We start from the raw sequence: 72089 nt of genomic DNA, 5'->3' as shown, positions 1-72089 counted from the left end.
TTCATAGAGACAGAAGGGCAGAGGAAGTGTATATCCGAGTATCCTCTCACCCTACCACCGGATCAGACTGCTAAGTATAGCATTACTTGACTCTACGAGTAAAACATAATCATATTTGATAAGGACACGTGTTTTCCAGGTATTTGTATCTAGATACATTTTCTTGTTGTCCTGTCAGCCAACGAAAACTTCAAAGTAGTTTAATTGAGAAAAGAGTTCCCTGTCGTTACATGACAAAATAGCATTTCAGTTCTCGTATATGTTTCCTAATAACATATTTTTGGAAAAATATAGTATTTAATAATTGTTTTCGTGAAATTACATTCCCTTAGCTAATTAAAACAATCTTAGACTTAACAATCGCACTGGAGTGCATATGCAAGTAAATTACCGATTATTTATTTTATTTACCTATCTATCTATGAATATAGTGTACTGGTTTTAAACATACTTCCGTCTCCGACATATTAAACCTTGCACGTGCCGTTGTAGCGCGCAACAATAGCACCTCCTACTGCATCTAACTTCTATAACTTCATTTCGCGTGATCATGTAAAATTTTAATCAGTATGTAATTTACATTTGAACCTTAACAAAATGAACAGTAAAATTCACACACCGTTCTATGCTTTGATCATCAGTGATTGGTATATCAGAAAACTGTGATACCTATGAAATGAACATCATGCAGGTAGGTTTTGTGACAAAGTTTTCGTTTTTCATTAAACGTATAAGATTTTATCACGTCTGATCATACAATATACTATAGTATAGGGCAATTTCTAATGACCATCTACTGTAATATAGGGCCATTTCTTTCCTTTGAAGCACTACTCCTCGTGAACTGCTAATCAAATTCTGAAATTCTTCAAAGCACCAATGATATTCGGTACAGTATTACATAATGTGAAAATAGTTTCACTTGGTGACAGACCAACAGGGAACAGCGAAGAAATAAATAGTATCTACTTAATCCAAAGACATTTTTTTCCTATTTTACTAGACTTTGGAGAGTATGTTTCGCCATCTAATTATCCATGGACAGATATACATTAGTTGGATATTTTACCTTTCCTCACAGTACCATCAAGGATGGATATTATAATGGCAGCATACAGGGTGCGAAGACCAAAAAGAACCAAAAAAATCCTGAAAGGGTTCAAAGAGAATAAGAACAAGTGTTCCGGAAGATTAAGCGTCTTTTGCTTCATGGACGACACCAGTCATACAAATCTAGGTCACGGCGACACCCGCCATACAAATCTAGGTCACGGCGACTTCCCCCATACAAATATATGTCACGGCGACACCTGTCATACAAATCTAGGTCACGGCGACACCCGCCATACAAATCTAGGTCACGGCGACTTCCGCCATACAAATATATGTCACGGCGACACCTGTCATACAAATCTAGGTTAAATCAGGGGAAAGACACAATCTCAAATGGATGGTGAAAATGGGACAACTGGGCATATCAACAAGCATCAAATACGCATGACTTCAAATCGCTATTATACCCAAAATTTTACATTTCAATTGTTTGTTTGTTTATTTACTGAGTTTATCGTTCTGGGAAGAGATAGAATCAAATTGAGGCGATGTATTATTGTAGTAGCTGGTGACTACCTCACTGAAAAACATACGGAAGACCCGTCGCATATCATCCAGGTCGATTGGGGTAAAGTGTCCTGCCCAAGAACTCAACCATGACATTACAAACCGGTCCGTTTCTCAGCTTCTCTAGAAACACAAACCACAACGGGTAGGGAGTATCGAACCGCACACCTCGGACATTCACCCAAGGGCTTTAACCGACTAAGCTATCGCAGACATTTCAATTGCGTATGCACAATTTAGAAATCTGTTCTTTCTTCTGAATTCATTTCCCCATAAGCTAAAGTGAGAAAAAATATATAGAGAGAGAGAGATGCACTTAGAAATTTTGAAATTAATTCGTTCTTGTTCTGGTACACAACAGTACCACATAAACTTAGCATATCGAATACGAAAAAACGATCGATTGAAACTCAAGAACTGGCATACTTTGTGGATATTATGCGTGTTTGAAGTTAAGTGTTTATGATATTGCCAATAGTTTTCGCGATATAAATTCCTTTGGTAATATTTGTATATAGACATGTCCGCCGGAATATTGATTAACAGTGTGTAGACAATACATCTAATGGTCAAACACGAGAGACCAGTTATATACAAATCTACATAGATATGTACATGTAAATGACATGGCTTTAATTACCGTAGAGGCATTATCGGGAGAGAAACAATTAGGGACAATTGTCGTCAGATTTCCATAAATACTAAACGATGTTATCTGGGGATAACTTTGGCGGTAATATTGGCTAGCGGGATCACAAGTAATTACCAACCAGGGCCATTAATCGTTATCACGTGAATGTCCAGTCACTCCGGCCACTCCGGCCACTGCGACACGCTACATGCTGCATTGGTCAGTGTGTATGCGGAGTAGCCATCAGCCTGCTTAGCAACTGAGCGATTGGTCAAATTACCATGGAGTCAATTTGTAAATACATGTTAATAGTTAATAGTTACCGTACAGCTCATTAGCATGTACATTAGATACATCAATTTCAACAACATATATATACAATATGTAAGCTACGTAAACAGCTGGGAACAGTATATGGCTGTGAGGTAGGGATACATTTTTTGTATATTGATCTATACCGAAAGGGCGGGGTGCTTTGGGAAGGTGATTGGAGAGGGTGGGGAATATGCTGCGAGGTGTTGGGGTTTGGGGTAGAGATATATGCATATATATGTACATTTAACTGTTTGGATTTAAGCGGGGAGAATAGCGATCGATATTTTTTTTTTTACATCACAATTACTCAATAAATCAACAAATAGGACGGATTTTACAATTCTAATCATATTATCTAGACAATCAGATACGATCGGGGTATTGTTCTCTTCTTTTTCTCCCGGAGGAAAAACCGTCCCACAATTACAACGTGAGTTTTTGCTGACTGATAAATAGATTTCAACGCAACAACTGTTACACTTGGCAGTCTTCCACTAATATATACAATGGGCCATTGTAGATGTAAGATGGAACACAATTTACTTACACGCCAGCAGTTCTGTTATACAGGTGCTAATAGACTTATAAATCTGAAACATGATCCCTTCATTTTCTACAAAACCGAGACATTTACCGACTGTACGATTGCAATAAAAGAAACACCATTTCTTTGCCAAATAAGTAATTTATAGTGTCAAATTCATTTTATCTGGTTTAAGGAAGGAAAATAATTATACTTTTTTGGCACTTGTCCATTGGCTCAGACGCTTTGCATGTGCAAACCAAGAGGATTTGTGAACTTCAAAGAAATTATCAGAAAAATAGCTTAAAGTGTTTTATAATGTATTGGTACTTTTTATTTAGAATGTTATTTGAGATTTTAACGAGAATGGAATATAATCTTGTTTATATTCATAACTTAGCAACCGTTGGTTAAGCCTAGCAACCGTTGGTTAAGCCGTATCAACAAACTCCATTATAACATGGTAATATCCGATCCGAATCTGCGGTCCGGAGAATAATTAATTGTTATTTGAAATCCACGAATCTTCATTACCCAAACACAGTCGGGAAGTTTCTAAAACAAAATCGACGACTTGAAACTGACAATTTTGTTCAGGGATAACATAAATTTCGGTCTTTTTTTTGCCAGCTAAAATAAGGTGAACCCAAGCAATTTATTATGTCTGAATTGAAATTAATTCAAGATGAAGGCAAGGTTAAACAGTCAGCTTTTAACGTCTGTGTTCTGTGAGCACTGATCACAGGGATTTGAGAATTTGTTACACTTCTCAGAATATAATTATACAAATAATTATAAAACACTTGATGAATCTGCAGATCCTGTGATGTCGTCATCCGTTTCAAACATTTCTTTGACGCTGTGGACTAGAAATATGTTAAAGCAACGTGTTTAATGTATTAAAACTATCATCCTCTTTGGCCAATTAACATTATTTTGGCATCACATAACATATTATATATTGTGTCTGACTTTAAAAAATGCATACTACAGTCACAAGATTTTGTCAATTCGATATTTACATACATTGTATGGTAATTTTACCAATCTTTAATCTGCGTTTCGTTGGCAAACTGTATGCTTCAGTGGACAAGAAGACAATTTGTGTATTTCGTAAGCAAACTGTGTACATCAGAAGACAAAAGGACAATCAGTGTATTTCGTAATCAAACTATGTACATCAGAAGACAAAAGGACAATTTGTGTATTTCGTAAGCAAACTGTGTACATCAGAAGACAAAAGGACAAGTTGTGTATTTCGTAAGCAAACTGTGTACATCAGAAGACAAAAGGACAAGTTGTGTATTTCGTAAGCAAACTGTGTACACTTCAAAGTTGTTGAGCGGCGGCTCAGCCTGGGCGATAGGATAACGAGCGTGTTGTTGTTATCAAGGTGAAACATTTAATATATAATACTGAACAAAAGCGTTAAGAAGTATTTATGATTTTCATTTAATTTATATCGCCTCCGATGAAAAATAAAGCCATTTTTATTACTTAAATATTTGTCATTTTCTGATATCAAATAATAGCTGTAAAAAGAAATAAATCAGTTTGAATCATTTTTGGTGATAATAAGACTGCATTTGAATCAGGGATATCAGTTTATTAATGTATTATTTGAAAAAAATACATCCACTTACTCAGCTTGCATTCAATCTTAACTTTGTTTCGTTTTTAACTGCATATCCGCATTTTGCATTTACCGCTACATTGACCAATCACATACTTCATCTTGACCAGTAACGCCACCTGTCGCGTCATATCCGGGGCCAAAAGAATATTATACGGCTATGCCGAAAAACATACATCAACATTCGCCAACGTTAAATATCTTGAGAGACGAAAGGTTTTCCAGTACAATGTGTCGGTGATCATTCGATATTGGTTTGTAGCGTCGCCACTCCAGATGCGTTACAGGAAAAATCGATTTTTCTTTGTGAACGTGAAGAGAGCTCTATTCGGGAATAAAAAAATCTTATTTTACAATTTAAATGTTAACGGATAAAAAAGACAAAGATGAAATAATGATGATGAATAAATTGCCGGGGAAACGGTTACACACACGATTCCGAGGAAATCCGACTGCATTACAAGCCTTACGACAATGAAAGAATATTGATTTTTTCCCGTCTCCCGTTTGAACTTGGCGAGAAGCTGTTGATAGACAGAGCTATTGTGATACGTTAAAGTAGTCCAAAATAAAACCGCTCTAAATAATTCTCCTTTTCTATTTGTACAACTGTTTAAAATTACATTGTAGAGTTTATTACAATATGTTACGGAGGCTGAAACCTCGCATGTACAGTCAGTTTTCGTATGAAATGTGTCCTTCCCAGCTCTTGACTGGAGTATCCACATAGCTCTCTGTTTTTCTTCTTTTTACCACAGGGACTTGGTCGAAATTCCCAAAACCAATGCACATATACTAATATCATCATATTATGCGGTATATATTTCTTGACCGTGAGTTGTGAATTAATGACAAGTTCCTGTGCTATTGGAATTAGGCATTTGCTAAAAATAAAATAAAATTGAGGATTGAGCGGGTTTGGGTGGGGACGTGTTAATGGGAACATAGCGGTTTTTTCCCCCAATTCATATTTGAGCTGTTTTACCATACTATGAACATACATGTACATTCAACAAGTCAAGCTTTTAATCATTCATTATATGAATAAATATTCCGGTGTAACGTATATCTGAATGATAACCCGAACTCGATCACCACAGCCACAAATGGCTTGTCACATGTTCCCCTGTGTCACCATACACCGCATGATCGGCCAGTCATCGTGTGAATGTCACTTGTGCAATATCCTCATGAGTGTTTTTCATTGGCTGCGTCAGCAGATATCTATTGTGACGTCATAATATGGAAAATTACGTTACGTCACCAATTGCACATGACGCAACAAGATGGCTGCCTCCTTTTGATTTTGCCCTCCGCATTTTGATATGAAAACCTGTCAAAATGTTAGTTTTTTGAGTTATGTGATAAAAAAAAGCTTGAATTTATTTTCATTTCAAACCAGATTTTATCAAACTCCCATCGAAATTTAAATTTTTGCTCAGCAAGGCTCGCAAAAAAAAAATAAAAAATTGTAAGACTCGTTTGATGAAATTTCATGCAATGAAAACCCATTCAAGATTCTTTATATATGTATATATATAGGTACTATTTATCAGCTAACCCGCAGGGAACCCACACTGTGGTACATGTATATTGTCTGATCCAGAGAATGTTAACACACGGTGACCTATCGTCTGATCCTGGCCGTGTTTTCGGATTAACCAGCACGAAATCGATGTTTTACATTGCTTTGTTCAGTGAACAAGGACATATTTCTCCCGATTTTAATTGTGATATTTCATTGTGTACAATAACATGCGTCAGGAGATCAGGTCGATTTCAGGAGTAACATATGTAAAATGTCTACTTTTGTTTAAAGCAATACAAACTTCATTTACAATGTTACACATGAATCAGAAACTAAACGTAGTTTTTGTCATAATTTGTCAGAAGATGTGAAATTCAGAATCAAACTTTGTTCCGAGTATTAAAGGTTAAATAATATGGCGGGGTATGTTATATAAATCAAGTTTTGTCTGATTGAAGTTGTCCAAAACATGTCTAGTAATATGAAAATAGATCATAAGATTAGAACTCTTAACAGTCATTCTCTTGGACAATCTTGGTTTCAGTTTTTACACGACCAAATGATAGATTTAACGGTCCATCATCACAATAACGTCATACAGGGCCACACGGTAGTCTTAACGGTCCATCATCACAATAACGTCATACAGGGCCACACGGTAGTCTTAACGGTCCATCAACACAATAACGTCATACAGGGCCACACGGTAGTCTTAACGGTCCATCAACACAATAACGTCATACAGGGCCACACGGTAGTCTTAACGGTCCATCAACACAATAACGTCATACAGGGCCACACGGTAGTCTTAACGGTCCATCAACACAATAACGTCATACAGGGCCACACGGTAGTCTTAACGGTCCATCAACACAATAACGTCATACAGGGCCACACGGTAGTCTTAACGGTCCATCAACACAATAACGTCATACAGGGCCACACGGTAGTCTTAACTGTCCATCAACACAACAAGGTCATACAGGGCCACACGGTAGTCTTAACGGTCCATCAACACAATACTGTCATACAGGGCCACACGGTAGTCTTAACGGTCCATCAACACAATAACGTCATACAGGGCCACACGGTAGTCTTAACGGTCCATCAACACAATAACGTCATACAGGGCCACACGGTAGTCTTAACGGTCCATCAACACAATAACGTCATACAGGGCCACACGGTAGTCTTAACGGTCATCAACACAATAACGTCATACAGGGTCACACAGCAGTCTTAACGGTCCATCAACACAATAACGTCATACAGGGCCACACGGTAGTCTTAACGGTCCATCAACACAATAACGTCATACAGGGCCACACGGTAGTCTTAACGGTCCATCAACACAATAACGTCATACAGGGCCACACGGTAGTCTTATAATGGTCCATCAACACAATACTGTCATACAGGGCCACACGGTAGTCTTATAATGGTCCATCAACACAATACTGTCATACAGGGCCACACGGAAGTCTTAACGGTCCAGTCTACACAATAACGTCATACAGGGCCACACGGTAGTCTTAACGGCCCGTCTACACAATAACGTCATACAGGGTCACACGGTAGTCTTAACGGTCCATAACACAATAACGTCATACAGGGTCACACGGTAGTCTTAACGGTCCATAAACACAATAACGTCATACAGGGTCACACGGTAGTCTTAACGGTCCATAAACACAATAACGTCATACAGGGCCACACGGTAGTCTTAACGGTCCATCAACACAATAACGTCATACAGGGCCACACGGTAGTCTTAACGGTCCATCAACACAATAACGTCATACAGGGCCACACGGTAGTCTTAACGGTCCATCAACACAATAACGTCATACAGGGCCACACGGTAGTCTTAACGGTCCATCAACACAATAACGTCATACAGGGCCACACGGTAGTCTTAACGGTCCATCAACACAATAACGTCATACAGGGCCACACGGTAGTCTTAACGGTCCATCAACACAATAACGTCATACAGGGCCACACGGTAGTCTTAACGGTCCATCAACACAATAACGTCATACAGGGCCACACGGTAGTCTTAACGGTCCATCAACACAATAACGTCATACAGGGTCCACACGGTAGTCTTAACGGTCCATCAACACAATAACGTCATACAGGGCCACACGGTAGTCTTAACGGTCCATCAACACAATAACGTCATACAGGGCCACACGGTAGTCTTAACGGTCCATCAACACAATAACGTCATACAGGGCCACACGGTAGTCTTAACGGTCCATCAACACAATAACGTCATACAGGGCCACACGGTAGTATTAACGGTCCATCAACACAAACGTCATACAGGGCCACACGGTAGTCTTAACTGTCCATCAACACAATAACGTCATACAGGGCCACACGGTAGTCTTAACTGTCCATCAACACAACAAGTTCATACAGGGCCACACGGTAGTCTTAACGGTCCATCAACACAATACTGTCATACAGGGCCACACGGTAGCCTTAACGGTCAATCAACACAATAACGTCATACAGGGCCACACGGTAGTCTTAACTGTCCATCAACACAACAAGTTCATACAGGGCCACACGGTAGTCTTAACGGTCCATCAACACAATAACGTCATACAGGGCCACACGGTAGTCTTAACGGTCCATCAACACAATAACGTCATACAGGGTCACACAGCTAGTCTTAACGGTCCATCAACACAATAACGTCATACAGGGCCACACGGTAGTCTTAACGGCCCATCAACACAATAACGTCATACAGGGCCACACGGTAGTCTTAACGGTCCATCAACACAATAACGTCATACAGGGCCACACGGTAGTCTTTACGTTTCATCAACACAATACTGTCATACAGGGCCACACGGTAGTCTTATAATGGTCCATCAACACAATACTGTCATACAGGGCCACACGGAAGTCTTAACGGCCCGTCTACACATTAACGTCATACAGGGCCACACGGTAGTCTTAACGGCCCGTCTACAAAATAACGTCATACAGGGTCACATGGTAGTCTTAACGGTCCATAAACACAATAACGTCATACAGGGTCACACGGTAGTCTTAACGGTCCATAAACACAATAACGTCATACAGGGTCACACGGTAGTCTTAACGGTCCATAAACACAATAACGTCATACAGTACCACACGGTAGTCTTAACGGTCCATCAACACAATAACGTCATACAGGGCCACACGGTAGTCTTATAATGGTCCATCAACACAATACTGTCATACAGGGCCACACGGTAGTCTTAACGGTCCATCACACAATAACGTCATACAGGGCCACACGGTAGTCTTAACGGTCCATCAACACAATAACGTCATACAGGGCCACACGGTAGTCTTAACGGTCCATCAACACAATAACGTCATACAGGGCCACACGGTAGTCTTAACGGTCCATCAACACAATAACGTCATACAGGGTCACACGGTAGTCTTAACGGTCCATCAACACAATAACGTCATACAGGGTCACACGGTAGTCTTAACGGTCCATCAACACAATAACGTCATACAGGGCCACACGGTAGTCTTAACGGTCCATCAACACAATAACGTCATACAGAGCTACACGGTATAGTCTTAACGGTCCATCAACACAATAACGTCATACAGGGCCACACGGTAGTCTTAACGGTCCATCAACACAATAACGTCATACAGGGCCACACGGTAGTCTTAACGGTCCATCAACACAATACTGTCATACAGGGCCACACGGTAGCCTTAACAGTCCATCAACACAATACTGTCATACAGGGTCACACGGTAGTCTTAACGGTCCATCACCACAATAACGTCATACAGGGCCACACGGTAGTCTTAACTTAATTGTTTTGTTTTAACATCGACAAAAAGTTTTTTTTTGCGGCAAAACAACGCCAGAAAAAAGACGCCCTCAGATGTAGCTGAAATAAATGATGGGAATTTTCAAATTTCAAGGTATTTATAAATTAAACAATTGATATCAATGCGTAACGCGAGTTGGGGAGTGGGGGAACGAACCTGTGTGAGCGTGGCCGTAAATCTACACGTAAGTGATGTAACTCAATCATACAAAAGTAATTTCAGCAATGTAGGTCGCATGCTGCAGATTCGAATGTAAATTAAAGCCAAAGTAATAGTAAGATGTCCGCAAGTCACGCAATGCGTCAAGCTGCCTGCAGCGACCCCCTCCCAGAATGTCATACAGTACATCTCATGTCTGGGTATACTTCACCGTCAAATAGTTTTCAGCTGATGTACCTGTTTTTCAGGATGAAGCCTTGACTAGTATTAAATTATGTAGATGACCTTGAGGTGGCAGTATTTGTATATCATGCCGAATATTGTGTTATTTGTGTTTACGATGCTCTCTACCAAAATGAAATTGGAAATCTCAAATTGTTTTTTTTCCCTTTTCGAGTCTCTTTAGAAGTGTTGAACAAATTTCCTGTTTTGAAGCGGATCGGGTGTGTTTCTTATGCACGGCTCAAATAACTTCATTTATAAGTTTGACAGCCCTTTTTACACACAGGAGACAGACCCGTATTTGGTTTGTGTCCAAATAACGATATAGCTTTATAGAAAGACCGGTGTATGTGCTAGGGGCACACTCATCCACGGTGTACTGGCAACAGGCGAACAACACACGCCCATGACAACACCAGGGACAAGTTCGTTTATGCGGACAAACCGGTTCGTGTATTTCAAATGTGTTATATTTCAGTCATCTATCTAAACGGACCTGCAAATGTTAAAGCAGGCATTCAAAGTCTGTGTCAAAGCTTGTCTGAAAACAACACAACGCACCAGGTCCGTCCTTATTTCATAAACTACAATTTTGGTCCAACCGCTTGGCCCGAGATAAACGAAAGCGGCCCAGTGACGAAGAGTTTGAACACAAACGAAATGACAACGTCGATAGTTAAACATATTTTATTGAATATTAATATAATAGTATAAAAACATAGATGAAAGGTGACAAGATAAAAATCTTAATCCATAAACGGGAAGATGAAGTTGTAAATGTACGATAGAATTATCTGACTATATATGAGAACCCATCAAATCCAACAAACTACTTGATACCAACACAGACTGGTAGCATAAACTACAGCTTCACGTGCACTGGTTAATAATTTATTTTTACAATACTGATATCTCTTGTGATCACGCAGAACATGGAACGGGCCGCCATTACACAAGAAATAAAATCTCATTATAAAATCTGATAGATGTGTTATTCCCTCGAATCCAGGATTAACAAAATTACGATCTGCAGGTTCTCTGGAATGATCAGATCACATGATAAAATTAAATACAAAATTGAAATTAAATAAACTATAATATTTTATTTTGGTACATTTGAAGCACTTAAAAACAAAGACTGGAATACTCTCATTTACAATACTGTCGATTTCAGTACAAATCTCTTCAACCTACAGCAGGCTTCACCGCCTAAAGTCTCTCAGTTAAACCACTAAAGCTTTGGTAAAGATGTGAAATTAATTAATGTATCACTTGTTCATTATCGATAATTTAAACAAAATCAGGCAAAAACATGATTTTGAACAGTTAAAGAACACAAAAAACATGTAACGTTTTTGTCAAGTTGACCAGACTTACGCAACATTAAACAGGCGTGCTTGATTGGTGGATAGCAAACATTTGTTCTGATTTAACTGAAAATGAAATTGAACCAGTTGCAACTACTGTATTTGAATCACTCCTGTTACTATGAAAAAAGTTTGTCAGCTTGTGAGCGAAAGATGTAATGAGGTATTATTTTACAAATATTTCCGCCAACATTTCTTTCATCCAATAATTGTTATTTTTCTTACCTCCACATGTATATAGGGGCTCCTAAATGCAGCCAACTTTTTCTTGGTGTTTGATATTTATTTGATCATTACATAACAATCACGGGCATTTGTAGTTATAAATTGAATAATAATAGCATCAAATTATGTAATAGTAACAAGTCTTTATAAAACATCTTTATTCTATGAAGACTTATACCCGGTATTTTCATTTGATTTTTACTACAAATGCCTGTGTTACTGGGTACATGTACATTAATATATTGTTACAATATATAATTGCTTAGAGAGCAAAACACAGGGGCTTGATGCAAAGTCCCAGCCCATTGTCTAGATTATATGTGGGTTTTACAATATATATGGACCGTGTGTTAGAAATATGTGCCAAGTCCCTGTGGGATAAAAACAGAATGTGTAGGCTTCCACAGACGAAACTCTGAATCAAACACACACAAAGATAATATTAATCTTGGTCTGAGATTTAAACATTCTAAATGGTCTGATAATTTTAGCGATTGTTTCAATCACCACAGATTATATTGTTTGAATTCTCTGATAAAACTTTGCCAACACTAAGTTTAGTTTCCCTAGCCATACAAGTAGCCCATATGCCTCAACAGTACTGTGGAGAAATTCTTATCATGGATAAATATTACATGCAAATAATTCCCCCTGTCACTACTGTGACGACCCAATCATGATAAGATATACACAATAGCTTGGTTGTATGGAAACCATCTAAACAGACTATATAAATCATTCACAATTGCTGGTTACAGGTTTCTAAATTATTATAAAAAAAAAATCATACTAGATGTACACTCAATAACTATTCACTAATATATATGTTAAGAAAAAATCTAAATTATCAAATTTTCTTACATACAAAATACTTAATTACTACTACACTATATATTTACGTAAGATAAATCTGTTAAAGGCAAGACCAAATATTTGATTACCAAAACAATTAATAATTAATAATAAAAAAATGTATACTAGTACATTATATTGCCATATCTGCCTTCCTGTTTAGAAAACACAATTGTATACTTGCATCTGGTATTCAATATTGCACATTCAGGTATACATAGTAAAAAAATTATTTTCAATACTTCTACTGATTGACAAAAAAAAATTAATATATTGGTTTTTTGATACATTTTTATAATTCCTTAAACAGCATTTTGTATTTCTTTAAATATTTCTCATTCTTCCGCATGTGTCATATAATAACACACCCTCTTTCTCTCTTAAACTTCAAAACTTCAATCTCTGTACAGGATGTTTCTAGGCCCAGAACTTTATTGAAACTGACTGTAATGACTAGAGGCAAGAGTAAGATATTGTTAATGTATAGAGTTTATATTGGAAGTGATTGACAGGTAATATTGTTATTTTATATAAATCCTGATTCACCATAAAAATGTTAATCAATATGGATAATGATTGATCATAAATGTTGTTTATTGATATTCATAGTGAATGATTGTCAATATTGTTACCCGGACTAGTAATTTATATCTATAGTGATTTAATCTAATACACACAGCTTTGATACTCGTTTCCTTCCTACCGTATAATATTTAACATATTACATGGTGGTAATAACTTATTCCTGGTCCAACAAATAGATTAAAAGTATGTAAAAGTCTTTCAATAAAGAGTTAGTAGGAGCTATTGTTATGACAATCAACAATTTTCTGTTACACAAATTGGTTCAGGAATTCAAATCATGTACAGCTTGTTCTGGGTCAGTATTTTCTACAGCTCCTATCAGTAGACCTTACCTCTAGTAATTACAATAGAACAAATACTGCAGTACCCAATTCAGACCATTCCATTCTTCACATTGGGTATTGAACAAGAATCAAATAAGGATTTATTTCAATATGGTAAAAACATGGCTGCAAGAAGTTTCCTCACAAAAGGACCTAGCCCGAGTTTCCTCTGGCCCTGTCACCATGTCTGGTGTAGCCCGAGTTCTCTGGCCCTGTCACCATGTCTGGTGTAGCCCGAGTTTCCTCTGGCCCTGACACCATGTCTGGTGTAGCCCGAGTTTCCTCTGGCCCTGTCACCATGTCTGGTGTAGCCCGAGTTTCCTCTGGCCCGTCACCATGTCTGGCCTACACCAGACATGGTGACAGGGACAGAGGTAACTCGATAAAAAGGACCAGGAATTAACCTGGACTAATTTTAATCTAGAGATATACCAAATAAATGTTGATCACATTGTTGACTTCTACCACTTAACAACAGATATACAGTTGAAAATAATCATTTAAATCTTGAAATAAAAAGGTCTCAAAAAGATGAATAATTACCTCTGCCAAGTCTCAAACAAATAACTAATTAAGCCTTGCCATGATACTCATGAAAATACAGGAAGTATATAATATTTTGTTTCTAACATTTGATTTATTTACATTGGGGACATGTTTTTATCAACACAGAGATCTACACCAAAATCAAAGCTGGGGATGGATATTTGTGATTTGTCCATGGTAAATATTGAACAGGAAGAGGAGAAACACATATCTATGATGACTGGCCTCAAAAACAAACATTCAAACAGATAAGGGTTTTTAACAACCTGCCATCGTTGACAAGAGATCGCTATCATAACAGACGGATGAAAGAGTCACACAGATAACCCAGACCGATTTCATATAAACATTGTATGGAGAAGAAATACCGCTAAATCTTGTTTGAACATGGCCAGAATTAACATGTACACTAGCTCGGCTTATCTGAGTGGCTTTGTTTCCACCGTCAGCTGTGACTGTAGCTTTCATCCCGGAACAATCGCATTTGTCACAGATGTTTGTGAGCTACAGGTTTTTAAGGAATTTACATGAACCATGTCTTTGGTTATTATCTATGTTTATATGTAGGTCCAGTATATATATATATATATACATATATAATATACACACTGTGCTATGAAGCTACACTGTATAATCAATATTCTGCCAAATATCCCTAATAATTTTTGCCCTATTTAGCGAATGCCAACTTATATATGAAAAGCTAAAAGATACAAAATATCAAAGAAGAACACCCGATATGGGCATATATAAAGCTGAAACTTAAAAAGTTTTTTTTCAGTTCTTCATATAATGGCAAATTTATGTTATTGCTAACATTTAGGGAGTATTCAAAAAAGTGAAAACCAGCCAAAAAGGTTAAAGCATGTTTATCTATGGATACAAAAAAATACTTATGCTTTGGATTATTAAATTAATAAACAATGGGTTATAGGAATGTCGTTACAGAGTATACTATTAATTTGTTTAATAAAAGGAATAAAAAACACATGGAAGTCTTTAAAGCTCTTTATCCAATATCAATTTTGTTACTAATGAAAAAAATAAACTTGTACTACAAATTGACTGTAAAGTATGAAATTAACTTTCCCTTAATTAACGATGAGGATAGGCCTCAAGTAAACATGAAATTTCTCAAAACCTAACCTACTTGCAAGATTCCTACAAAAATCATCAAACTTTGGACTAATTGGAGTTATTTTAAAATTTTTCAAAAACAGGTGTCTATTTCATTTTAGGTTTGGATGATTAATCTCACTGTAAAACTTGTAAAACAAGATGATGAAAAACAATGGTGACTGGAATCTCAAAGTGTTCATCCTGATCCTACCACAGATATCATGGCACTTTTCGTCTGGGACTAGATCTAAATACATACAATAATTGTACATAAAAACTACAGTTGTTAGTCATTACATATGGTATTATGTAGTACATGTTAAGGGTGTATGTGGGGGATTCTTCATATTTTTTTTCATACAAAATCTTTTCCCTGTTCCACAATATGTTTGGGAGAGCCTCTCTCCCTCCCTCCCCATTGCTGTGTTTTGGAGGGAACCTCTCTGTAACTAGTAGATAGCTGTTTTTGTGGGGGATTTTCTCTGTTCAAAGTTGTTTTTGGAGGGAATCTCTCTGTCCCTAGGTCACTATTTTGAGGGAATTTTCCCTGTTTAATGGTATTTTTGGAGCGAATATCCTTCCCTGTCCCTAAAATTAAATTTTTGTTTTGTTTTGTTTTTATTTGTGTGAGCTGCTCCTTGCTATGTTGGGGGTAGTTTCCCTTCCCTCCTTATTTGGGGGGTAGTTTCCCTTCGCTCCCTATTTTGGGGGGTAGTTTCCCTTCCCTCCCTATTTTGGGGGGTAGTTTCCCTTCGCTCCCTATTTTGGGGGGGTAGTTTCCCTTCGCTCCCTATTTTGGGGGGTAGTTTTCCCTTCCCTCCCTATGTTGGGGGTAGTTTCCCTTCCCTCCCTATTTTGGGGGGTAGTTTCCCTTCCCTCCCTATTTTGGGGGGTAGTTTCCCTTCGCTCCCTATTTTGGGGGGTAGTTTCCCTTCCCTCCCTATTTTGGGGGGTAGTTTCCCTTCCCTCCCAATTTTGGGTGAGTTTCCCTTCACTCCCTATTTTGGGGGGTAGTTTCCCATTGCTCCCTATTTTGGGGGGTAGTTTCCCTTCCCTCCTTATTTTGGGGGGTAGTTTCCCTTCCCTCCCTATGTTGGGGGGTAGTTTCCCTTCCCTCCCTATTTTAGGGGGTAGTTTTCCCTTCCCTCCCTATTTTGGGGGGTAGTTTCCCTTCGCTCCCTATTTTGGGGGGTAGTTTCCCTTCCCTCCCTATGTTGGGGGTAGTTTCCCTTCGCTCCCTATTTTGGGGGGTAGTTTCCCTCCCCTCCCTATTTTGGGGGGTAGTTTCCCTTCGCTCCCTATTTTGGAGGGTAGTTTCCCTTCGCTCCCTATTTTGGGGGGTAGTTTCCCTCCCCTCCCTATTTTGGGGGGTAGTTTCCCTCCCCTCCCTATTTTGGGGGGTAGTTTTCCCTTCCCTCCCTATTTTGGGGGGTAGTTTCCCTCCCCTCCCTATTTTGGGGGGTAGTTTCCCTTCCCTCCCTATGTTGGGGGTAGTTTCCCTTCGCTCCCTATTTTGGGGGGTAGTTTCCCTTCCCTCCCTATGTTGGGGGTAGTTTCCCTTCGCTCCCTATTTTGAAGGGTAGTTTCCCTTCCCTCCCTATTTTGAGGGGTAGTTTCCCTTCGCTCCCTATTTTGGGGGTAGTTTCCCTTCCCTCCCTATTTTGGGGGTAGTTTCCCTTCCCTCCCTATTTTGGGGTGAGTTTCCCTTCACTCCCTATTTTGGGAGTAGTTTCCCTTCCCTCCCTATTTTGGGGTGAGTTTTCCCTTCCCTCCTTATTTTGGGGGGTAGTTTCCCTTCGCTCCCTATTTTGGGGGGTAGTTTCCCTTCGCTCCCTATTTTGGGGGGTAGTTTCCCTTCCCTCCCTATTTTGGGGTGAGTTTTCCCTTCCCTCCTTATTTTGGGGGGTAGTTTCCCATTGCTCCCTATTTTGGGGGGTAGTTTCCCTTCCCTCCTTATTTTGGGGGGTAGTTTCCCTTCCCTCCCTATGTTGGGGGGTAGTTTCCCTTCCCTCCCTATTTTAGGGGGTAGTTTTCCCTTCCCTCCCTATTTTGGGGGGTAGTTTCCCTTCGCTCCCTATTTTGGGGGGTAGTTTCCCTTCCCTCCCTATGTTGGGGGTAGTTTCCCTTCGCTCCCTATTTTGGGGGGTAGTTTCCCTCCCCTCCCTATTTTGGGGGGTAGTTTCCCTTCGCTCCCTATTTTGGGGGGTAGTTTCCCTTCGCTCCCTATTTTGGGGGGTAGTTTCCCTCCCCTCCCTATTTTGGGGGGTAGTTTCCCTCCCCTCCCTATTTTGGGGGGTAGTTTTCCCTTCCCTCCCTATTTTGGGGGGTAGTTTCCCTCCCCTCCCTATTTTGGGGGGTAGTTTCCCTTCCCTCCCTATGTTGGGGGTAGTTTCCCTTCGCTCCCTATTTTGGGGGGTAGTTTCCCTTCCCTCCCTATGTTGGGGGTAGTTTCCCTTTGCTCCCTATTTTGAGGGGTAGTTTCCCTTCCCTCCCTATTTTGGGGGGTAGTTTCCCTTCCCTCCCTATTTGGGGGGTAGTTTCCCTTCCCTCCCTATTTTGGGGGGTAGTTTCCCTTCCCTCCCTATTTTAGGGGGTAGTTTTCCCTTCCCTCCCTATTTTGGGGGGTAGTTTCCCTTCCCTCCCTATTTTGGGGTGAGTTTCCCTTCACTCCCTATTTTGGGGGGTAGTTTCCCTTCGCTCCCTATTTTGGGGGTTAGTTTCCCTTCCCTCCCTATTTTGGGGTGAGTTTCCCTTCGCTCCCTATTTTGGGGGGTAGTTTCCCTTCGCTCCCTATTTTGGGGGGTAGTTTCGTTTCCCTTCGCTCCCTATTTTGGGGGGTAGTTTCCCTTCGCTCCCTATTTTGGGGGGTAGTTTCCCTTCCCTCCCTATTTTGGGGTGAGTTTTCCCTTCCCTCCTTATTTTGGGGGGTAGTTTCCCTTCGCTCCCTATTTTGGGGGGTAGTTTCCCTTCGCTCCCTATTTTGGGGTGAGTTTTCCCTTTGCTCCATATTTTGGGGGGTAGTTTCCCTTCGCTCCCTATTTTGGGGGGTAGTTTCCCTTCGCTCCCTATTTTGGGGTGAGTTTTCCCTTTGCTCCATATTTTCGAGGGAATCTCCCTGTCCCTACTATTTTTTGGGGGAATATCCTTACTCCCTGGTATTTTTTGGGGAGTTTTCCCTTCCCTCCCTTTTTTTGGGGAAATCTCCCTGTCCCTATTTTTAGGGGGGGATATCCCAGCTCCTTGGTATTTTTGGGGGAGTTTCCCTTTCTTTCCTATATTTGGAGGAATCTCCTTGTCCCTAACTTTTTAGAGGAGTCTCCCATTTCCTCCTTATTTTTTGGGGGAGTCTCATTTTGGGGGGTGTTTCCTAGCTTCTCATTCAAATTGTTGCTTTTGGATTAAGCTAAATGTTGAATTCCTTCAGCTTCATTGTATCACAGTAACACTCTACCACAATTCTATCATACAGGGTATTTCATTTAAGTTTTGAAGACACTCGCCTTCCATCAATTTCTTTCTCCCCCGATTCAAATTAATAGCAACATTATACTGTACATATATACAATAAGATGTTTGTATCACTCGTACATTTCATCAAGATAACGGAACATAACTAAAGATAACTATCTATACTATAGTCACCTGATCATAGATAAAGCTTACATATATAGATAACAGGTACGTATAGAATTTAATATTATATATATAAACACAGTTAATAAAAGGATAACTGTATTCTACTCGAAAATTTCAACAGTACTTAAAACTATATATATTTAAATATAATTAAAACTATATTCAAATATTTGCATAAGTTTTGAAACGCCATATGTTTCTAATGATACATTATGTAAAATGTTTGGTATACCATATCATTATCCAGGCATCTAAGGTAAATTTCGTTTATAAATTGTAATGTAAAATCATAACTGTTTTGTTATATACAGGTTTGTAACTTTTTGATACTGATCATATTAAAATACTAACATGTCACATCACAATAACACAAACATTATGAATTAGGTTTCTGGGGACAAGGTTTAGTCAAGACTAGTCAGGGTTATATTCAGAGGTCTTCATGTAGTAGCTGGTGGCTACCTAAATGACCATTATACAGGGTATATGGCACACTATCAAGAGCTATCGAGTGTAAAGTGTCTTGCCCAAGCTTATGGACACATGCATGACAGTACAGGGTAGACTGTGATCTCGGCTTCCTGAGAAATGAAAACTATCTGCCATACTGGGATTGAACTAAACCCCTCCACACTAGCTAAAAGTCAAACAAACCAGATATATGTCATATCCTACACTAGATACAAGTCAAATGAACCAGATATATGTCATATCCTGTCACTTATCTGTAAACACATTTATATACCTGTAATATTTCCATTTGCATTGTCACTATATAACCTAACCAAATAATATAGGGAGATATCAGGTCATAATTGTTACATAATTCCCGTTGGTATAGTAATATGAATAACAATGTTCCTGACATCGTCACTGAAAGAAGGTGTTTTGTCGGAGGTCACAAACACTTTATGTAGGTATGTTATATAAAAGCTGGAAGATATTGATTAAAATGTTGAAAGTAAATTGATTATTTTGTTTTTATTTCTGCGAACTGTATTTTTTTGTGGGAACTTTCGGGTGTTCTTATGACGTCCCAAGAATAGATTCCATCGACAGTGTGACATTTGACTTTGGAATTCCATAATACTGTTACAGGTTGAATACAAGTGCAATATGAATACAATGTAATACACTTCATTCAATTTGTCTGCAATCTTGTTAAATTTTTATAGGACAAAGATGACAGTTTGATGCTTAAATACTGCCATACAAACTGTTATGCTGACATTGTGTTTTTACGAACATTCTGACAATTACTAACGAAAAGGAACTATAATTTCTATACAAGCTGTTCTTGTTTGTCTTATAAAAATTACAAAATATTTTTACCAGACAGAACTCATTATATATAACCACACATATTAGACAGTTTGTCACCGATTGTGTTGACACAACACTAGTGTTATGACAGTAGGTGCCGAAGATCTCATATGGCCACTTCATAACCTGATATCATCACTCCATTACTGAAATAGGTCTGAATGCTAACCGCAGAATCACTCGTATCTAGTAAGTCTGGCCGTGTACGTATCTAGTCAGTGGTACTGGTCGTGTATGTATCTTGTCAGCAGTACTGGCCGTGTACATATCTGGTCAGCGGTACTGGCCGTGTACGTATCTAGTCAATGGTACTGGCCGTGTACGTATCTAGTCAGTGGTACTGGCCGTATAGGTATCTAGTCAGCGGTACTGACCGTGTATGTATATCTAGTCAGCGGTACTGGCCGTGTATGTATCTAGTCAGCGGTACTGGCCGTGTATGTATATCTAGTCAGCGGTACTGGTTGTGTACGTATCTAGTCAGTGGTACTGGCCGTGTATGTATCTAGTCAGTGGTACTGGCCGTGTACGTATCTAGTCAGTAGTACTGGCCGTGTACATATCTAGTCAGTAGTACTGGCCGTGTATGTATCTAGTCAGCGGTACTGGCCGTGTACGTATCTAGTCAGTGGTACTGGCCGTGTACGTATCTAGACAGTCGTACTGGCCGTGTATGTATCTAGACAGCAGTACTGGCCGTGTACAGGATTTTATTACACCTACAAGTGATATATATTAACCAGTCAGACAATTGTATTTGTGCTGTAATAAACCCACCCCTGACTTATGAGTTAATCATATTTGTTGGCCCCCTGGACTTGCTACAGGGTACAGGTAAACTTTAAAATTTCTGACAAACAATGATTTTGGACACTAATTGAGTTATATGCAGTACACCATTCGTCCAGTACATCTGACGATAAACCCATCCATAAATATCAAAGTTTGTTATCAACAGAAAGCTAGCAAATGTTTTTTAATGAACTATAATGAGCCCAAAATTTCTTGAGTCCAAGATCATTATCTAACAGGCTTAATACAGGATTAATACACTAGATGAGCAATTTTTCACTATTGTTTATTTATAAAGTAATAAATGTATAGTTGACTATTGCTAGTTGCAACTCAGGTTCTGATTCATCATATACTATTTTATAATTTGGTTTATTTTGTTTAACGTCCTATTAACAGCCAGGGTCATTTAAGGACGTGCCAGGTTTGGAGGTGAAAGCCGGATTCCCCGGAGAAAAACCACCTGCCTACGGTCAGTACCTGGCGACTGCCCCACAAAGCACAAACCACTCGGCCAACGCGGTCCACTATTTTATGAAAGAAGGAGAGTTTTAATTTGAGATATATGAACTAGCAAACAAAGTGGTACAACTATAATGCACACGTTAAGTGAATTGTTGGTGATATTATAATAAGTCACAGTTTGGATCTTCTTCAGGAGAGTTAAATTAAATATTATGTGTCACCATACAGGATGTTGACAGAAACAAAATGCACAGCTTCCTTGTTTTTTTGACGTCATAAAACAAAGATGCATTAAAAACACTCGGAAGCTGTGACATGAAAAGAATCAAAAAGCAGATTTAATATATACACAGTGTATTGGAAACTTCCTTTCATCTTTCCGCCCAAATGACCTAATTAACTAAACAGTAATTATGAATTTGTTGGATTTTTTATTATAATGTCCAGGGCTTTTTTGAGGGCCGATTGTAATTCGGCCCCATTCCCCACAGAAAAATTGAATATTTTCCCCAATCCAACCAGTTTAAATTCCCAATCGAATGATCTATAAAAAAATTAGTTCTTTATAAATCTGGATGGTGACGTCTCATCTACGTTTTATTGGTTATTCTGGCCTGATAAAGGGAGATAATGCTCTAGAGTCTAAATAAATATAGCATAGATCAATATTTGTGTCTACTTGTTATTTACCATTATGTCCATTTTTCCCCATTTACCTGTTGCCTCACATTTTTTCCCAATCCTAAAGCCATAGGCCCCATTACCAAAGTAGTGAAAAAAAGCCCTGATGTTAAAGTTTCTGTTATTATCATGTTGTTTTAATGTTTAATGTAACATTTCACTTTAATTATCACACCTTTCACTTAATATCACAATGTGATTTCCCTTATAATCATGTCGTTATTAATGCAACTTTTTATTTATTTTTTTTTACATGTGTTGGAAAACATGCCATGTTTATTAACAAATAAGCCTATGTCTACAAATAAAGTTTTAGAAAATTCAATTTTAAATCTGTCACCAAATTGTGTTCATAAATAATCCCTCCACAAACTTTAAAACTGAAATATTGCACTAGGGGAGGGGGTATAGTTGAGAATAATAACATTTCATTCTAAATGGAAAACAAAACTTAGCGATGACACCTTTCTGCACTGGGACCAGGGTGATGGTGTTATGTCAGACCAGTGTTCTGGTGTTATGTCAACATTAGGTACCTTATGTTATGTTTCAGAAATGAAGAAATGATAATCCATACAAGTATTTATAGATCTTATTCATATATGACAGTTCAAACTATTAACGAAACTTTGGCTAACTAAATAAGGAAGACATCTGAATAGGATAATGCCCTCACTGTAAAATGTTCATGATATATAAATGGTAGAAAAAACCCACCACGACCAGCTCTTAATTACTGTACAGAAAAGAACATAATCCTGATGTCCAGTCCATTTGTCGTGTAAAATGTCAGTAATACCTTGTTGAAAAAATACTGTATAGTCAGTAGTATTTGCTGAAAATTTAATTTTGCTCTATTTGCAGTCCTTAAATATAGCGTTAAGATAATAAGAGGCCCAATTGGCCTGAATTGCTCACCTGCTTCTAGAGCAACTTTTAAGATTATCTAGGTAACTTATAAGCAGTAATTTATATAACTAATGTTGATTACCACTTTATTAAATTATCTGAGAAGGCTAGCTAAGTTTATTCAAGTAAATTTTGTAAGCCTTCATTCCAGTATACTATTGGCCAAATATCGGGTCTAAGCAGTCTCTTTGGCTATTCAGAAATCATTGTTTAAAGATTTTAACATATTTGAGTATTTGACCCCTGTGACCTGTCACCCAAGCATGTTACAAGCTCAATATCAAGTCTATGTGCCTCTCAGTTATTAAGAAGTCATTAAGAAGTTTTGGTCTATTTGACCCGTGACCTTGAATATAATTCAAAGTCATTCATTTGAACAGATTTGGTTGCCCTTCACCCAAGCATGCTACAGGCTCAATATTAAATCCCTTGGCCTCTTGGTTATTAAGAAGAGCCGTTTAAAGATTTTAGCCTATTTGACCCCTGTGACCTTGAATGTAGTTCAAGGTCATCCATTTGAACAAACTTGTTAGCCCTTCACCCCAGCTTAATACAGGTCCAATATTAAGTCTCTTGGCATCTTGGTTATTAATTATAAGAAGGAGTTGTTTAAAGCAAAACGTTGACGCTGGACGCAGCACCACGGCATAAGCTCTTGATACTTGCCATTCAAGCAGGTGAGCTGATATCTCATTAAATACTTATATACATATCTACAAACAAATGTATAGAAGTATTTACTGCAGAATGTTTACAAGTCGGTGTCGCATGAAATTTAATACCATAACCTAGTTCTGGCTGGGACAACTGCCAAATATTTGCCCTGCATGTGTAATTAAACAATCATACAGCACCCTGAATTTTTCTTTGGTTGTTAGGTCTGGGCGATATGATGTTTCTGCTTTTATAAAGTGTAGAGACTTCAGAAATAGAAGAATTCATGGATGATTAAGGAAATGAAAGAAAGTAGAAAGAGATGCTACAGATATACCACTCAGCTATTTAAGTGTGAAATTTGATTCTGTATTTATGAACACATCAACAAGAAAGCATTCTAATAAATATCATAATTCTATTCAAATGTTAATAAATTCAAAAAGATTGATAGAATAAATGTACACGTATTAAAATGTTTTTTCTTTCAGATTAAAGTAACTTTTTCCCAGTAACTACGGAGTAATGACCAAAGTATTCTGAGAGCAGCTGAACCTAATTACCACATCTAACCAACAAGAAGTCCATGTCTGGTAATAAGCCCTCTACTTTGATTCAAAGTTTTAAGGGAGGACCCCCTGGACTTCAGAAAAAATTATTAGAAAACTTAGACAGCGGGAAAACTGGGCAAGTTTGTCTCGATGTGTATCTGCATAAGTAATGACCTTCCATTCAGGGACTAAATTTTCATGAGGTCTCATCCGGTCAAGATAACTATAATGGTAGAGTACAAATCCCCAATTATTTTTGGTAATTTCTGGCACATCACTAAGGAAAAAAAAAAAATAAATAAAGAAAATAAAAATACATACATGTATATGTAAAAGGCTACCTTAAGTATCATATACCCCCACACCCCCTACTCCTGACTCACAATCCCTATACCCTCCTTCCTAACCCCTTTCATCCCTCCCCAGTTCCCTTCAGAGTTCTGTATTCACTGTCTTGGTGTACACCCAGGCACCAATATCCCTGATACATACATATACCTGAAAGACTTGATGTACAGAAAAGATCACGTCTTTGGACCGACGGATGGACATTTGTAAACATATAGACTGAGGTGAAAAGAGAAACGAGCTGATGATACGCGAGTGGTTTACTGGTAGTATTTTCAACTCGTTGTCAGAACATAACTATTTTATCTTATGATGAGACGTACAATTAAAAACAAACTTCAGTGACACATCAAACACAAAAACTTAAGGAAGTAACACCATATCTTAACATACATAACCAGGACATTGATGATAGTCTCGATTCTTTTTTTTTTGGTTGATAATTGATGATGATCATGATTCAACATCAGAGATATACAACCAGTAAAAGTATATATATATATTTTTCTAACAGAAATTTTGTTTTATCTGGTAATTATGTTAAAAAAATATATAATTTGGCTGCCTGCCACTTCTATCAGACCAAAGATGTCCTACTCAATGTAGGAGATGATGGATGTTATTTAATCCAATTAAAATCATACGTTGACGTAGCGGAACATAGTTTACGAAACGTGAATGCAGATTAAGATATGATTATCATCAGATTGCTTGTAATTCACATTTCAAATTTCAAATATGATAAATTTGTATAGTTCAAATAGATAATTTTGTCGGTTGGTCATTTTTGGAGACAAATTTTCTGGACAAAAATTATACCAGTTAATGTATGAAAATTACAGGTTCCATTGATGAAATCTTAGCAGAACAATTATTAGTCTTTATTGTTAGTATGGCATGTAACTTAAAGACATAGTCACTTAATTATTGCAACTAAAAATATGGCACAATCATTAAAGTTATTCTTAAAAGAATATTAGATATTTCAAATAAATATACCTCTAAAAGGTGAAAATGTCACCATTATGTACTAAAGGGGAAAAAATATATATGAATAACTTGAGAATTTCTGTAAGGTCACTTCCAGACTTTGACAACTATAAATGTGTGATAGTGTATGTCATGTTGGGCTAGGTAATACCACATTTCCTTCTGACAAGTCAGGCGTGGAATTGAAGAGGATTTTATCATACAACTAAAGGGAGATAACCCTGTCAAAAACCATCTGAATAATATTCCAAGATGTGAATTCATAAGACTGTTCTTAAACTCAAACTCACATTCTGTTCTCAAGCCTAGAGCCCTGTTCAGGTTATAAACCATAGAAATTAAACATTTCTTTCCAACTTGTTGGAAGCTGTTTGGATAAATTTTGAGGCTATTTTTAAAGTCTAAATGAAAATATATCGCTATAAAGCAGCATACAGTAATTCAGAGCAAGCACACAGACTTACAGAAACTTTGAGTTTCATCAAAGAAACCGTACTTGAAAATAACTTGATGACTACAGGCCCGGATTTAAAACTACTTGTATATGACAGTTTTATGGAAAATAAGGGAATTGTTCGGACATGATCAATGCTACTGAAAATCTACCTGATTTCAGTACATCCATATATACTAGCTATACTGCAGAGTGTATAAAGAAAGTGTGGTTTTTACATTTGCAAAATACAGTACCAATTTACACACATATTTAGTGGTGATATTATTTAAGTGATTAATTCTGGCTGCTGGAAACATTTAATAAGTAAAGATTGTTCTATTCGAAGTTTCATTTTATGATTTTGTATTACATTGTATATATTGCAGTGACCCCAATTTGTCAATATGTCAATCTGCCAAAATATTTGAGTTCACAAAATATTAATATTATTTAGTTAGTTAATAGCATTTGGTGATTTTAATTTTAAAGTTAGATTATCAAAAATCTACCATGAAATGAAATTAGAAAATACATTTATCATCACATAGTAAGATGTAAAACTTCCACTTGTGATATAGACTCCATAATATCAAGCGATACTTAGTATCATATTTCTATATATAGATAATTTTTTGATATTTGGAGACTTGAAATAAATATCGGACAAATCAGATCGGATATGTTTTGAATTGACAAACATTTGAGATGAATGACAAAAGGCACATACTTATTGCATCCACATAAACCTGGTCCCAAAAGTCTCTCAAAACAATTATTCAATTCCTATTTTGAGAACAGATCTGCGAGTCAATCACAAAATTGTAAATATATTTGGTATCATATTAACATTTACACATGTAAAAGTTCTTCATACAATACAAGGCCAAAATACTTGCTGCTGCTCCAGTTAACAGATTCATGGTTGTTCCAGGAACTTGGTGCATCTGGCTGTCATCTTAATAAGTCCGTGGAGCTGAGAGAGCACAGTCTTAAAGTCATACTTTCCTCATAAATCCCAGGAACTCAGCCACCGCAGCCCATGCATCTGGCTGCCCTCCTCACTCGCCATCGGACCAGACATGCCATACACCATGGGATGAAACAGGTAAAAACTGTAACAGATTTTGAACAATTACATAATATGGCAGGATACTTTTCACATTTATAAAATTAATATATTAATTGAAAAGACAAAAATACATGTTGTTGTTGTAAGTCCATACATAAGACACTTCATCTTCAGAGATTGGCATTTTAAAGATTTTAAAGGTCTTAAATAAGTTAAATATTTACATTTCTTTAGTGACCACCACCACAACTTAACAGCTGCATCTGTATGTTAACAAATTTTGCTAGGTTCTTGATCATTCTAATAACTCAGAGTTACTGCACTAATACTTGATCATTTATATTCTTCATCAAATATTGATGATGCGCACATTAAAAGATATCATAGATATTAATCTGACCAGATGTAATTTATAAAATATTTGACCAGATGTAATTTATAAAATATCTGACCAGATGTAATTTATAAAATATCTGACCAGATGTAATTTATAAAATACAAACACTCTGTAATTTTATCTTCTATTTGACGTTAATTTTTTTTAACTTTGTAACACATACAGTGTGAAAATAATACTCTGTCAGCCTTACAGTTTATTGTTCAAGAATTTTCTCATTTCTACTTTTATCAGACAAAATCTATTTGAAATGTGTTTAAATCTGAATCTGTCAGAACAGTATTGAAAGTAAGACAACAGCACATTGTAATTATTTAACTTACCTGTAGACCAGAGATGATAGGACAAGTCCCAAACATGTGTGAAAGACAGACACAGTCAAATTCTCTGGTACAGATACACAGAGTAGAGTGATGAGGAAATCCAACATAACACCTGTCAAGAGAAACAGATTCTGTAACTACTGATAAACTGTCATAAAGACAGAGACGGTCAAATTCTCTGGTACAGATACACAGAGTAAAGTGATGAGGAAATCCAACATAACACCTGTCGAGAGAAACAGAATCTGTGACTACTGATAAACTTACGAGACTTTCCAAGGAAACCAGACAAAAAAGGTCACATAAGACAGTTTGTCTCTAACAGTGTCACTATCCTGAGAAATGTTATGTTAGATTTTCAAAGATATAAGCTCGTGAGAAATGTTATGTTAGATTTTCAAAGATAATAGCAAATTTCAAAAAGTATATATTCATATAGTTGTTCAAAATAAAATTAATTATTTATTGTAATTTTGAAATTAAACTAAATATTTTTCAATGAATATTTTGTTTAAAACTTAATATGATGCAAATCTTCAAACAAAATAATGGAAAATATCTGAATTCATACAATGGGAAATAAGATATAGACACAGGAACATTTAATTACAAGGAATTAGTCACAGTGTTAGTCTTGTTTTACATATCACTATTTTCAGACTTTATATATGTTTGGTGATAATTAAACTTATTGAGTTTATAAAACTGATTTAATAATTAATGACTCAGAATAGGTTGGATAAGACAGAAAGTCGATGAATACAGTGGGTTGCTATTAAGGCAGGTTTGACTGTATTATACATACTTTTTTACTAAAAAATCCTCTACCCTTAATTAACCTATCGTGTATATACAAAATTGTATTTAAAACTTACTTGGGATTCCTGTACTCATAATTAATTCAATACAGATATATACTGTTCACTCCATAATCCTGTATTCTCAATTAACTCAATACAGATATATACTGTTTATTACAAAATCCTGTATTCCTAATAAACTTAATATAGACATTAACTGTTTACTACATAATCCTGTACTTTCAATTTATATTACAAATATCTATACTCCATACTTAACGATTACATTAACGATCTATCAATGAACCTACCGGTCATCATGGCCGAGAAGAGAAGTGCCGGGAAATAGTGATGAAAGTATAAGATACGCGTCATCGGCCAGAAAGGGAGATAATGCAGGGCCCATCCCATCACCAGCCACCAACAAGCCCTGAATGTCTTCTCTTTGTAGTCTGAAAATATAATGTTTCTACAAATATTGAACCCAATCTTGGCAATTTCAGATCAATCTTTCTTTTATAGCACAAATAGATACCAGCTTTTCTGGCTTTAGCTTTACAAATGGTAAGTAACATCCTAATTTCAATTTATGTTCATTATAAAGAAAATTTACCAGGTAATAGTGAATTTCTTGATAAATCAACACTATGTTTTTCAGCAGTAAACATATATATCCCATGAAAGGACACCGGAAATAAAAAAAATTCTATTCATGGTTGATGCAGGAGGAGTATGTTATGTAGATGAGCTGTATATCTAATCATTGAACTGCTTTCAGTTGGAAGTTATGGGCTGATCAATGTCAACTGGACAAAGGCAAATTTAATGAAGCGTGCTAGTGCTTCATGTTGAATATGCCTTTGTCCAGTTGGCATTTATCAGCCCATAACTTCAAACTGAAAGCAGTTCAATGCTTATATGTACATCTGACAACGATTTTAAAGACTATATCCAGAAATTTAGCTCCTATGATGAATAAACAGATTATTATTGTCAATGACGGAACAGCCTTTTCAACAGCCATCTTTCGTTATCGCCGATGTGACAATTATGACGTCACTATAATAAGGACGTTATAATAAAGATTTGGAAGTTATGGACTTGTAACCTTCAAGTGAGCTTGGTAAAGTTATATAGTGGGGCTGCAGTGTTAATGTAAATATAAGGTACATGTATTATCATACTCTACCTCTCCAGACTTTTGTGTATCGGACGCCCCTCTGTGTCCTGATGGACGTCACAAGAAACACTACCAGAAATAGACTCTTCACTGCCAGACACCCCCAGAATATCATGGGGTTCCCCAACAAGTAAACACGATGAGACTTCCCAGAGAAAATTTGACCCTGATGCATAGAAAACACAAATGATAGAAAAAATGTTTAATGAATCAAAAATTCAAATAAATCAAATTAAAATCAGAGCCTAGACAAGAATCATTATGCATTTCATAAATAAACATCATGCTTTTTGTTGAAATAAATAGATAGATAAATAAATAAATGCATTTTATTTCAGTTTACCTTTCTCCTGACAATGACTAATTTTCTTTCAATTAAATTTTTTTTGTCTTTTTTTGTTTTGTTTTTTTATAATTTACATTAATTTTATTCTTTTAAAGAATGTTGGTGGTTTAAACAATACATGTTTTTGTTTTTCCATCAATTATACATTCAGTTTTATATAAGTATACATACAATGAGAATTGGAAAACAAGCTGGATCTTCTATTAATTCCTCTAGATCTCCCCTCATTACAGAACTAGAAAACTAACCTTATAATCTATCGGCCACTGCCAAGGCTGGGAGCTGATTTCTCCTTCCTTTGGTTTAAGGTTGCTGTTTCCCTATTTATAAAGCAGCAAAGAAATTAATTCACATCTGTCTAGACCTTCACAAACAAAATCAAGTCGGTATTGCCTTACTTCATGGGCAACATCATGCCAAGAAAATCGTAAGGAGCATTGTCAAAACTACCTGTGTTCTAAGCAAATATCTCTTATTAATATATTTACAAGCAGATTCATCCTGATCAGCACATGCCGGAAAACCTTTTACCAGAGAGATGTTTCCTTGTGAAATTCCATTTTAAAAAGGAAAATGTTTTCATCCCTATCTGTACCTGTCAACATCAGTAACTATATTAATGCATAATAATTTTTGATAAAAAGACATTTTTATTTTTATTTTTATGAGGTCTTTGACTAAAAGACAGAATATTGTATTCATTTCAGCAGATCATTTAGGTAAGATCTTTTGTATTGACTTAAATTAAGCATACACACCTCTTTCTTCTCCGATAAAAATAGAAGGGAAAATGTGCTGATTAGGTCAAATCTGGTAGTAGTACCACTCAACTATGATGAAGAATTCCCTAATTTTATTTCATGAAATCTGAATTGTTCGGTAGGATTATGGCTTTATGACTATACTTACCTGTGTCATTACAGCATGGCTCTCCACAATTTTTTCCCAGAAGGACGGCGAGTATAACTCAAAACTGGAATTTGGCACTGTAACAAATGCATCTCAATACAGAATTGTATATGAAATTTATTTTTACACAAAAAATCCCTAATAATATCCATTTTTTTTAGGTTTTTTATTACACGATGAATTTTTATTTGAAAATCTTTATGAATTATAATCCTCACTTAAAATTCATACCAAATACATTTCAAAATATACACTTTCCAACTTTTAAATAAGCTTCAGGACTAATTGTATGAGAGAGATTTGATCAGATAATTAAATCAATCTTTTTTTAGAAAACATGTATCAATACTATATGGTAAATGATGGCTATACAATTTACAGCCAGCTAAAGGGAGATAACTCACTTCTGGCATCGTCCACTTCCTCCACACTGTAGAGAGTCCGTGTGTCCTTCAGGTTAGGGTTACAGGTAGCCTCTAGCTGTTCCCAGCCCCTAAATTAAAGCAAAATAGACTACAATGATGTAAACCAGTGTATCTAAAAACCAACCTCTGCCCTAAAACCACGACAACAAAATGACAGAACATTTGACAAGATGAAGGTTAGTTAAATCAATGAGGCTAGATTTCAGCACAACCAGATTCATAATTCTCATAGTAATGTATATCTGAATTGAAAATTAGTGAGAATTTCTGATCAGCTACTACCTAAGTCTTTACTATACAGCTGAACTATAAATAATACATTCCGTTTAATTCAAAAGACCCTCCAACAAATCAGAAACATAATTTTTAAAATTCTCTAAATGATTTATTCCTCTCTTTTCTCAATCTTGTTGCATAAATCATGGATAGAAAGTTAAATGGTTTATATAAAAAAAAATAATTTTTTTTTAAAGAAGAAAATTAATATTGTTTATCTCAATACAATTAAAGAGTGAAAATAGGAATAAAATAAAGGAGTTAAAGGTCACGATACATTTACTACAGATATCACAGTCGCATACCATTTAGGCAGTTTCTTATCTCCTGAACAAACGGCACATCGAACGTAGTAGTGTATCAGCCGGAATTTTGACCGGGCTGTCTGTATGGGGGTCCCGACAGCATAGCCGGGAATGTCAATAACCCAGATATCGTTTGAGTCACCCGTACCATTCTGTTTTAACAATCATACATAAAACATTAAATCTATTGGCAGTATAAACAGTGTACGATGTGTTACTAAGAAATGTATTTAATGTTACATGATAATTGTCATAATTGTATTTTCAAATTCTAAGCAAATGATGATTATTTCAAGCACAAACAAATGTTATAAAAGCGATACAAATGCTTTTATGTAATGTCAAATACTGACAATTTAAACAACATAATTCATATTAGAACCAAGAGTTTTAAATCCTTTTAAACTGCATAGAAATAAATAAAAAGAAGACACAATAAACATGTTTTGTTACTTTGAAATAAACATGAGTTAATGTACATTGTAGAATGTTTGTATAAGAGTGTGAGTACATATTGAAGTTTGGTTTGATGTATAGATTGGAGTACAGTTTAGAGTATAGATTGGAGTACAGTTTGGAGTACAGTTTGGAGTACAGATTGGAGTACAGATTGGAGTACAGTTTGGAGTACAGTTTGGAGTACAGATTGGAGTACAGTTTGGAGTACAGATTGGAGTACAGTTTGGAGTTTAGATTGGAGTACAGTTTGGAGTACAGATTGAAGTTTGGTTTGATGTACAGATTGGAGTACAGTTTGGAGTACAGATTGGAGTACAGTTTGGAGTTTAGATTGGAGTACAGTTTGGAGTACAGATTGAAGTTTGGTTTGATGTACAGTTTGGAGTACAGTTTGGAGTACAGATTGAAGTACAGTTTGGAGTTTAGATTGGAGTACAGTTTGGAGTACAGATTGAAGTTTGGTTTGATGTACAGATTGGAGTACAGATTGGAGTACAGTTTGGAGTAAAGTTTGGAGTACAGTTTGGAGTACAGTTTGGAGTACAGTTTGGAGTACAGTTTGGAGTACAGATTGAAGTACAGTTTAGAGTACAGATTGGAGTACAGTTTGGAGTACAGTTTGGAGTACAGTTTGGAGTACAGTTTAGAGTACAGATTGGAGTACAGTTTGGAGTACAGTTTGGAGTACAGTTTGGAGTACAGTTTAGAGTACCGATTGGAGTACAGTTTGGAGTACAGTTTGGAGTACAGATTGAAGTACAGTTTGGAGTTTAGATTTGAGTACAGTTTGGAGTACAGATTGAAGTTTGGTTTGATGTACAGATTGGAGTACAGTTTGGAGTACAGTTTGGAGTACAGATTGGAGTACAGTTTGGAGGACAGTTTGGAGTACAGTTTGGAGTACAGTTTGGAGTACAGATTGGAGTACAGTTTGGAGTTTAGATTGGAGTACAGTTTGGAGTACAGATTGAAGTTTGGTTTGATGTACAGATTGGAGTACAGTTTGGAGTACAGATTGGAGTACAGTTTGGAGTTTAGATTGGAGTACAGTTTGGAGTACAGATTGAAGTTTGGTTTGATGTACAGTTTGGAGTACAGTTTGGAGTACAGATTGAAGTACAGTTTGGAGTTTAGATTGGAGTACAGTTTGGAGTACAGATTGAAGTTTGGTTTGATGTACAGATTGGAGTACAGATTGGAGTACAGTTTGGAGTACAGTTTGGAGTACAGTTTGGAGTACAGATTGAAGTACAGTTTAGAGTACAGATTGGAGTACAGTTTGGAGTACAGTTTGGAGTACAGTTTAGAGTACAGTTTGGAGTACAGTTTGGAGTACAGTTTGGAGTACAGATTGAAGTACAGTTTGGAGTTTAGATTTGAGTACAGTTTGGAGTACAGATTGAAGTTTGGTTTGATGTACAGATTGGAGTACAGTTTGGAGTACAGTTTGGAGTACAGATTGGAGTACAGTTTGGAGGACAGTTTGGAGTACAGTTTGGAGGACAGTTTGGAGGACAGTTTGGAGTACAGATTGGAGTACAGTTTGGAGTACAGTTTGGAGTACAGATTGAAGTACAGTTTGGAGTACAGATTGGAGTACAGTTTGGAGTACAGTTTGGAGGACAGTTTGGAGTACACTTTGGAGTACAGATTGGAATACAGTTTGGAGTACAGATTGGAGTACAGTTTGGAGTACAGATTGGAGTGCAGATTGGAGTACAGTTTGAAGTACAGATTGGAGTGCAGTTTGGAGTACAGTTTGGAGCAGTTTGGAGTACAGTTTGGAGTACAGTTTGGAGTACAGATTGGAGTACAGATTGGAGTACAGTTTGGAGGACAGTTTGGAGTACAGTTTGGAGTACAGTTTGGAGTACAGTTTGCAGTACAGTTTGGAGTACAGTTTGGAGTACAGATTGGAGTACAGTTTGAAGTACAGTTTGGAGTACAGTTTGGAGTACAGATTGGAGTACAGCTTTGAGTACAGTTTTGAGTACAGATTGGAGTACAGTTTGGAGTACAGTTTGGAGTACAGTTTGGAGTTTAGATTGGAGTACAGATTGGAGTAGTGCGAGTTCTACACAAGGGGGATGAGGTAATCTCGACATACCGATCCGTATGCTGACAATTGAAAGTGATGTTTGGTCAGGGGTGCAGGCTCTCGATGACTGTGAAGATTTCTTCTTGTTCTGAAACAAGAAACCACAAAAAATATCACTAATTATCCTCGTGAAAATTTAAATCAGACTTCTCCATTTCATTCAGATTTCTGTGTAAACAGACTGAATGATTTGGTTTAAGACACTATCAATGTATAACACAAGATTCTAAATCTAAAATCCACGACGAGTCACCTTTCAGTCCAATACCTACCCAACATGTTCTAGTCTGACGAGGTCACCACTGCGGACAATCTGGGGCTCCTCCCCCTCCCCTACGTCATGGTCCGACGGTTTCACTAGCCATTTGTTGTTCTCATCTTTGTGGGTATATGAGGTGATCTGAAATTCAAACATTAATCCTGACTGCTATTTAAGAATACACATTTAAAATAGGAATCCAAGGCATATGTTACATATACATAAAGGGTGCAAGCAGTTATTAGGTCTCTAATGATAAAAATGTCTATATCTTAGAGGTAATCTTATTTTAGCATTCTTCGTGCTAAAAGTATAACGCTTAATTACGATTTCCAATTTCTATAAACTGTTTCTATAGAATATAATTTTGGCCTGCCAATTCATCAATGTGCTAATCTGTTAAAATTTGGAAATTTGAGAGCATCAAATAAAATTTGTTTACAGTATTAAAATATACCACAATATTCTACATCCTGTCTAATTTGATGAAACTGAAACTCCTCGCTCCCACATGGTTTAAGATTAGAAAACTAAGATCTGGAACATGTAGGTCAGGCGAGTGACCAGATCCTTTTAACATTGGATCAGGGAAATGAACTCTAGATCTGGTCACCTATGGTAAAAGGTGGGTGTTTTACTACTGTACCACCCAAACATCTTTCCCATCTCCCCCCCAGAGTTTCCATTTTACCCACAGAGCCTGAATATTCCTTACTTACAGATTTTCTTACAACATCTGACTGAATATAGAGAAGTTTCAAGTCGTATAAAGTTTGAAAATGACCCATGGTTTAATGAAGAAAGTTTGGGTTGACGTAAATATTCCATGGGTACCTGTTGTTGTCGCGGGGGATGTTCCTCTGGGTACAGATGCCAGTGGGAATGAAGATAAGCCCCACCAGTCCGCCTCTGTTTCAGCGTCACGATGCTCCCAAATGCTATATCTGTTAATTTTAAAAATCATCAAATTTAATAAAAAACAATCAGAAATATCAAGGAAAATTAAATAGTATTAACATACATGTGGCACTGTGAACTTATTTGTATATTCATCAAAGGAAGTCCATAAATGTCCCCCGAAAAAAATTCTAAAACCAAAGAAATGTATAATATGTATACATTTTGACTACAGTCACATACGAGTTATCCCCCTTTGAAGCACACATACCAAACAAACCAACTAATCCTCTACTAGTCTTTATTGATAGATCGTACAAAAAGTGGATTAAAGTTTATATTTATATGGTACCATCTGACATATAGTTTCACAGTTATTCATTTTTACATTTTATTGAAAAAGGTGAAAAGTCCCTATGGTATTCCCCAAACACTCACAGTTTATTAAAAACACAAATAGTTCTCGTGAAGTCAAATCAAGGCTATATATCCTATCAGAAGATTGCACTAGTTTTACCATTGCTGTATAGTCACTATTTAGAATCTTACTTTCTGGCATGCTGACATTGTATAATTTACAATCTTACTTTCTGGCATGCTGACATTGTATAATTTACAACCTTACTTTCTGACATGCTGACATTGTATAATTACTATTTACAATCTTACTTTCTGACATGCTGACATTGTATAACTACTATTTAGAATCTTACTTTCTGACAAGCTGACATTGTATAATTACTATTTACAATCTTACTTTCTGACATGCTGACATTGTATAATTTACAATCTTACTTTCTGACATGCTGACATTGTATAATTTACAATCTTACTTTCTGACATGCTGACATTGTATAATTACCATCTAGAATCTTACTTTCTGACATGCTGACATTGTATAATTACTATTTACAATCTTACTTTCTGACATTGTATAATTACTATCTAGAATCTTACTTTCTGACATGCTGACATTGTATAATTACTATTTACAATCTTACTTTCTGACATGCTGACATTTTATAACTACTATTTAGAATCTTACTTTCTGACATGCTGACATTGTATAACTACTATTTACAATCTTACTTTCTGACATTGTATAATTACTATTTACAATCTTACTTTCTGACATGCTGACATTGTATAATTACTATCTAGAATCTTACTTTCTGACATGCCGACATTGTATAATTACTATTTACAATCTTACTTTCTGACATGCTGACATTGTATAATTTACAATCTTACTTTCTGGCATGCTGACATTGTATAATTTAAAATCTGACTTTCTGGCATGCTGACATTGTATAATTTACAATCTTACTTTCTGGCATACTGAAATTGTATAATTTAAAATCTTACTTTCTGGCATACTGACATTGTATAATTAACAATCTTACTTTCTGACATACTGGCATTGTATAATTTACAATCTTACTTTCTGACACGCTGACATTGTATAATTTACAATCTTACTTTTTGACATACTGACATTGTATAATTACTATTTAAAATCTTACTTTCTGACACACTGACATTGTATAATTTACAATCTTACTTTCTGACATGCTGACATTGTATAATTTACAATCTTACTTTCTGACACGCTGACATTGTATAATTTACAATCTTACTTTCTGGCATACTGAAATTGTATAATTTAAAATCTTACTTTCTGGCATACTGACATTGTATAATTAACAATCTTACTTTCTGACATACTGGCATTGTATAATTTAAAATCTTACTTTCTGGCATGCTGACATTGTATAATTTAAAATCTTACTTTCTGGCATACTGACAATGTATAATTTACAATCTTACTTTCTGGCATACTGACATTGTATAATTTAAAATCTTACTTTCTGGCATACTGACATTGTATAATTTAAAATCTTACTTTCTGGCATACTGACATTGTATAATTTACAATCTTACTTTCTGGCATACTGACATTGTATAATTTAAAATCTTACTTTCTGGCATGCTGAAATTGTATAATTTACAATCTTACTTTCTGGCATACTGACATTGTATAATTTAAAATCTTACTTTCTGGCATGCTGACATTATAAAGCTTGTTTCCCTTGAGTTGAGACTGGAAAGCAGAACTGTAAAATCCGTCACCGTTACCGCTACAAGACACAAAGATCAGAACATTAACATCATACATAAGGTTTTCCATACTTTATCTGATACATGTACATATCACATGATTAAAGTTCACACCACCAAATGGAGTGATAACACAAACTTATATACACAATTGTACTGGAAATATATAAGTTAGAATAAAGTCAGGTTTTCACAGCTTATTCTGAAGGTTATCAATCCATTATATTTTACTTTGATGATATTTGAAATGAAAGTCACACAGACGCCACTATTTACATCAAGTTTTAGTGTAAATATACAGGATCCTAGTCTACAAGGGCTGATTCATAAATTGTCAGCTTTATACTGAAGGATTTAAATTTTGCCATGCATATTGTATCATTTTTCAACATAATCCCCTTCAATATTTTTACACTTTTGCCAGCGGTGTTTAAGGGCCTCAATGCCACTTTTATAGAACTCCTTTTCTTGGCTGTACAGAAAGTCACTCACTGCACATTAGGGTTAGGGTTAACGTTAGGGTGCCTGAAATAGCTGTTTTCAGTCTTGGAAATAAATGAAAGTCTGATGGAGCGAGATCAGCGGAACAAGGGGGATGCTCAATCAATTTAAAGCCACCATCATGATTGGCAGCCATGGCAATGACAGACTCTTTCACCCTAACCCGAACCCTAACCGATCTTGGCCATTTTGCAAAAGCTGCTTGTCTTGTTTACTTTAGAGTGCTATCTCATCAATATAAACTAACCAAATAAGACCAGTCCTTGGGTACACAACCCTATATAGTCAGGGATTAGTAGGACATAAAAGGAACATCCTTAAGTACCTCTTTCAATACGAGGTTCACAACACATCAACCAACCCTCGTACTACACACCAGTATTTCAAATATTTTTTCAGGTTTCGTTCTATTGGTTAAAAACATCAAATGCACCTTGATGAAATATACTGGTATGTATGTATTGCTTTTATTTTCTTGGTGTTTTGTTATTTCTATGTTTAATTCAGTAACAATATATTCAACTTTTGAAAATGACATGAATGCAGAATACTTAATTGCTGAAACAGAACAGTAACTCTTTGTATTAATGTACAGAGAATGGTAATCTAGCTCGGCGGGTATTGCCGATGTACAAGAGATGTATGGGAGCCTTCCTTAGCAACATATGATCTCGTATCCAGGGTATAGTCAACTGTTTGGGACGGATATGTGATTGTATTGTATGAATATAGTATAGGATATATGTACAGACATCAAACAAAAGTATTCATACTTTTACGTGGGTAAAACACAATTTAAATGTGTGAATACCTTTTTCCTGGTTCTGAAAATATGTTATTTGTGCGGACGGTAAGAAAAGAATTGTGATAGACAGAAGTCGATCAACCTATTTCAAAGCTTGTGATAGAGATGTCGATCAACATATTTCAAAGCTTGCGATAGAGAGAAGTCGATCAACCTATTTCAAAGCTTGTGATAGAGAGAAGTCGATCAACATATTTCAAAGCTTGTGATAGAGAGGAGTTGATCAACATATTTCAAAGCTTGTGAAAGAGAAGTTGATCAACATATTTCAAAGCGTGTGATAGAGAGAAGTCGATCAACCTATTTCAAAGCTTGTGAAAGAGAAGTTGATCAACATATTTCAAAGCGTGTGATAGAGAGAAGTCGATCAACCTATTTCAAAGCTTGTGAAAGAGAAGTTGATCAACATATTTCAAAGCGTGTGATAGAGAGAAGTCGATCAACCTATTTCAAAGCTTGTGAAAGAGAAGTTGATCAACTTATTTCAAAGCTTGTGATAGAGAGAAGTTGATCAACCTATTTCAAAGCTTGTGAAAGAGAAGTTGATCAACTTATTTCAAAGCTTGTGATAGAGAGAAGTTGATCAACCTATTTCAAAGCTCGTGATAGAGAGAAGTTGATCAACCTATTTCAAAGCTTGCGATAGAGAAGTCGATCAACCTATTTCAAAGCTTGTGATAGAGAGAAGTCGATCAACCTTTTTCAAAGCGTGTGATAGAGAAAAATCGATCAACCTATTCCAAAGCTTGTGATAGAGAGAAGTCGATCAACCTATTTCAAAGCTTCAAATAGAGAGGAGTCGATCAACCTATTTCAAAGCGTGTGATAGAGAAAAATCGATCAACCTATTTCAAAGCTTGTGATAGAGAGGAGTTGATCAACCTATTTCAAAGCTTGTGATAGAGAGAAGTCGATCAACCTATTTCAAAGCTTGTGATAGAGAGAAGTTGATCAACCTATTCCAAAGCTTGTGATAGAGAGAAGTCGATCAACCTATTTCAAAGCTTGTGATTGAGAGGAGGTGATCAACCTATTTCAAAGCTTGTGATAGAGAGAAGTCGATCAACCTATTTCAAAGCTTGTGATAGAGAGAAGTTGATCAACCTATCAGGACCCTGAATGACATTTGTAGCAGTATTTTTGGTAACTACAGGCAGGTCATGGTGCTTTACAAACTAAGGAGTGGTCCCCTACAGCTGACAGTGACTCCGAGCAATTCACTCCAAACCTTTGAATCAATGTGGAATACTATTCATCCTTACATTACAGAGTTCAATACGAATAAGGAAACATAGTGTTATCATCCTAGGTGACTTGTGCATGGGATTCACATCGGAGAATGTTGTGCAGATTTCATTTTCTTTGCAGAGAAAGCAAACTGTTACCATGCTGTGATTGTGATCAGATGTTCATGTGGTTTGGTAAATTGTTTGTGATATTATGTTTTTGTCCCAAAAGTCTGTGCTTGTTCAATATTAATACACAATAAATGTTGATTGATTTTTATATACATTGTATATAGAGCACATCGGAGACTATATCAGGTCTGGCGTACCTTTCGTTCAGCACCACAAAATGGATGAAGAAATATACCATGTACATAATCACTGGCAAAGCTATAAGGCACATCGCTCTGGCCAAAAAATGTTTGGCGAGATCCACCTGAAATGAAGTAAAAATGTCATAAAAATACAATATGTCCTGAGGACTACAAGTTCAAACATCATGTCCTCAGGACAACAAGTTCAAACATCATGTCATCAGTACTACAAGTTCAAACATCATGTCGTCAGTACTACAAGTTCAAACATCATGTCGTCAGTACTACAAGTTCAAACATCATGTCGTCAGTACTACAAGTTCAAACATCATGTCGTCAGTACTACAAGTTCAAACATCATGTCGTCAGGACTACAAGTTCAAACATCATGTCGTCAGGACTACAAGTTCAAACATCATGTCGTCAGGACTACAAGTTCAAACATCATTTCCTAAAGACTACAAGTTCAACATCATGTCGTCAGGACTACAAGTTCAAACATCATCAAGGTTTTCAGTCACCATCAAATAAGATATCAATAAGAAAAAAAATAACAGAATAAAACATACTCCAACAATGTTAGAGAATCACAAGGTAAGAAAGTTAAGACTGTCACCTTGTTGAAGTTGGCCCAATAATGTCAAATAATGAATTTGTCGACCAGCGTCATCTCAACCAGCGGCCTCTCGGCCAGCGACCTCCCATGTTATAGGAGTAGAAAAACTAAATCTATATAGAAATAGCCTGTTTTGCATTCAAATTTTTCACATAACCAAATTTAGACAAAAGATGAATTGTGGCAATACTTGCAGCAGAAAAACAATAAACAAATCACAAAAAAAATAATAATAAAAAAAAAAAAAAAATAAATAATGTTAGTTCAGTACTAACAATGCCTTCAGCTTCGATTTTTCAAAAGCTGTCAAATAACATTACAAGTGAAATGTGTATGTTATGCCTTAAGTTTCTGATTCAGGTTTGATTTACAGATAATAAATATGTCCAATATATCAATTATTAAAGACAAAAGCACTGAGCTACAAATATTTTAAAAGGTTCTGATGAAGGATCAATTGAGAAGTGACTTACCAGAGTGTTGGATTTATCTCCGAGTAATCTCCAGAGGTCGAGTATGGTTGTTACTCCAACATGTAATATCACAAATAAACCTACAAACTTCACCCTGCAAACAGAGAAAGTATAGACAGGTGTCGGAAAGTTAAAATCTTATCACCAGAAATCCTGAATTAAAATCTTATCACCAGAAATCCTAAAATAAAATCTTATCACCAGATAAACCTCAATTAAAATTTTATCACTATAGTTATCCTAAAATGAAATCTTATCAATAAACATACTAAGTCAAAATATTATCAACAGAAATCCCAAATGAAAATCTTATCACCAGAAATCTTAAAATAAAATCTTATTGCTAGAAATCCTAAAATGAAGTCTTAAATACAATGTATAAGATTAAGCATAAAGAAGAAATTGATAAGTTTTCATTAGCAATCTAATTAACCCATAATCCAGTTTTGACTATAAAACAATACTTCATCTCCTATTGGTACAAGAAGAATGATGAATTGTGGGTAGCGAAATAATAATGAAATTATATTTAGAAAGTGAAAGTACTTTTGTTATATCAACAAGGCAGGATCTACCAGTCCCAGTACAATGTGGCAAGATTTGCAGAGACAGGATTTCCTCCTGCTAGCAGGGAAATATCAAAACCTGTATGTTTACTTACCCTATGGCTGCAGACAAGGCCATCCCGGTCATACACAGCCAGCAGGCCCAACATAAACTGAAAGGGCTGCAACAGATAATGGCATTGTCTTATTAAGGATCACATTTGGTCACATGATAAGATGTCATTATGATGTAAACATGTTCTCAGTAAGCAGTAGCATCAGGTTCAGTAAGTGTACTATAAGTCTGAAAAAAGTTTGGTAACGAAAAGGAACAAAGGGAAATAACTCTAACAAAGGGAAATAACTCTAACAAAGGGAAATAACTCTAGTAGATAGTGGGGTATGTTGGAATGAAGGGACATAACTTTATGTAGTGGGGTAATTTGGAACAAAGGGATATAACTCTGTATGTAGTGGGGTATGTGACATCATTTCAGTCAGAGATTTGACACATTCCTTTGACCAAAAATGAAATAACTGGTTCAAAGGGATGTGTCAAGCCCCTGCGATTTCAGTATATAACTCTATACCATTTCAAAATGATAAAGTATTCCTATGCAAGAGTTAGCTTTTCAAAGTAAAACCGATGCAAGGACTGACACACTGATACAAAGAATGCAAGCCTAGAGTTCTCTCTTGTATTACTATTGTCAAATAAATTAATAAAATCACAAAAATTTTTTATTACTACATGTATTGTATTAAAACAACAATAATCAGGTATCAAATTAAATCTAAAATTAAAATTGACCACTTTTACATTTTGTTGGAATGAAGTTGCTATGCCTACTGAAATATTCAACAGATTCCCGTGAAATTTGTGTTAACAAATTAACTATATTTCAAAAAAATATCCACAATAGTTTAATTTTCATTCATTGACTTTCTGCCTTCGGATTGTCAAATTGATCAGGATCCAGTACCATGAAATATCAGTATTATTTACTTCACTCTCGAGTACTTATCTTGATTTCAGGTGTTAGAATTTACTTTCTTTCTTATTTTTGGTAAATATGAGAATACTTACTCATCCTTGTAAGATAAAAACTTTAAAACTGAGTATGTAGACATCATAATAAAGAACAGCAATATAGGATCTAGCAGGATATGTCGGGACAACGCCAGCGTCCCCGTTTCTGTGGCAAATAAATAATTTATCGATAATGCATGCGTGAAAAAACCTCTCCGTAACTGTAGCAAAATAATTGCATATCAATGCGATGATGATATAGATGCAAAAAAAAAAAAGGTTTTGATTGTAATCATCTGTTCATAGCTTCGTTACTACATCCTACATAGGTAGTAACAAACCCATAAAGTGGATTCTAATCAGATTGTGTAAACAATATCAAGGATTTTCAAGCTTAAATTTTAATTTTTTTTTATCATAATAAAAATTTCTAAGGCTACTTCTCCAGAACCAGTAACTAATACTGCATGTAGATAATGTCTTTATTTTTTGTATGTCTTTTCCTACATCATTATTAATCTGATAAAGCAAATCATTAAAATCTAATTACTCCAAAAATTCAAACCACTTTATCTTACCAAGTAAAATTAACAATCCGCTGAAGAAGGCAGCTATGGTTGACTGGGTGAGCAGCCATGTACACATATAACATAGGGGTACCAAGGCAGCTCCTAGCAGGGCACAGAACTGTAACAAAACAGGCAAAATCGTGGGCGTTATCATATAAAACATAAGTTACCAATTATCAATTAACAATAAGTTGTGTCTTGATGAAACATGATCAACCAATCACAGAAATGTTAACAAGTACATGATCAACCAATCACAGAAGTGTTTACAAGTACATGATCAACCAATCAAAGAAGTTTTTACAAGAAACATGATCAACCCATTGCAGAAGTGCTTACAAGTACATTATCAACCAATCAAAGATGTGTCTTGATGAATCATGATCAAGCAATCACCGAAGTGTTTACAATTGCAAGTTTATGATCAAGCAATCACAGAAGTGTTTACAAGTACATTATCAACCAATCACAGAAGTGTTTACAAGTACATTATCAACCAATCACAGAAGTGTTTACAAGAAACATAATCAACCCATAACTGAAGTGAAACAATGTGTAAATCTTATCAAGATTGATATTAGATTAAATTTAATGCAGGATTATTCACTATTGATTTATCAGGCTAAATAAAATGCTACCAAAACTGTCAATCATTGAACCCAAGACTTACAATCCTCATGCCCACGTAGTTAACATCCTCGCCATATTCATCTCCTGGTTTTTCGAAGGGATACATTCCATCAAACCCAGTCAGGACGCCCGCAAAACCTATCAGCATCTGAAAAGTGAGAGAAATTGATTATTATTTCAACAATCAGCCAATTTTTCTGACAGTTGAGCAGACAAGATAGTGTCTAGCTCCTGACACACAAACTCATACTAAAAAGTTATCCCTGAATGTATGGGGACGTCGGGAGGTCTTTAATATTATTCTGAATTTATGTGAACAAACAGACATGGCTTATGAATAATCTAGATATTATAACAGGATTGTAATACATGTAACAAACAATCTGAAAAGAAAGTTTCCAAATTTTGAAATATTAATTTTGATCGTAATTTCCAAATTCAAAGAATGCAAAACACTAGACTGTTGATATTCTTGCCCTAATTTCAGAAAGTTTTCATGTAAAGAGGGATCCTTTTTGCTCAAAGAAACTTTGATTTTGTAAAAAAACATACCGTATTTATTCTAATAAATGCCCCGGGGGTGTGAAATTTTTCCAAGGGGAGGCGTTTAATGGAGATCAAAATTTCAGAGTCGGTAAGTTGTGAGATCTGTTGTATGTACCCATTTCACACCATGAAACATATAGTGGTACTGTATATATAGTTACTGAAACTTTGTTTTGTGGTTTGTGTTAGTTTTATGTTGGATATCCTTTAAATAATTACCTCTGGACACACGTGGATGGATATATAACTGTGCCACGGTAAGTTCTTTTTCTTGAATTGAGGAATTTTTCTTTCCAAAAAAGGGGGTGGGGGGTAGGGGGGGTAGGGGGGGCGTTTATTTAAATAAATACGGTATTTATGGTACTAGAAATCTGCTGATGATGTTGGATCTGTAACCAATGGTCCAGATATTGTAGAATTTTAGAGAAAGTACTGATAAATTTTCTTTTACCTTGCCTAGCGGTGGATGAACATCAAAGAAAAATGTTCGCTTTATATACCAGCCTCCCATCTTTCCAAAATGTGTTTCATCCCAACTGAAAAACAAAAACAAAAAAGGATGTAAACAATCTGGTAGCTTACAGTAAACATGTTTGTTTAAAGGATATTTAATTTGGTTTTTCTGTACAATGTAACTCAGATGTTGTAATTAGGTTTTTATGTACAATGTAACTCAGATACTGTAATTAGGTTTTTATGTACAATGTAACTCAGACACTGTAATTAGGTTTTTATGTACAATGTAACTCAGACACTGTAATTAGGTTTTTATGTACAATGTAACTCAGACACTGTAATTAGGTTTTTATGTACAATGTAACTCAGACACTGTAATTAGGTTTTTATGTACAATGTAACTCAGACACTGTAATTAGGTTTTTATGTACAATGTAACTCAGACACTGTAATTAGGTTTTTATGTACAATGTAACTCAGACACTGTAATAAGGTTTTTATGTACAATGAACCTCAGATACTGTAATTAGGTTTTTCTGTACAATGAACCTCAGACACTGTAATAAGGTTTTTATGTACAATGAACCTCAGACACTGTAATTAGGTTTTTATGTACAATGTAACTCAGACACTGTAATTAGGTTTTTATGTACAATGTAACTCAGACACTGTAATTAGGTTTTTATGTACAATGTAACTCAGATACTGTAATTAGGTTTTTATGTACAATGTAACTCAGACACTGTAATTAGGTTTTTATGTACATTGTACCTCATATATATACTGTGATAAGGTTTCTTGTGTTCAATTTGCATTTGGTTATTATAATTTAACTGAAATTCCATTAACAATATCAATTTTTCTGCACACTAATAAATGTCACTTAATTAATTCTGATTTATCATGGTAACTTCTCATTCTGTCTACATATATAGCGACAGCTAAACAGCTGATTGGTCCTGCACTGGAAATGCCATAATTCTACAAATTGTAGTTGAGCATTTAATATATAAGTCAATATCAGAATGAACAGCTGGTGTCTTAACATTCTGATATATGAAAAAATGAACAAAAACTTCAGCAAGTTTACAATGTGTATTTGAAATAATTATTTTAAATAAATATCAATTATTTCCATTGATATTTAATTTGTAAGTATCAATAAAAAAAATTGTAAACTGTTGTAAGTTCTATAAAACATTGGCCGAATGCCAACCCATCTGCAGAAACTTAGGTTGAGAATTGAGTTAGAATTAAGTATTTATACTGCACATAAAACATATTCCTTTGTTATTATAGACAGGAATATTCTGAACCCTAGCTATAGGCTTGAGTAGGCCAGGTTACTATAACTTCTTTACTAATATTATAGTAAGTACTCACAGTTCTATGTAGACATTTAGACATTAATCGTAAATACTTAAAGTATTTCCGATTAATGTCTAAAATTTATATTACAGATAAGAACGTTCATCATGATATTATTGATGATACCAGCACATCTGTCTTCAAGTCTACAAGTTTAATATATATAATAATTAGCTTATATATATATAGCTTATTAATCAGAGGCTTCACTGAAACTCTGTATATCAAACTACAAAGGGTAAAAATCTCAACTGATGCACATTGTATAGGTGTTTGTAAGTAATACTTTTTACATAAACATAGCGTTGTTTTGTGACATACAAATTGATTTTAACCATATATATAATATACCATCTGCTTCTCTTAACATTGATTATATACAAGACATTGTAGTATAGCCCTGTCTGTCAACATGCTTTAAAGATTATATATAATTAGTACACCGACAGATAAGGCTTCCAAGTATTCATCTGTGATTATAGTGAATTGATCCATGGGTAAGAAAATTAAGCGAATATGAATGTATACTATACACACTAAAATAGATGGATCAAAGTCATGATCATCCTCAATCTAGTATATCTAGCATGATACATCTTATTGTTTTTATAGTTTACATTATAAATAAATAATAAGTAGTCGACAGCACCTTGTTTGTATCAGAGCAAAAAGTAAGGTTGGTGTTATGTCACACCCGATTTTATTGTATTTGCACCAAATTCTTAGCGACACCAAACGGTGTCGGATAATTAATATTCCACGTTTTCATATAGTAGTACCTCTGACCCTACACCAGACATGGTGACAGGGCCAGAGAAAACTCGGGCAAGCGACAGTGTAACTTGTTTCACACCTTTCTTTACCAAATTATGTCTATACAAGACATGGTGCACGTGTCCGTGGCCACACTAAAATACGCCATATGGGTTTTCCCACACCATAGTAAAATGTAATGATATCTTCACAAAATAACTAGTTTTTTTGCATTGGTCAGGGCCAGAGCACAGGTACTTGGGTAAGAAATTATATTTGTATATATATTAGTGCTGTAACGATACATCGATACGTATCGATATATGTTCGTTTTGTGCCGCGATACGATACATCGATACAGTCATCCCTGTATCATAATATCGCCGGCATGGGTGCGGGTCCATGTAACACATTTGATACAGCGAATCGAGCGCGCCGAAGCGCACCGTCAGTAAACCGCTTGTAACCGGATTGTATGAAGTCGCCAATGCAGAGTGCCTTGATGATTGTGAATAAATATGGACAATGGCTAACGCCGACAGCCATGTGTAATTCCGTTTAACTTTATCTCTCTATCTACATCTATATCTTAGTACTAAACCTCCTCCGACTTGTAAATCAAAGATATTCGTTGACTTGAAACAAGTCAAGGGTCCACGGCACATGGAACTTACCTATCGAAGTAAAGTATTCAGTATTGCCGTATTCACAGAATGGGAGGCGGAGTTAACGTATTCCGGGAACACAATAACTTGAATTCGCATTAAATCGGCATCACCCTCATTTGACAATTTTACACCACCAGCAAGACAAGTATTGAAAACCGAAAACCATGGACAGGTTTAACACAAATAAAACCGAAAACCACTATGTTTAAAAGCTGATAGCAAACATGCTACATGATGTATCGATAACTACGGTAGTTTATAATAAATGAGCTGCGCCCTTTTCGGCAGGGGAAATGAATGTTTTCGTGGTCAGTTGTAACTTGTTGCACGTTGTTGACCCAAGGTATAACATTCAGAGTCGACAATGTTTCAGTGACAAGACTCAAGAGTCCTGTTTATATTTGACATTTATTTAGATCTGTTTAATTCTACTGTTTTTGTTAAAAATGTGTTCAATGAGTGTCATTAAAACTTCAGATTGAACGTTAAATATTGTTTGATTTGTTTCAATTTATGACAATTTCACGTATACGCGATACGTATCGTATCGTGATGTCTGTATCGCAATATGTATCGTATCGTGACATTGTTGCCGATACACAGCACTAATATATATACTATATAGCCTTGTATTACTTTAACCTCTATTTTATATAGTAATACGAGGCTATATAGTATATATATACAAATATATTTTCTTACCCCAAGTAGGCCTACCTGTGGGCCAGAGAAGACTCGGGCTAGACTATAGCTATTACTGTACAAGCTATTGTAAATTCGACATTTTTTCTATTGAGATTAAAGATTTTTTATGGCAATTTTACTACATCCGGAAAAAAAGATAACCTCCTGTAACCAAAGGGTAAGAACCGTAGACATTATGTGTTTACCAGACATGTTTTGGTAGTTCAATATTATGTAGACGAGTGACCAGCGACAGAACTGTCAAAAGTAACAAAGCGGCCCAGTAGGTTCTGTTAGTGGAAGGATTCGCTAATGCTGTTTGGTTTTCCTTTTCCTCCCTCCTATATCCATCTGCCTCACGTTTACAGTCTGCTTCCTTAGGGAAAACTGTGTTATTCATCTCCATATCCGTCTTTTGATACTCCTTATCGAATTCAACATTATTTTCCTTCTTGCTCAAACGATCCAAATCCCTGTTTGATTTCACATCGGCGTCTGCTATAGCTTTATCATATTCTTGATATTTGTCACCCATTTTGTGACAAGAACGGTCCTGCTCAGCTAGAACATGAATGAAACTCTATCCACAGGTAAATGCATATAAAAATCGATAAATACACCGATGTATTGATGCATAACTTCGCACGTTTCAACCATTCACAATTTTACCTCCTTGTTAGGAGAACTACCGGAAGTGGTTAATGTAATTTACACCCATTAAAAATAAAGCACCGCGCGCCACAGCCCGGGGGAACAAACGACAGTAACTCGTAGTACTGGGTCAAAATTTTCTTATCAGAAACAAAGATAATCTTACGATAAACCATATATTGTAATGAAGTGTGATAAGTGTTAGTAATACGAAGTTGTCGCCCAAAATCGGAAATCCTCAATACATAAAAATATAGGTATTTCTGGCTATTATTTTTTTAATAAAAGACTGGACATGCCCTTGTGATACAGCCCTATTATTCATTAAACTCCAAACCATCTGATGTAGGACATCTTTCTAAAGAGTTCCACAAACTACCAAAGATACATGTATACGAGTAATTTCAAAAGTTCAACATTTGGCAAAAAAAGTTAAGGTCACCAATTAAATATTTTTTGCAACATTGTTCTCCGAAGTTTCAAAAGCAAAGAAAGTACCACAGGTGCTAATCCGAAGGGTTCTGATGTTAATATCGCCTTTCAAGTTGCCTTTACGTAGTAAGATCGTCAGAAAATTCGGACTACACAGGTGCCTGGCTCGTTTTATAAAATAATAACATATCTATATAAGAGTACATATAAATTATAAACATGTATATGTACTCTTGTATGTTATTAGTTTTTAAAACGAGCCATACACCCGTGGAAGTACAGAACAAAATAATTTCATATGTTATTAATTAGGGCTAAATCTGTTGCTAGTTTTATAAACGTGCACACTTCAGAATATGATTGTTTGTATAAGAAGAATAAATTTTGGGGTCTAAAAAAATTAACGTCGCTGTGGTTAGGCCTACTCATAATGTGGAAAATCAAACAAAAAAAATAAAGGCAATGATTTTACAACATCCGTACTACATCTAATCGTAGGGTCGTAGGTTCGTAATACGGAAGCGTAGTAGGCTCACATTGGAGTATATTTTTCATGGCATGCGAAAATATTTTATCTGGCGGCCGCCACTTAATTATCTGGCGGCCGCCACTTATTTATCTGACGGTCGCCACTTATTTATCTGGCGGCCGCCACTTAATTATTTGTTATTGTTTTTACAATTTAATATGATATCTGCTACTAGTGAAAATATAAGGTTTTGTCAGAACTACCCTAAACTAAATAAACACGAACTGAAGTTTGTCATTTATTATTTTTAATACATTTTTAATTGTAGATTATTCTGCGAAATCTTGACTATTGAGCTTGTTGTACCTGAACTACACTAAGGGGTTGATATAACATTCCGCGGACCTACCAGAACGTCATATTGACTTCTCGGTGACGTCATGATGTATTATAACGAGATAATCAATGTAATGTTATCCGGTTTTGACCAATGAGTAACATTTGCCCAGGTCAGGTACGTAAAACCATGGATTGCCCTCAACCAAAGACTGTATTTGTATAATATATTTTAAGGATCCGAATTACTTAAAATCTAATAAATGACAAAGAAGTAATTCCAACAGTGTAGACAAAATGGCGCTGTAAAATTTTCGGAGCATTCCGCTCCTTTATCGAGAAATATTTATATGTATATATTATATTTCTCTCGGTAGAACTTCGACAGGAAATACAAATCTATATCTTCGGATCACCAACACATAGTGTATATGATACATTGTGCTAACAAATAGATATATAACTTGCAACACAAATGACGAAGGAAGACAACTTTTTGACTCGTGCCCTTACCTAGCCTCGAACTGACGATCTACGGGAGATATCTTATACACGATATATTGTAAATTTTAAGTCTTGTCTTACATATATGGTGTTCCGTAAGGGCCAAATTTCAAATATCGCTCCTTCGCTTTTTCGACCTAAACGCGAAGGATCGAAAGAGCGAAAACACGATGGCGAAGGAGCGAAAACATGATGGCGAAGGAGCGAAAACACGATGGCGAAGGAGCGAAAACACGGTGGCGAAGGAGTGATGTAGGAGCGAAAACACGATGGCGAAGGAGCGAAGTTCCATCGCTCCTTCGCCATCGTGTTTTCGCTCCTTCGCCATCGTGTTTTCGCTCCTTCACTCCTTCGCGTTTAGGTCGAAGAAGCGAAGGAGCGATATTGGAAATTTGGCCCTAACGGAACACCATATATATAAGATATCTTCTATAGGAACGAAACCTTGCCAAACTATAAAAAAAACGAACTCTCCCCACCCGGAATCGTTTATGACCAATAATATGTTCTCTAGAACCATTACCGTTGATGTGGAACAGCTTTGTTCTCTTGATCGATTTTTCCATATCATCGAGCCTTCCCCGGGCGCCACGGCTTTGTTTCCCAGATGTGATAATCGACACAATTTTACCGTCAAAGGAGTTACCTCTAGCGACTAATATTTTATAATCACGAACATTTAGCAATTAGCTCAAATTACTGCATTTCTTTTTCGGCATAGCCGTATAATATTTACTTTTGGCCGCGGATATGACGCGACAGGTGGCGTTACTGGTCAAGATGAAGTATGTGATTGGTCAATGTAGCGGTAGATGCAAAATGTAGATATGCAGTTAAAACGAAACAAAATTAAGATTGAATGCAAGCTGAATAAGTGGATGTATCAAATGACACATTAATAAAATTATATTACTGATTCAAATGCAGCCTTATTATCACAAAAAAATGATTCAAATCGATATAATTTTGTTATCCGTGCTGAAATGCATTAGTTCGTAAATTTATTTCAACAGCAGATTTACATTATAATCAACAGTATTAAAACTATGCCTTTTATCTTTTTAAAGATATTTCTTGTTATGAATATCTTCAACGAGAATCTGTTCTAGTAAGCTCATACATGTGACGTAAAGTTATTCAAGTATATTACCGTTTCCAACAAAATCAAAACATTTCGGTTTTATTTTTGTAAAACTTTATTTATTTGTATCCTCAACATTACTGTAGCATTTTAGTCATGCTTTCGGAGTATTTCCGTAGTAATACCGTAGTGCTACCGTACGTAGCTTATAGGGAATTAGATGTATTAACATGAAAGCATAGCACCTGGATTTTGTCTCTGTTTTCTTCATTTAGTAATAATCACAGAAGACAGATCCGGTGACCGGTTCAGATTTCCGGAAATTATAAAAATCAAATTTAAATTTAACAAATCATTTCTAAATCATAACATTGGATTTGAAAACGACAATAACTGTAATTACCGTAGCAGATATCACATTAAATTGTAAAAACAATAACAAATAATTAAGTGGCGGCCGCCAGATAAAATATTTTCGCATGCCATGAAAAACATACTCCAATGTGAGCCTAATACGCTTCCGTTACGGTAGTATACAGTGTACATCACGACTTTTTCTTCAGGTTAGGTACTTTCCCAATCGGTACTTTCCGTGTGGAAATCCTCTACTTGCGACCCGTACGCGTCCATTTAATGCGGACAAACTGAACAACATTTTTTATATGGCATAGACCTAATTTCCCGAATGAATATTGACGGTCGTGCAACTATATGTCTTGAAAGTTTTTATCAAGGCTTGTCCAAAGGTTACATAAAATTACTAGGCTCAGTCTTTTATTATTTCATAAATGAATAACTGTTACGATCGAACCGTTTGTACTGTGATGAACGAAACAGGGATCTCGAACGGGCAATAATAACAACTCCATGGCGGACATGGCGGACATGTGAATTGCGGTTACGTGTTTTCAATGACACTAACCAACCCCGAAAGATATTCAATGTATGTTAAAATGAAAATTGTGCTCATGACTGACTTCGTTTGAGGATCTTGTTTAACACATGTCAACAGCTGTAGTTTTATATGGCGAAGTCGGGATGTGTGCACGCTGACGACAGAACTACAGGAACTTCGAAGAACATGAAATTCCGTTAGTATATTTATAAAGATCTTGCTCAATTTATATATGATGTTCATCGATTTTTGCACTAATTATCATGAGTTTGTGTGGAATATTAGTACAATACTTTTACAGGCATATAAAACGGTCCGGAATGATCACGACACATCTATATTATAGTATATAGACACCGGAGGATACGTAGCTTTTTAGAGTTTCATCTGGCCCTGACACCATGTCAGAGGCGGGGACATTGGTGACAATGTAGGGTGGGGACATTGATGATAATGTAGGGTGGGGACATTGTAGGGTGGGGACATTGATGACATTGTAGGGTGGGGACATTGATGACATTGTAGGGTGGGGACATTGATGATAATGTAAGGTGGGGACATTGATGACAATGTAAGGTGGGGACATTGGTGACATTGTAGGGTGGGGACATTGGTGACATTGTAGGGTGGGGACATTGATGATAATGTAAGGTGGGGACATTGGTGACATTGTAGGGTGGGGACATTGGTGACATTGTAGGGTGGGGACATTGGTGACATTGTAGGGTGGGGACATTGGTGACATTGTAGGGTGGGAACATTGATGATAATGTAAGGTGGGGACATTGGTGACATTGTAGGGTGGGGACATTGATGACAATGTAGGGTGGGGACATTGATGACAATGTAGGGTGGGGACATTGATGACAATGTAGGGCGGGGACATTGATGACATTGTAGGGTGGGGACATTGGTGACATTGTAGGGTGGGGACATTGTTGACAATGTAGGGTGGGGACATTGATTACAATGTAGGGTGGGGACATTGATGACAATGTAGGATGGGGACATTGATGGCAATGTAGGGTGGGGACATTGGTGACATTGTAGGGTGGGGACATTGATGACAATGTAGGGTGGGGACATTGATGACATTGTAGGGTGGGGACATTGGTGACAATGTAGGGTGGGGACATTGATGACAATGTAGGATGGGGACATTGGTGACATTGTAGGGTGGGGACATCGATGGCAATGTAGGGTGGGGACATTGGTGACATTGTAGGGTGGGGACATTGATGGCAATGTAGGGTGGGGACATTGATGACAATGTAGGGTGGGGACATTGGTGACAATGTAGGTTGGGGGCATTGATGACAATGTAGGGTGGGGACATTAATGACAATGTAGGGTGGGGACATTGATGACAATGTAGAGTGGCAAAATCGGTGTTTCTTTTAATACATATTTGGCTATTGTTATAAATGTTATATATATACATGTGTATATGTGTGTCTTATTTTTCAGGAATTGTTTGTTCGGGTGAAGATGATGTTAGAAACGGGATAGCTTTAAATCTGTCCGGTTTGCTGACAAGTACGGAACCAAAACCTGCATTTTCAGGGATATTGTCTATAAATGGTAATTATGACTTCTTTTGATTGGTTTCTTGTTCCTACAAAGTACATTCATGTTAAATAATCTTTTTATCCAAATATCTGGAGAGTTGATTAGATCATGTGATGCTTCAATAGTGTAAAAGCTTATAATTAATATCATATGTATTACCTCAAATAAGCTCTGGCTCTCAAATAGTGTTAAATTTTAATACTGTATTTATCATCAAGCACGCCCAAGCCCTTCAATAGTGTAAAATTTTAATAACATACCATATTTATCCTGAAATAAGCCCAAACACTTCCATAGTGTAAAAATTTAATATAATATTTATTTGATTATATTGGCTTATTTGTGGATAAAAATTAATAATTAATTTCCACTGGAAATGATGAAACTGTTTGTAGTTACAAAATAGCAAGGCTGGAAGAAGAAATATATTGTATGTGTTTACTGGTACAACCGCAAAATATTAGCCCCGTAAAATTGGACATATTTTGATAGGCTTTGTGGAGAGATATGATCAGCCATATCTCACATATATTGTCCTGTTCATTAGAAAAGTAATTTGTTTGAAACAACAATATATTTACCTTATTAAAAACTCCCTGTCTTTTTGTTTACAGAAATCCAAGACATACCAAATGCATGTACCTTTTTGGAGAGTGAGTTTGATGGGACTACAATATTTATTTTGGATAGAAGGCTTATGTCCCTTGCACAATACAGAAAGGCATTCAGAATGTTCAAAAAAATAACGGGTAAGTGATTTTTGTTTTTTGTTTTTTGCTAGAAGAATTCTAACAGCAAAAGTAAAATTGAATTAAATGACCAACTGATGAAGAATATTATCGATCATGGTTACAAATGTAAATTGTTTTTCTCCTATGATGACTCTGCCTGTTGCTTTATATAATAGCTATATTCATTGTTCTGTCGGCATTCAGAATATTAACCTATTTGGTCAAGATCAGTTTGGATGGTTGCTGAAGTCCATTCACCTTTCTGGGTAATTCATTTTGGATCTTGTTAAAAATTTGTATCGAAGAATAGAACAGGCATATTATTATTATAGAAAATAAAGTTTTCTATGACAGGGACTTGGCAATATTTCCTAACCCAAGATCAATATTATACACAATATATGGATAATAGGTTGATAATTTGTGCCAAGTTCCTGTTATTGTGTTTTCAATATATAGCTAGATAGATAAAAAGAATTACATGTAATTATACTGTACAGTCAAACCTGTCTATAGCGACCGCCCAAGGGGAGGCAGAAAAACGGTCACTATAGACAGGTTGCCTTTATAGACAGGTCAAAATTATTGCACCAACCAATTAACTTAAAACTGCCATAAATAAATTGCCATTGAACAGGGCATTCAGAAGACCAGTCAGAAGTTAAATAAATGCATAAACTTTATAAGTATGAAGGTTTTAATATTTAATGATTTGTGGACCCACACACAAAATATAACTCAAAATGGTCTTATAGATTTTTTTAAAAATTTTGTTCTGAAATAATGCTATATGTATCTATCAAATTATCTCCCTTTCTTTCATAATTAAAGAAAAAGAATACACAATAATTAATTAATTATTATATTTGTGTTACTACAAATTATTGTATGTTATAAAGTCTGACTTCTTATAACCAAAATATTTTTTTCTGACCCAAATTGAAATCCGGATATTTGTGTCAGTTTACGACTTTTTATTAGTATTGACTAATTAAAGATGGCGGCAGTACAAACGCTAGTACCGACAGCTAAGATTAAGAAAGGCATTATTGGCTTTCATGTGAGTAAATCTTGTTGACAGATATGACCAGTGTTTGTTATTGAAGTGATGTATCCTAGTTGTAATCACAAAATTAACTGACCGTGTCAAATGAAGCCACCTGTGCACAGTTGTATTGTAATACCGACACGCATGGTGACCCGACTCCTCTCTTACTGAGCCCCAGGCCAGGGCAGCTACAGTAATTATAGGCTAACAGGTGGTAGGGGTCTTTTGTTTATATACTCAGGCCAGGGTTGGGGTGCTCCTTTGTTTGTATAATCAAGCCAGGGTCGATGTGTCTGAATGTTCCGGGGATTTTATGAGGGATGACTGCCGAGAGCAGAAAATGGCTGACAGAAATCGGTCGCTATAGAAAACAAATTAGCGACCGCCGTTCCGAAATCACCGGTCGTTAGCCACATTAGACAGGTAGTCGCTATACAGAGGGTCCTTATATAGTAAAATCTCACGGGGAATCTTAAAACCGGTCGTTATAGACAGGCAGTCGTTATATGCAGGGGGTCGTTAGAGCAGGTGTGTGTGTATATGTCTTGGGTGTCATCATTTAAATTAGTCAACATGTGTTTTTTATTACATATTGTTGTAATTACCTGAACAATTTTAAAGATTTTATTGCTACTAAGTATTTCTCCACATATCAAAAGTAAGAAATTAAGCTAAACCCACAGCTAAACGGAAAACTTCAACATTGTACAATCAATGGTAAGCTGTAGGTGAAATTCAAAATCTGAAATTTGTGTAGGGCTGTCCATGTATAGATAAAAATATAGTCCAGACTTGGTTATGACAACACATTGGACTTTGCAAAAAATTAAACTCAACCCACAGTTATATGAAAAACTTTAACTTCGCCCAATTAATTAATTCGCCCAATTAATTAATTCGCCCAATTAATTAACAAAGTCCAATTAACAGTAAATCTTAAAGGAATTTCTTAATCTAAAGGTGTTTGGATGGTTATACAAGTATATATCAGGTGACATTATGTCAGCTTATGTACTTAAAGAGAAATTTAGAATTTCACAGAAAGGTTGATGCCTTTGTTTCACTTTTCAGCTGCGACAAACGTGAGACAAAAAACTTGGAATTTTTATCAAAGTTTGAATTTGTCGATGTTTCCTCTAGATCTGTATCCATTTCAATGGACAGAATATGCTGTTTGCACAACAGCATATTCTGTCCATTGAACTGTCTAAAATCTGGTGCTGGAGACAAAGGAAATTCTGGTTATTTGAATTGAAAGTTAATTTTGTGACATAAATGATCCATGATTATGCATTTTAAATTGGCAGAAAGAATTTAGTAAGTTCCATCAAAGAAATAATCTGGAGTAATGTCAGTCTGCCTTAAATTATTTAGAGTTAGTTTTTTTGTTTAGAATCCGTAAAAAGGAAATAGAAATCTTCATTTTGTAAATCTGTAGTGAAGAAAATATGATTTACCGTATTTGACCTAATAAGGGCGCAGGGCGCGGGTAATTGATAGTGGACAAAAGTTATTTATCAACAAGAATGAAGTCTTTACTTTATCTTAAAATAAAGATGGTAAGTTATTATGTGTATTTAGTTTTGGGTGCTCTTTGCACTGACATGTCATCTGTAGCCTGTAGGAATACACAAAATGTGGCGAAAATATGTGTTCCAGTTACTTAATTTGCTGAAGAAAATTGAACACATAAAGTAGCAAAATATTTCACATGAATTATTACTTTTGAACACCATTTTGACACCATTTTGACACTCAGTCAAAGATTTATTTCCCTGAAAAAAGGTAGGGGCGCCCTTATTAGGACAGGCGCCCTTATTAGGTCAAATATGGTATTTAAAAACATTTTTTTTTTAATTTAAAAAGTCCCAAGCAACTGGGCATACATTGTCATATAAATTCAAGTGATTTGATATTTAACCTAAGGAATGTCCATTACAAGATGTAGGGGAGACAACTCCTTCCCATGTTTTGAACAAGTTGACAGTATCACATTGTTCATTATTGTTTGTAATTAAATTTAGTATTCTAATTAATATAGATAAGTTAATTAATTGTTGTGTATTTTTTCTTGCCTTGCAGAATTTCTGTCCCCTCTTTATAGGGGCCATATTCTCCTTATCAACCATGATGTCCCGAGGGAGGATTTGGAAGAATTTAAGAAGGACTTTGATCTATCAGATGACTTTGAGCAGGCCCTTGTACACTGTTCCGATCATGAACTAATTAATATTGCAGACCATGCCTACAGACTGATGTCTCGCCCTGGCCCCACAGAGTCGGAAGGTAATATAGCCATTCTGATCCCACGTTTAAAATTCCTCTGACTCAAAATGAAAACCCCAGGGTCTGACCCCTAGATGGTCCACAGTTCAGGTAGATGACATGTTATTGTCCTGATATTTGGCATGATGTTCATGTGGATGTCTTAACAGGATAAGATTTTTTTGGGATTTTTTTGGGACTTAACTTTTCTTGCGCAATTTCTCATGATTTATTTTTGGGATTTTTTTTTTTATTTGATTTGGGATTATTTGGGACTTAACTTTTCTTGCACATTATCTCAGTTAAAATTTTGATGCAAGTTTCTTCAGTGGTCTACAGTTCAGTTAGATGAGGTTGTCCTAATTTTGACAGGGATGTTCATGTGCATGGGGTCTAATAATAACAATATGCACTTTATTTTGGAAAATAATTCAAAATAATTTCTGTAAATGTTTTCCCGTCTGTCCACTGAAATCATATAATGACTATACAGTGTGGATAAAAAAACACAAATCACTCCAAGGCTTTCTTAGACAACTCCATTTGTCACATTGATACTGAGTAAGCCTAGTGTAAATGTTCAGTACCGTATTTTTCCTCAAATAAGCCCCCTCCCATAGTTTTAATGTTTAGTACCATATTTTTCCTCAAATAATCCGCCTCCCTTAGTGTAAAAGTTCAGTACTGTATTTTCCTCAAATAAGCCACCTCCGATCCCTTACTGTAAAGGTTCAGTACTGTATTTTTCCCAAAAGAAAAACCTTCTCCCTTTGTGTTAAAGTTTAGTACTATATTTTTTTCAAATAAGCCCCCTCCCGTAGTTTTAAAGTTCAGTACTTTTTTTTTCCTCAAATAAGCCCCCTCCTTTATTGTAAAATTTCAGTATCATATTTTTCGTTAAATAAGCCCTCTCCCAGTCCTAAATGTAAGAGTTTGGTACAGTAATTCTCCTCAAATGAGCCCTTCCCTTATAGTGTTAAAGTTTTGAAATTGGGGAGGGCTTATTTTTTACCCTGTTTTAGCCTTCTGTTTTAAAACTGATGATTCTGCAAAAAAGGAGGAGGAGCTTATATGTGGGCACATGGGCAGGGGTTTTGTTCTTGGTTAAATATGTACCCGTGGTTTCTAGGTCGAACATCAGCATCTTCTGGTTGATACAATAGTTATGCGACATCTTTGTTTAACAGAAGAATATGTGAGTCTTCCTCCTGGGATAACTGGAAATCTAAGGTTTCCATCCCTGGAATCTAATGACTGGCAAAGGATGAGTGTAACCTCTTTACAGAATAATCAGACGATGCCCAAGCTACCATCATACTACTTAAGGCAGTTCTCCACACCAGGTGAGTCTTAATCACTAGATCAGTTAGTGATTTTTCCAGTGATGTTTTTAACCGTAGGATTTATCTCCAAGCGTTCTTTAAACTTTCATGTTCTATTTCAAGATCTACCTCTCTTGGTTTGAAGGACTAGTAAGCTTTGACCATGGTACAGGATCTACATTCTGGTCATTTTCCTAAATCACTACTAGTTCTGAATAGCTGACTAGATTTTGATCAAATTTAGTCTGGAGCTTTATTGGGTGAAGAGTCTATTGGTTTTTTTTTTGTATAATAGATGGAGGGTCTGCCTCCCTGGTAGATTCTTTGAAGGACGTATCTTCTTTGAAAGTCCTGAACAGCCTGATGGATTTTGATCAAAGGTCAGGAGCATTATTGGGTGAACAGGACTCACCATTGTATAGATGGAGGATATTTGTAATATACCCTCTGCAATATTTTCCTATAATCAATTAAATATCCAGAGAGCAGTACAGGTACTCTGGGTCTAATCAATTAAATATCCAGAGAGCAGTACAGGTACTCTGGGCCTCTTATTTTTATAATACTATCTGAATTTTATAGATTTCACACTGTACTTTATATCTATTTTTCAGATTCGGCATCAAGTGGTGAAAGCTATAACAACTACAACAGAAGGCCTATGGAACACCACTGTTCCATGTCCTCTGGTGATTCAGTGAGTGGGGCTCGGATGTCCCCAGTCGGAGACTCAGCCCCTGTGTCTCTCAAGGGGCAATCAAGGTCCGTGCCTATGTCAAGGTCAACAAAAGCCCAACAGGATCCAATAGAATTCAGGTCTGATCCTGCAAGACCACCGGTGGTTGGATATAACCCTGATCATGTGACAAGATATAACCCTGGTCATGTGACAGGATATAACCCTGGTCATGTGACAGGATATAACCCTGGTCATGTGACAGGATATAACCCTGGTCATGTGACAGGATATAACCCTGATCATGTGACAAGATATAACCCTGGTCATGTGACAGGAGATAACCCTGGTCATGTGACAGGATATAACCCTGGTCATGTGACAGGATATAACCCTGGTCATGTGACAAGGCAGTTAACTGGGCAGACACTACCACAAAGAATGCCTGAACAAAATCAAGAAAGCAGCTTTTCGTCAGAGGAGATGTTTGTGTCAAATTATCAAGGACAAGTAGAGGAAAATATACAGCATGTTCCCAATCCTGGGGTCATGTCGATGAACTCAGTCGACAGTGGGAACTACAGTAGAGGGTCTGCAGGTCTAAATTTCCTCAGACAGGAGCCACTAAGTTCACATACAAACAGTGAAATAGTGTCGTCATACGTCCGCGGAGACATGGACCATTTACTGGAAGATATCGGAGAAGATGGATTATCCAAATCCATGTTTGATACCAATAGCCGAGGTCAGCCTTTATCTTCAGGGCCTGTTGTTCCCCCAAGTACAACAGGATGTAATGACTATTATATGGATGAGTCTGTACCTCAATTTCCAACATGCGGTCCTACAGCTTTAAATCAGTTAAGTGGAGATTGTGTTAAGAAAAAATCTGACAGCATACCATCCATCGAGTCAAATACAGTCAACTCAATGATAATGAGTGATGTTAGTGGGAAGTTAAATAACAGTGGAAACAGCTTCGGAGGTCATCAGCATCAAAGGTCACTCCAGGGTCAGAGGTCACAGCAAAACCAAGGGTCATTCCAAGGTCAAGGACTCCAGCAGCAGATGCAACAGCAAGGTGAAGGTTTAAACCATGAAGAAGGGCCACAGAGAGGTCAAGAGTTAAACCAGAGTCACATGTTACCATGTCAAAGGTCATTTCATGGACAGAGTTTACAAGGTCAAATGGTAAACCAAATGCAAAGGTCACAGGGTCAGATATCAGCACAGCAACAGCTGTCACAGGGTCAGAGTTCTTCAGGACAATTAGCGGTTCAGATCCAGATGAACCAGATTGTGACAGGAATGTCTAACATAAAATTTACAGAACCTACTGCCATCACATCATTTAAAGCTGAGGATCAAATTGATGGAATATTACAGGCATACACCAATCAGATGTGTGTCCCAAATATTGTCACTCACAGTGGTCAGGGTAATCCCAACCAAACAATGGCTACAAGCACCACAAACCTGGGTAGGCAAGGGACGCAAACAATGGCTACAAATGCCACAAATCTGGGTAGGCAAGGGATGCCAACAATGGCTACAAACTCTACAAACCTTGGTAGGCAAGGGATGCCAACAATGGCTACAAACTCCACAAGCCTGGGTAGGCAAGGGATGCCAACAATGGCTTCAAATGTCACAAACCTTGGTAGGCAAGGGACGCAAACAATGGCTACAAATGCCACAAACCATGGTAGGCAAGGGGCACAAACAATGGCTACAAACTCCACAAACCTTGGGAGGCAAGGGATGCCAGCACCGGCTACAAATGCCACAAACCTGGGTAGGCAAAGGATGCCAGCACCGGCTACAAATGCCACAAATCTGGGTAGGCAAGGGATGCCAGCACTGGCTACAAATTCCACAAATTTGGGTAGGCAAGGGATGCCAGCACCGGCTACAAATGCCACAAATCTGGGTAGGCAAGGGATGCCAACAATGGCAACAAATTCCACAAACCTGGGTAGGCAAGGGATGCCAACAAACCTACAGAACAAGACAAGGCAGGGGGATTTATGTATGCCAAGTATACAGAAAAATTTGGTATCCAAGGGAGATCAGCAGACCGTAAAGATGTGCAGCATGCAAAATGTGCTTGACCCGAGGATGGCCTCACCACAGGGCATGACCTCACCACAGGGCATGACCTCACCACAGGGCATGACCTCACCACAGATGATGACCTCTTCACCCCAAAGCATGCCCACCATGCAGGAGACAGGGATGAATTTACTGTCCAGATCTAGAGGTGATGGGATGTCCAGAGGAATGCGGTCTCTACCAGACAATTTACAATCACAGACGGCTGGCTACCTCCAGCCTAACATCAGGCGTGGGGATGTAGACAACCATTCAAGCATGCAGTCGGAAACAGGTAAATGAGGTCAAACATCATTTGTCAAGCTATGTTGATGATATTGGGTTATAATTTTGTTCAATTAAAAATAACTTCAGCTCCTCAAGACTTATTTCATTTCTAATCTTACCTAGTTATAGATGATTATGGTCAATTTTTTTTTTCTTTTAGAAAATTGATCCTGTCCTAAAGACACTTATTATATATTGAGAGACCACAGATTGCATATATTTTGCTTAATATTTACTTTTTACGTTTCAATTTTTGACACATAAACATTAAATGTAATTCTGTATTTTTGTTTTAGGGTTAATTTTATTCTCTTTCTGACATGTATTTTATCATTTCTATAGGTAACAGACTGACAGATGATCAATGGAATGGAGTCAAAGATTCATCCCAACAGGTATGCCAGTGTTAGGGAGTGTAGGTTATTTTGTATATATGTGGTAAAGGAAAAAATACATATGATCTGTATTAAAGCAATTTTTTCCATGCCATATAGTTCGTTTGTGTATAGTGTTTTCAAAAGTCTCTCGTCAGACTAATAATTATGAGATTACTAAATGACTTGAAATTTCTGTGTAATTTACACCAGTATTGTTTCAAACACTCCCAGAAATTGTCCAACAATCTTGTTAAAGAGAATGACTTTAACATTTCAGGTTGAGAGGGAAATGAGGCCCAATGATATGGGGAATTCTAACAGTCGCCGTGGACGTGATGGTAAGTTTATCAGTTCCCTAGACTGGTACCAGGGAAACTTGGGGAACTATACATTTCATCTCTGTCCCTCGTGTATGTACAATGGTATGTAACATAACACCAAAGTTTGTCAGCACTCTATAGTAGCGGCTTCATTACTTGAGGGATTTTGATCAAACTTCACATTGACAAGGACCAAGAAAGTTTGAGTTTCAGGGTCGGGGGGGTCAAGGTTACTTACTATTTATAGCAGGAGACAGTACCCCCGGTGGAGGAAGTACTTGTATGTTGCTTTATCTATACCCAGTGTACTTGTTACATTTAATTTCTTCAATCCTCTTAGTCTGTAGACATGTCCTCCTCCCTTTCCTATTCGGTGCCACAGTTGGTGTGTGCCTTGGTGGCTTCCTATTCTACTACCTGTAAATACGTAATTTGTTGGACTCAAAAATTTTAGCTAATAACCAAACAGTAATACAATTATTGAAGTCATAATTTAGTGCCCGTTCGTCAGCAATTTCTTCCAATGACTTGTAATCTAGTGAATTTAATGTTATTGAATTTGACTGGAAGTATTCCTTGGTGTTGGGGATCCAAAATGGTAGAAATGGTGGGGGCTGAGCATCCAGCGGCCTGAGGGGTGGGAAATATAGCAAATATTTTAAATCATTCTTCTTCTGTCGGAATTAGAAGAAAAAAAGGCTAAATGTTAGTTAAGGATAGTGTCGAATTCAATACTTGTTACTGAATGGAAGATTCCAAACTTTGGAAAAAAAGATTAATTAATATATTACTTAAATAATATTGCTTTACTTTTACAGTATCACAGAATATATCTAGGTTAATTATACAGGCCCTCTGAACCTCAAATTTATATTTGGTCACATGACTAGGAAATTTATTCTTTTGCTTCCTTCCATTACACAAGTTTCCTTGGGGCTGTGTACATCATTAAGGGTCACTAATTGATTAAAACATTAATTAAAACTTTGTTTTGTCAGATGGTGCCTCAGGCGGTACAGTTCCCGTGGTTACCAATGATGCTATGGGGGCGGAGAATCAGGTCGATATCCATGAACTAGCCCACCCTGTCTTTGTGTACATTCAAAACCAGCTGGATTGCTCTCAGATGTATAACTGGAAGGATCTTGCAGATCTGCACCATCTCAACTATCGTCAGATCCAGGAAATTGAACAGTTGTGGAAACATCGTAGGATCGATAGTCCTTTCGAGTACCTAATCCGCACTTTCCAACGGTACAGTGTCCAGCAACTCCGGGATGACCTAGAAAAGATCCCACGCTGCGACATACTGGATCGTTTGAAGAAGATGGAAATTGAGGGAAAGTTACCCCCTGGTTGTGCTGGACTGTTTACACAGCCTCCATGAGAGGACAGCAGAAAAAAATCCTTTTTTATAGGGTTTTGGTTCATTAGACTTATCTGGCCCGGTGTATATAGAAATAAATGTAAAGTCCCTGAAGGCCAGTTGACGCTTTCCTTACATGTATTTAAGATGCTTGTACTGAATTCCTGTACAAATTACTTAAGAATATAGAAAGAACAATCATGTATGTAAAGTATTAAGAAACCAAAAACAAAGGCAATATAAAATACTGCTGAATGATGAGTACATTTTTCTTAAATTTAAAGTTTATTTATTTTACAACATTTGTGAAACTTTAATTAATCAATGTTGTTGGCCTGGATGGTAACACGTGAGTGGTCTAACTGCGGGAGGAAACCGCAGTACCCGAGATACCCCTTGTGCTTGGGCACCTAGGTGATCCCTAGTTACGTGAACCATTTTACGTCTGATCAGGGAATCAAATTCCGGCCATCTAGGACTAGGAGAAAGGCAAGTGTGATTCCACTGTGCCTCTCGATTACCCGACATTTATTGTCAGAAGTTTCCTGGAGAGAATGTTTGTCTTTGGTAAAATGACTGAATGAGATTTGTACTTAATCATAGTCTACACCATGTAGACCCAGACAATATTTATCTGGTTTGTCCCAAGGACCAGTATCATATTATTCCAGCTCTAACGGATCCAATGGTTCCGTTTTAGTTTCCTTTTCAAAGAAAAGTGGAGCTAAAATGAAATCCCCAGTGTCAAAGTCAGCACGACTAGGTTAAAAATTTGATGCAAATAATGAAATATTCTTATACAAGTGTAAATATGTAATTAGATGTGATCTGGAATGCTGATGTTTAGCATGAGGGCAAGGGTGTATCATTACATTTTTCTATTTCAAGACATTAGAGCGACAATGATTGATATGAAGTAGAGGGTGTTCAGCCTGGGGATATATAAGGATGGGAGAAGTAATGCAACATTCCTGAAGTAAGATTATTGCATGCATTGATTTTGCATGAAAAACTAGCAGAGTCAAAAATTTTTTTTTTTTTTGCTGGTATGATCATTTTAGCAGTATGAATTAAGGTACCACAGTAATTGAGATGGGGATCATACATTTCTACTGGTATGGGTTGTATTAAATCCCAGTCACACCTGGCTTACAACCAGGATATGACCCACCGCAGCCTGTGGCTGATGTTTTTGAAATTGCAGCAAGTTGCTGACAGATTATGTGATTGTAAGCTGAGGTTGTAGGTGATCGTTATGAAAATTAGTCACAACAAGGTCTAATAATGTTCAAAACTGATATTAAGTTGTATGTGATCGTAGCTACATTGTACTTTGCTCTCAGTCATGTGACCAGTCCTACATGAACTCACCACCAGTCAGGAATGATTGTAGGTTATTTTACATTTTGTCGTACCACCTTTAAGCTGGTTGTACCACCTTACAACTGGTCATGGCACTTTAAAACTGGTTGTACCACTTAACAACTGGTTGTACCACTTTACAACTGGTTGTACCTCTTTACAATACAACTGGTTGTACCTCTTTACAACTGGTTACTACTGGTTGTGCCACTAATTAACAACTGTTCAGGTGGCCTGTGACAATTGGCCACCTATTGTGCAACTGATACAAAGTGGTACCACCAACCTATACATGCCCTGACTGGTCGCACAACCTTTTTTCGATGCTGACATAAAGATGGCAGACGATCTGGATGTTACCTGAGCTAGTGCAGCCACAGATAATTACAAATTACTGCAGATTGTGCTTACAAGATGAAATCGCAACAAGAATTGGTTGTATTTCATAGAGATTGTCACTAAGGAAGGGTTCAGTTTTCTTTAGTTTGTATCATGCAATTAACATGCCATATCGTTGCCTATTCCAAGGTTGTTGTTTTTTTAATCATGTTTTTCCTATTTAGCCTTTTTTTAGCCAAGTGTGATTCTCTGATGATAAATTATAACACCTCGTTTTGTAAAATCACCATTTCACTGAAGAATGAAGAATGTATATTGTTCAAGAATGATTACCATAATAGTTATACAGACATCTTCCAAAAATTTTAACTTTATTTTAACGACATCCCGACTGAAATTCTAGGCAATGCTTTTACTTTTGATGACATCCTGACTGAAATTCTATGCAATTCGCTCTCTTTTAATGACATTCTTGACGTCATTTATTAGTCATCGACTACTATCAACGCTTTTAATGACATCCTGACTGAAATTCCAGGTACTGCGCTCTCTTTTAATGACATCCTGACTGAAATTCTAAGCAATGCGCTCTCTTTTAATGACATCCTGACTGAAATTCTAAGCAATGCGCTCTCTTTTAATGACATCCTGACTGAAATTCCAGGTACTGCGCTCTCTTTTAATGACATCCTGACTGAAATTCCAGGTACTGTGCTCTCTTTTAATGACATCCTGACTGAAATTCTAAGCAATGCGCTCTCTTTTAATGACAGTCTGACTGAAATGCCAGATGGTGCATTGTATTGCAAGTATATGTATATGGCATTGAAATGTTCCATATGTGTGATCAATGACACTGTGTTTGTTAGTATTTGTTAAAGTATCTGTTAATATGAGATTTGTTAATGATTTATCTATCATACTGTAAATGTGGATATTTACGCGAGGGGGAAATTTACGCTAATTACGTGGATCCCTTTTAATCACGAAAATTACCCCCCATGTGTATTATTTTGATATTAATTAGGGTATACTGGAACTACAAACTAAGGTGGGTCGATCACGAAAATTACCCCAACGCGTATAGTTTACATATGAAAATCGCGAAATTGACCACCCGTGAAATTTAACCACATTTACAGTATAATGCTTATCATGATTAGAACTCCATTTTTGATATCATGTTATTGTTTTTCATAGATTTTTGCTCAGAAGTTCTGTTATGTATTGTTTTACCTGCAATAAATGGCGATCTTTGGTGTTTGTGACTGGATTAGATGCAGGTTTAACTGCACAGTGTCCAAAAGCCCGAGTTTCTTCTTGTCCTGACACCATTTCTGGTATAGGGTTGCCTGGTGGAAACTCGGGCTAAGTTTCCAAGATTTCGGCTGCAGACATTTTGTAGCATGTAGTAGTTCAAAGATTATTGCTTTGGACAGTTTTAACCGTAGGGATTTTATAGTTTAGAACGGTATTACTGTATAGATCTAAGACTACAATGTACCAATTAATGTTAATAGCATCCCTCAGACATCTGAATAATGTTTTCTGTGCAATATTCTCTAATCATGTAGTTATAGAGCTTGCTCTGTATTGACCTTTATGTTTGAAGGTTAGAGGTCTAGGTCACTGTTGCTTTGAATGAAAGGGGCCGCTGTGGCTGAGTGGTAAAGGTATCCCAACACTTTATCACTAGCCCTCCACCTCTGGGTTGCGAGTTCGAAACCCACATGGGGCAGTTGCCTGGTACTGATCGTAGGCTGGTTGTTTTTCTCTTGGTACTCCGGTCCTGTAATTACCCTGGCTGTTAATAGGACGTTAAACAAAACAAGCTAAACCAAACTTTGAAGAGAAAATTGGCTTTTGTGTGTCAAACAGGAACAAGTTTAATACATGGCTCACATCATATCAGATAATTAAATCCCATATTACGTTGACACTTATGTACAACATACTGTTAATATTTACACAAATCATACACCTTTCTGAAAAAGTTGCATTTAACAAGATTTTTTTGATAATATTTGCTTTGGAATAATAATAAAAAAAAAAGTAAAATTATAAAAAATTATAGATGTTTTACTGTCATTTCATTGCAGTTTAATATTTATTGATTTCGCATTTATTTTCATATGTATGTAGTTATCTCTCAGAAACATTAAACAACACCAATGCTTATCAGTCATATCTTAACAAATTATACCTTTTTCCATTAACATCAAACTTACCATTCTGCCTGCCAACTGTTACCTGTATTTGGTAGACACATACCATAGATAGTCTGCTAATTCACCAGCCACATTCATAGTGTTGAAATCATGGGTATTGTACAGAAACGTATAAAAAGTATCGGGACACATAATTTTTACGATGTATATTTCATGCATTTTGACAAATTTTCAATGGGCTTTCATTACTTTCTTTTTCAATAGATTTTCTTGAGATTCCATACCCTGGTAGACAATTGTAAGCTCTTTCACTCGATAATTATTTTAAACTACTTTTCCTGTGGCTTGTTTACATGTACCATAAACATTGTTTTGTTATTTATTTTTACCTATTTATGATATTGCTAATTTAAAAAAAAAATGATAATAATAATGTGCCATATCTCTTGAAATCCTTTAGGAGCAAATAATTCTCTACAAATCATGAAATTTCAATAAATTCTATTGAAAATCAAAGTAATACAAATTAATTGAAAATTTGAAATATACAGTAAAACTATTATATATGCATCAAAATATTTTTCAAACTTCTCTGGCTTACAAGTTCTGAAAATTACTTAAAATTTCATTGTCAGCCTGTGGGTCTGAATGAAATAGATAATATAATTCATACTGGTATTTGTGGTGTCAATAAGATAGATAATAATGTTTCGTATTGTCAAACTTTTGATATAAGTGACTTCGTATATATTTTGAAATGATGCATGGTTCAGAGTGAATGTTAATATTTGTTGTCAGATTTAAAATCTGAGAAAAATCATTCCATAGAAATATCATTACAGGATCTGTCCTGACATGATACTGGGACATAATGTTTTTAACTTAGTATGTCAGCACTCATTTTTTTATCTCAAACAAAGAAGAGTTTCATTTTTTTTTCTCATTTTTTTATGTGCATGTCCGTATAACAAAGTATTATTTTTAAAAGTGCATGAACAAATTTAAATATTTATTTTAAGTTTCTTACATTCTCAAGAAATATTTGTCATATTAAATTTGATCTGTATCATAACTGGGGAGAAATTTCGAGGACTTTAATTTAGATTTCAGAGTCTTATTTATTTTTGCCTCTTTAAATAGATCATTCAGTAGGATACAATAGCCTTTGTAAACCTCCTGCAAGGTTATTTTATATCAATGTCATATCAGAAAAGAAATATATTTTCACTTATCAATGTTTGTAAAGGAAAACAAAAATTAAGCAATTTGTGTCTTAAATTATAAAGCAGCAATTTATCATTTTTCCCCTTTATATATTCCCCAAATTTTTGTTTTTTAAGACAATCGTTATGTTATTGTGTTTTCAAATGAATTTCATTCAAGTTTTCAACATTTGTAGATCAGATTTACTGTTGTGTGTTAAGTATGGTGTAAAGATATATTAACTTGAATGTAAGCTGAAGTCATTATTATTCTCCTAGATAAAATTTAGTCCCAGTGTATAAATGTACAGCCACTTTTTATACGGATTACTGCAGGACCAGTACATGTACCTCACATTTATATTGTAAAATCTGATTGACCGAAAAGCCAAAGGAATAAATTAATTTAATTGAATTGTTAATTCAGGCCATACCAGCTTCTGATGAGGCCCATCATTTGTTTTTCATGCATACATCCCTAGACTGTTCTTTCATTTTTTTTTTTTTTTTCTGGAACTTTGTTTGGCCCTTTTATTTGACCAGTATGACATGGTTCGTACAGATGATAAAAACTGCTGAAATTTGCTCAAGAGTGCTAGAAAAGTATCAGAATTCATACTTAGTCATTGGACATATCCTTTTAGATTCCTTATAATTGAGTAATTTATGATAAGAAAATCATAAAAAGACTTTTATCATCAGCAATATTATAATTTTAGACAATATCTTGATTTCGGTTTTTGGTTATTTATTGAAAGTAGTCTTTCGAGATCTACTAACACAATTTAGTTATTTTTGTACTGTTAAAGACAAACATTGTCCCAATTTCCTACAAGTTTGCAAAACAATAAATAAAAATTGAGAAAAAGTGCTGGAAAGTTTTTGAATTTTGGTAAAAAAAAATCTGTATGAAGCATGTATGACCCTGGGATGAACTGATATAAACTTCACTCATATAAATGACCTTGACCTATTGTAAACTTACTTTTGATATTTGAAACACTCAGATTTTAGCCCAAAACCAAATTAAAACCGATTAGTGGAATGATAAATTAGCACACCAATGATTGCTATAGAAACCAATGTAGATAAACTGCAATCAGCACAATCAGAATCAGTCGAGTGCTTCTAGTGCTAAAAAATGCTAAAAATAAGATTTAACTTTAAATATATTTAAGTTAACAGTACTTGCAAGGTCACGGTGAACACAGGGGTCTGGTTCTGGTGATTATTTATAGAAAAGTAATTAGCC

The 72089-nt window shown here is 36.2% G+C and overlaps 2 protein-coding genes across 2 annotated transcripts; one reads left to right on the top strand and one right to left on the bottom strand.

Annotated features, from left to right (window-relative positions):
* Window positions 1–26947: 26947 nt before the first annotated feature.
* Window positions 26948–49993, bottom strand: LOC117323054 (protein O-mannosyl-transferase 2-like). Its single transcript, XM_033878054.1, has 20 exons — window positions 49552–49993; window positions 45868–45952; window positions 44911–45018; window positions 44250–44358; window positions 43729–43837; window positions 42758–42823; window positions 42097–42190; window positions 41023–41129; window positions 38099–38181; window positions 35981–36090; window positions 35160–35287; window positions 34897–34975; window positions 32331–32482; window positions 31729–31817; window positions 31325–31401; window positions 30664–30735; window positions 30079–30235; window positions 29201–29341; window positions 28090–28201; window positions 26948–27412 (listed from the first exon to the last, which is right to left on the bottom strand). Exons 1-20 carry the CDS (start codon window positions 49878–49880, stop codon window positions 27307–27309), a joined length of 2313 nt encoding a protein of 770 aa, XP_033733945.1. The 5' UTR covers window positions 49881–49993; the 3' UTR covers window positions 26948–27306.
* A 3681-nt stretch (window positions 49994–53674) lies between these two features.
* LOC117323053 lies at window positions 53675–69503 on the top strand. The gene is made up of 9 exons (XM_033878052.1): window positions 53675–53909; window positions 55181–55294; window positions 55897–56031; window positions 59144–59347; window positions 60514–60669; window positions 61263–63710; window positions 64046–64098; window positions 64358–64418; window positions 65399–69503. The coding sequence occupies exons 1-9, from the start codon at window positions 53843–53845 to the stop codon at window positions 65785–65787; spliced, it is 3627 nt and encodes a 1208-aa protein (XP_033733943.1). The 5' UTR covers window positions 53675–53842; the 3' UTR covers window positions 65788–69503.
* Window positions 69504–72089: the final 2586 nt, after the last annotated feature.

Source organism: Pecten maximus, chromosome 3 (genome assembly GCF_902652985.1).
Source record: "Pecten maximus chromosome 3, xPecMax1.1, whole genome shotgun sequence".
Classification (NCBI taxonomy): Eukaryota; Metazoa; Mollusca; class Bivalvia; order Pectinida; family Pectinidae; genus Pecten; species Pecten maximus.
The sequence above is the reverse complement of the archived record's forward strand: the minus strand, read 5'-3'. Positions and strand labels throughout refer to the sequence as shown.

Bases quoted from the DNA above. Each gene is read 5' to 3' on its own strand.
- LOC117323054 (XM_033878054.1), bottom strand. From the start codon at position 49,880: ATGGGTGACAAATATCAAGAATATGATAAAGCTATAGCAGACGCCGAT. The intron at 36,091-38,098 runs GTAAGATTTTAA...TAAAATTAACAG, and splicing joins TAATGTCAGCATGCCAGAAA to ATATAGCATTTGGGAGCATC. The intron at 31,818-32,330 runs GTATGCGACTGT...GCTTTAATTTAG, and splicing joins GATAAGAAACTGCCTAAATG to GGGCTGGGAACAGCTAGAGG.
- LOC117323053 (XM_033878052.1), top strand. From the start codon at position 53,843: ATGGCGAAGTCGGGATGTGTGCACGCTGACGACAGAACTACAGGAACT. The intron at 59,348-60,513 runs GTAATATAGCCA...TTTGTTTAACAG, and splicing joins TGGCCCCACAGAGTCGGAAG to AAGAATATGTGAGTCTTCCT. The intron at 60,670-61,262 runs GTGAGTCTTAAT...TCTATTTTTCAG, and splicing joins AAGGCAGTTCTCCACACCAG to ATTCGGCATCAAGTGGTGAA.